We start from the raw sequence: 72,089 nt of genomic DNA, 5'->3' as shown, positions 1-72,089 counted from the left end.
CCACCCTTATGTCTCAATCAGCTGTGGGTCTAGATATGGTCAATCCAGGTGGCATCACAGCCCCTGAACGAATTTTGTAAGAATTTCTCTCTCTTTCACTGTCTTTGCTTCACGGGTTTTTAAAAGTAATCGATTTTTATAATGGGGTTTAGCTGCTTTTCAGTGCTGTGTTTATGATGCTTTACACGCACTTGACTCACTTACAGAGAGATTTCAATACATAGGTTTTAAGATTGTTACTTGTCAGATATATTCTTGGTCGGTGAATAGGGGGTGTTGGGTCCCGTTCACTGAGTAAGGAGTAGGTCTTGTCTATTACATATTGGGTTTATGGAACGCTATCTGAGCTAATTTGTAACCCTGGTTTTATGCATCACCCCACCTCACCTTTCCCGTTAAGCAGCCATAGTGTGTTTTCTAAACGTGTGACTCTCTTCTGTTTTGTAATTCAGTTCAAGTGTAGTGGTTTTTACTTTCCCTCTATAAGTGATATCTTATGATAAGTTTTTTTTTTTTCTGTGTGACTTATTTCACCTAGAATCGTCATACCTAAATCCACTCATCATGCTGCTTCGAGCCTTATGACGTAGATTTCATGGCTGAGTGATATTCCATTGTACATAAGGGCCACAACTTCTTTATCCATTTTTCTCTTTCCTGGGATATTTAAGGTGTAACGAAGTGGAGGTTCTTGTCAATAGAGCAGCCCTAATCTTTGGGGTGCCTGTGTCTTGCTGATATTTAGTTTTCCCAATTTATACGCCCATGAGTGGAAGTGCCCTATGCTCTGTAAGCTGAGTTTTTTAGATGTTTCAAGACACACCGTACACCTCTCCAGAGTGGCTGTTGGCAATTTACATCCCGCCCAACAGCGTAGCAAGGCTCCCGTTTCTCCATGGCCTGTCCTGCATTTCTGGTTTTGACACTTTATTCAGCATGGCCCTTTTGACCGATGGGAAGCGAGACTTCTTTGTAGCGCTGATTTGCCTTTGCAGGTTGCTTGGTTGGCCAAAAAGGGCGTATGCGTTTTTTCCTGAATATATTCAGGAAAAAACGCATACGCCCTTTTTGGCCAAGGGCATCATTGTCGAGGTTTTACCGCTTTTCCTGTGCTTTAAAGGCGATTCGAATCTCCCTCCTGAAACCTGTTTCCTGCAATTCTGCCTTGCTTTCAAATACTCTTCGTTGCCTTTCCTCAGTATATTTGTGGACGAGAGTTATCATTTATAACTCTGCAGGTTTGTGAATTGCAGTGCCCCTGAGCTCCATTTTTCAACTCGCTTTCTTGGGAGCTGGCCGCAAAAGCGCAGGATTGCTTCAGGCCCTATTCTCCTTCCGGGCGGCAGGCTGAGCCTGTGGTTAATTCTTCTTCCTGATGGGAAAATAGAGTGACCTGTGCCTGTCCCAAGACCTAGAGCTAGTCTCTCATTGGTTCCCCCTCTTCCCTTTCATCCTCAGGACAAATTGCAACCTGTACGGAACAGGAGGTTAAAGGTGCTGATTCTCCAAGGAGGGAGATTGCTAGGAAAGCGGCTGGAATGGCGAATCCAAGCACAATTAGATGAGAAATGAGGTGCGTTTTAGAAACCTTTCCCGATCACACGGTGTACCATCTTCTGGGTTTCTCATGCATGTTTTCGATGTAGGAAGATGCCCTTGAACCTGGAGATTTGGGACCCATGGGATGGGTACCACGCAGTATTACTTTAAAGGGTCTGCGTTTGCTCACCCAACCTCACCAAACCTCTCAGCCTCAAAAGTGTCCACCCTTATGTCTCAATCAGCTGTGGGTCTAGATATGGTCAATCCAGGTGGCATCACAGCCCCTGAACGAATTTTGTAAGAATTTCTCTCTCTTTCACTGTCTTTGCTTCACGGGTTTTTAAAAGTAATTGATTTTTATAATGGGGTTTAGCTGCTTTTCAGTGCTGTGTTTATGATGCTTTACACGCACTTGACTCACTTACAGAGAGATTTCAATACATAGGTTTTAAGATTGTTACTTGTCAGATATATTCTTGGTCGGTGAATAGGGGGTGTTGGGTCCCGTTCACTGAGTAAGGAGTAGGTCTTGTCTATTACATATTGGGTTTATGGAACGCTATCTGAGCTAATTTGTAACCCTGGTTTTATGCATCACCCCACCTCACCTTTCCCGTTAAGCAGCCATAGTGTGTTTTCTAAACGTGTGACTCTCTTCTGTTTTGTAATTCAGTTCAAGTGTAGTGGTTTTTACTTTCCCTCTATAAGTGATATCTTATGATAAGTTTTTTTTTTTTCTGTGTGACTTATTTCACCTAGAATCGTCATACCTAAATCCACTCATCATGCTGCTTCGAGCCTTATGACGTAGATTTCATGGCTGAGTGATATTCCATTGTACATAAGGGCCACAACTTCTTTATCCATTTTTCTCTTTCCTGGGATATTTAAGGTGTAACGAAGTGGAGGTTCTTGTCAATAGAGCAGCCCTAATCTTTGGGGTGCCTGTGTCTTGCTGATATTTAGTTTTCCCAATTTATACGCCCATGAGTGGAAGTGCCCTATGCTCTGTAAGCTGAGTTTTTTAGATGTTTCAAGACACACCGTACACCTCTCCAGAGTGGCTGTTGGCAATTTACATCCCGCCCAACAGCGTAGCAAGGCTCCCGTTTCTCCATGGCCTGTCCTGCATTTCTGGTTTTGACACTTTATTCAGCATGGCCCTTTTGACCGATGGGAAGCGAGACTTCTTTGTAGCGCTGATTTGCCTTTGCAGGTTGCTTGGTTGGCCAAAAAGGGCGTATGCGTTTTTTCCTGAATATATTCAGGAAAAAACGCATACGCCCTTTTTGGCCAAGGGCATCATTGTCGAGGTTTTACCGCTTTTCCTGTGCTTTAAAGGCGATTCGAATCTCCCTCCTGAAACCTGTTTCCTGCAATTCTGCCTTGCTTTCAAATCCTCTTCGTTGCCTTTCCTCAGTATATTTGTGGACGAGAGTTATCATTTATAACTCTGCAGGTTTGTGAATTGCAGTGCCCCTGAGCTCCATTTTTCAACTCGCTTTCTTGGGAGCTGGCCGCAAAAGCGCAGGATTGCTTCAGGCCCTATTCTCCTTCCGGGCGGCAGGCTGAGCCTGTGGTTAATTCTTCTTCCTGATGGGAAAATAGAGTGACCTGTGCCTGTCCCAAGACCTAGAGCTAGTCTCTCATTGGTTCCCCCTCTTCCCTTTCATCCTCAGGACAAATTGCAACCTGTACGGAACAGGAGGTTAAAGGTGCTGATTCTCCAAGGAGGGAGATTGCTAGGAAAGCGGCTGGAATGGCGAATCCAAGCACAATTAGATGAGAAATGAGGTGCGTTTTAGAAACCTTTCCCGATCACACGGTGTACCATCTTCTGGGTTTCTCATGCATGTTTTCGATGTAGGAAGATGCCCTTGAACCTGGAGATTTGGGACCCATGGGATGGGTACCACGCAGTATTACTTTCAAGGGTCTGCGTTTGCTCACCCAACCTCACCAAACCTCTCAGCCTCAAAAGTGTCCACCCTTATGTCTCAATCAGCTGTGGGTCTAGATATGGTCAATCCAGGTGGCATCACAGCCCCTGAACGAATTTTGTAAGAATTTCTCTCTCTTTCACTGTCTTTGCTTCACGGGTTTTTAAAAGTAATTGATTTTTATAATGGGGTTTAGCTGCTTTTCAGTGCTGTGTTTATGATGCTTTACACGCACTTGACTCACTTACAGAGAGATTTCAATACATAGGTTTTAAGATTGTTACTTGTCAGATATATTCTTGGTCGGTGAATAGGGGGTGTTGGGTCCCGTTCACTGAGTAAGGAGTAGGTCTTGTCTATTACATATTGGGTTTATGGAACGCTATCTGAGCTAATTTGTAACCCTGGTTTTATGCATCACCCCACCTCACCTTTCCCGTTAAGCAGCCATAGTGTGTTTTCTAAACGTGTGACTCTCTTCTGTTTTGTAATTCAGTTCAAGTGTAGTGGTTTTTACTTTCCCTCTATAAGTGATATCTTATGATAAGTTTTTTTTTTTTTCTGTGTGACTTATTTCACCTAGAATCGTCATACCTAAATCCACTCATCATGCTGCTTCGAGCCTTATGACGTAGATTTCATGGCTGAGTGATATTCCATTGTACATAAGGGCCACAACTTCTTTATCCATTTTTCTCTTTCCTGGGATATTTAAGGTGTAACGAAGTGGAGGTTCTTGTCAACAGAGCAGCCCTAATCTTTGGGGTGCCTGTGTCTTGCTGATATTTAGTTTTCCCAATTTATACGCCCATGAGTGGAAGTGCCCTATGCTCTCTAAGCTGAGTTTTTTAGATGTTTCAAGACACACCGTACACTTCTCCAGAGTGGCTGTGGGCAATTTACATCCCGCCCATCAGCATAGAAAGGCTCCCATTTCTCCATGGCCTGTCCTGCATTTCTGGTTTTGACACTTTATTCAGCATGGTCCTTTTGACCGATGGGAAGCGAGACTTCTTTGTAGCGCTGATTTGCCTTTGCAGGTTGCTTGGTTGGCCAAAAAGGGCGTATGCGTTTTTTCCTAAATATATTCAGGAAAAAACGCATACGCCCTTTTTGGCCAAGGGCATCATTTTCGAAGTTTTGCCGCTTTTCCTGTGCTTTAAAGGCGATTCGAATCTCCCTCCTGAAACCTGTTTCCTGCAATTCTGCCTTGCTTTCAAATCCTCTTCGTTGCCTTCCCTCAGTATATTTGTGGATGAGAGTTATCATTTATAACTCTGCAGGTTTGTGAATTGCAGTGCCCCTGAGCTCCATTTTTCAACTCGCTTCCTTGGGAGCTGGCCGCAAAAGCGCAGGATTGCTTCAGGCCCTATTCGGCTTCCGGCTGGCAGGCTGAGCCTGTGGTTAATTCTTCTTCCTGACGGGAAAATAGAGTGAGCTGTGCCTGTCCCAAGACCTAGAGCTAGTCTCCCATTGGTTCCCCCTCTTCCCGTTCCTCCTCAGGACAAATTGCAACCTGTACGGAACAGGAGGTTAAAGGTGCTGATTCTCCAAGGAGGGAGATTGCTAGGAAAGCGGCTGGAATGGCGAACCCGAGCACAAGGAGATGAGAAATGAGGTGCGTTTTAGAAACCTTTCCCGATCACACGGTGTACCATCTTCTGGGTTTCTCATGCATGTTTTCGATGTAGGAAGGTGCCCTTGAACCTGGAGATTTGGGACCCATGGGATGGGTACCACGCAGTATTACTTTAAAGGGTCTGCGTTTGCTCACCCAACCTCACCAAATCTCTCAGCCCCAGGAGTGTCCACCCTTATGCCTCAATCAGCTGTGGGTCTAGATATGGTCAATCCAGGTGGCATCACAGCCCCTGAACGAATTTTGTAAGAATTTCTCTCTCTTTCACTGTCTTTGCTTCACGGGTTTTTAAAAGTAATTGATTTTTATAATGGGGTTTAGCTGCTTTTCAGAGCTGTGTGTGTGCCGCTTTACACCCACTTGAGTCACTTACAGAGAGATATCAACACATAGGTTTTAAGATTCTTACTAGTCAGATATATTCTTGGGCGGTGAATAGGGGGTGCTGAGTCCCGTTCACTGAGCAAGGAGTAGGTCTTGTCTATTATATATTGGGTTTATGGAACGGTATCTGAGCTAATTTGAAACCCTTGTTTTATGCATCACCCCACCTCACCTTTCCCGTTAAGCAGCCATAGTGTGTTTTCTAAACGTGTGACTCTCTTCTGTTTTGTAATTCATTCAAGTGTAGCGGTTTTTACATTCCCTCTATAAGTGATATCTTATGATAAGTGTCTTTTTCTGTGTGACTTATTTCATGTTGAATCGTCGTACCTAAATCCACTCATCATGCTGCTACGAGCCTTATGACGTAGATTTCATGGCTGAGTGATATTCCATTGTACATAAGGACCACAACTTCTTTATCCATTTTTCTCTTTCCTGGGATATTTAAGGTGTAACGAAGTGGAGGTTCTTGTCAACAGAGCAGCCCTAATCTTTGGGGTGCCTGTGTCTTGCTGATTTTTAGTTTTCCCAATTTATACGCCCACGAGTGGAAGTGCCCTATGCTCTCTAAGCTGAGTTTTTTAGATGTTTCAAGACACACCGTACACCTCTCCAGAGTGGCTGTTGGCAATTTACATCCCGCCCAACAGCGTAGCAAGGCTCCCGTTTCTCCATGGCCTGTCCTGCATTTCTGGTTTTGACACTTTATTCAGCATGGCCCTTTTGACCGATGGGAAGCGAGACTTCTTTGTAGCGCTGATTTGCCTTTGCAGGTTGCTTGGTTGGCCAAAAAGGGCGTATGCGTTTTTTCCTGAATATATTCAGGAAAAAACGCATACGCCCTTTTTGGCCAAGGGCATCATTGTCGAGGTTTTACCGCTTTTCCTGTGCTTTAAAGGCGATTCGAATCTCCCTCCTGAAACCTGTTTCCTGCAATTCTGCCTTGCTTTCAAATCCTCTTCGTTGCCTTTCCTCAGTATATTTGTGGACGAGAGTTATCATTTATAACTCTGCAGGTTTGTGAATTGCAGTGCCCCTGAGATCCATTTCTCAACTCGCTTTCTTGGGAGCTGGCCGAAAAAGCGCAGGATTGCTTCAGGCCCTATTCTGTTTCCGGGCGGTAGGCTGAGCCTTTGGTTAATTCTTCTTTCTGATGGGAAAATAGCGTGACCTGTTCTTGTCCCAACACCTAGAGCTAGTCTCTCATTGGTTCCCCGTCTTCCCGTTCATCCTCAGGACCAATTGCAACCTGTACGGAACAGGAGGTTAAAGGTGCTGATTCTCCAAGGAGGGAGATGGCTAGGAAAGCGGCTGGAATGGCGAACCCAAGCAGAAGGAGATGAGAAATGAGGTGCGTTTTAGAAACCTTTCCCGATCACATGGTGTACCATCTTCTGGGTTTCTCATGCATGTTTTCGATGTAGGAAGATGCCCTTGAACCTGGAGATTTGGGACCCATGCGATGGGTACCACGCAGTATTACTTTAAAGGGTCTGCATTTGCTCACCCAACCTCACCAAACCTCTCAGCCCCAAGAGTGTCCACCCCTATGTCTCAATCAGCTGTGGGTCTAGATATGGTCAATCCTGGTGGCATCACAGCCTCTGAACGAATTTTGTAAGAATTTCTCTCTCTTTCACTGTCTTTGTTTCACGGGTTCTTAAAAGTAATTGATTTTTATAATGGGGTTTAGCTGCTTTTCAATGCTGTGTTTATGCCGCTTTACACCCACTTGACTCACTTACAGAGAGATTTCAATACATAGGTTTTAAGATTCTTACTGGTCAGATATATTCTTGGGCGGTGAATAGGGGGTGTTGAGTCCCGTTCACTGAGCAAGGAGTAGGTCTTGTCTATTACATGTTGGGTTTATGGAACGGTATCTGAGCTAATTTGAAACCCTGGTTTTATGCATCACCCCACCTCACCTTTCCCGTTAAGCAGCCATAGTGTGTTTTCTAAACGTGTGACTCTCTTCTGTTTTGTAATTCAGTTCAAGTGTAGCGGTTTTTACATTCCCTCTATAAGTGATACCTTATGATAAGTGTCTTTTTCTGTGTGACTTATTTCACGTAGAATCGTCGTACCTAAATCCACTCATCATGCTGCTAGGAGCCTTATGACGTAGATTTCATGGCTGAGTGATATTCCATTGTACATAAGGGCCACAACTTCTTTATCCATTTTTCTCTTTCCTGGGATATTTAAGGTGTAACGAAGTGGAGGTTCTTGTCAACAGAGCAGCCATAATCTTTGGGGTGCCTGTGTCTTGCTGATATTTAGTTTTCCCAATTTATACGCCCATGAGTGGAAGTGCCCTATGCTCTCTAAGCTGAGTTTTTTAGATGTTTCAAGACACACCGTACACTTCTCCAGAGTGGCTGTGGGCAATTTACATCCCGCCCATCAGCATAGAAAGGCTCCCATTTCTCCATGGCCTGTCCTGCATTTCTGGTTTTGACACTTTATTCAGCATGGTCCTTTTGACCGATGGGAAGCGAGACTTCTTTGTAGCGCTGATTTGCCTTTGCAGGTTGCTTGGTTGGCCAAAAAGGGCGTATGCGTTTTTTCCTGAATATATTCAGGAAAAAACGCATACGCCCTTTTTGGCCAAGGGCATCATTTTCGAAGTTTTGCCGCTTTTCCTGTGCTTTAAAGGCGATTCGAATCTCCCTCCTGAAACCTGTTTCCTGCAATTCTGCCTTGCTTTCAAATCCTCTTCGTTGCCTTCCCTCAGTATATTTGTGGATGAGAGTTATCATTTATAACTCTGCAGGTTTGTGAATTGCAGTGCCCCTGAGCTCCATTTTTCAACTCGCTTCCTTGGGAGCTGGCCGCAAAAGCGCAGGATTGCTTCAGGCCCTATTCGGCTTCCGGCTGGCAGGCTGAGCCTGTGGTTAATTCTTCTTCCTGACGGGAAAATAGAGTGAGCTGTGCCTGTCCCAAGACCTAGAGCTAGTCTCCCATTGGTTCCCCCTCTTCCCGTTCCTCCTCAGGACAAATTGCAACCTGTACGGAACAGGAGGTTAAAGGTGCTGATTCTCCAAGGAGGGAGATTGCTAGGAAAGCGGCTGGAATGGCGAACCCGAGCACAAGGAGATGAGAAATGAGGTGCGTTTTAGAAACCTTTCCCGATCACACGGTGTACCATCTTCTGGGTTTCTCATGCATGTTTTCGATGTAGGAAGGTGCCCTTGAACCTGGAGATTTGGGACCCATGGGATGGGTACCACGCAGTATTACTTTAAAGGGTCTGCGTTTGCTCACCCAACCTCACCAAATCTCTCAGCCCCAGGAGTGTCCACCCTTATGTCTCAATCAGCTGTGGGTCTAGATATGGTCAATCCAGGTGGCATCACAGCCCCTGAACGAATTTTGTAAGAATTTCTCTCTCTTTCACTGTCTTTGCTTCACGGGTTTTTAAAAGTAATTGATTTTTATAATGGGGTTTAGCTGCTTTTCAGAGCTGTGTGTGTGCCGCTTTACACCCACTTGAGTCACTTACAGAGAGATATCAACACATAGGTTTTAAGATTCTTACTAGTCAGATATATTCTTGGGCGGTGAATAGGGGGTGCTGAGTCCCGTTCACTGAGCAAGGAGTAGGTCTTGTCTATTATATATTGGGTTTATGGAACGGTATCTGAGCTAATTTGAAACCCTTGTTTTATGCATCACCCCACCTCACCTTTCCCGTTAAGCAGCCATAGTGTGTTTTCTAAACGTGTGACTCTCTTCTGTTTTGTAATTCATTCAAGTGTAGCGGTTTTTACATTCCCTCTATAAGTGATATCTTATGATAAGTGTCTTTTTCTGTGTGACTTATTTCATGTTGAATCGTCGTACCTAAATCCACTCATCATGCTGCTACGAGCCTTATGACGTAGATTTCATGGCTGAGTGATATTCCATTGTACATAAGGACCACAACTTCTTTATCCATTTTTCTCTTTCCTGGGATATTTAAGGTGTAACGAAGTGGAGGTTCTTGTCAACAGAGCAGCCCTAATCTTTGGGGTGCCTGTGTCTTGCTGATTTTTAGTTTTCCCAATTTATACGCCCACGAGTGGAAGTGCCCTATGCTCTCTAAGCTGAGTTTTTTAGGTGTTTCAAGACACACCGTACACCTCTCCAGAGTGGCTGTTGGCAATTTACATCCCGCCCAACAGCGTAGCAAGGCTCCCGTTTCTCCATGGCCTGTCCTGCATTTCTGGTTTTGACACTTTATTCAGCATGGCCCTTTTGACCGATGGGAAGCGAGACTTCTTTGTAGCGCTGATTTGCCTTTGCAGGTTGCTTGGTTGGCCAAAAAGGGCGTATGCGTTTTTTCCTGAATATATTCAGGAAAAAACGCATACGCCCTTTTTGGCCAAGGGCATCATTGTCGAGGTTTTACCGCTTTTCCTGTGCTTTAAAGGCGATTCGAATCTCCCTCCTGAAACCTGTTTCCTGCAATTCTGCCTTGCTTTCAAATCCTCTTCGTTGCCTTTCCTCAGTATATTTGTGGACGAGAGTTATCATTTATAACTCTGCAGGTTTGTGAATTGCAGTGCCCCTGAGCTCCATTTTTCAACTCGCTTTCTTGGGAGCTGGCCGCAAAAGCGCAGGATTGCTTCAGGCCCTATTCTCCTTCCGGGCGGCAGGCTGAGCCTGTGGTTAATTCTTCTTCCTGATGGGAAAATAGAGTGACCTGTGCCTGTCCCAAGACCTAGAGCTAGTCTCTCATTGGTTCCCCCTCTTCCCTTTCATCCTCAGGACAAATTGCAACCTGTACGGAACAGGAGGTTAAAGGTGCTGATTCTCCAAGGAGGGAGATTGCTAGGAAAGCGGCTGGAATGGCGAATCCAAGCACAATTAGATGAGAAATGAGGTGCGTTTTAGAAACCTTTCCCGATCACACGGTGTACCATCTTCTGGGTTTCTCATGCATGTTTTCGATGTAGGAAGATGCCCTTGAACCTGGAGATTTGGGACCCATGGGATGGGTACCACGCAGTATTACTTTAAAGGGTCTGCGTTTGCTCACCCAACCTCACCAAACCTCTCAGCCTCAAAAGTGTCCACCCTTATGTCTCAATCAGCTGTGGGTCTAGATATGGTCAATCCAGGTGGCATCACAGCCCCTGAACGAATTTTGTAAGAATTTCTCTCTCTTTCACTGTCTTTGCTTCACGGGTTTTTAAAAGTAATTGATTTTTATAATGGGGTTTAGCTGCTTTTCAGTGCTGTGTTTATGATGCTTTACACGCACTTGACTCACTTACAGAGAGATTTCAATACACAGGTTTTAAGATTGTTACTTGTCAGATATATTCTTGGTCGGTGAATAGGGGGTGTTGGGTCCCGTTCACTGAGTAAGGAGTAGGTCTTGCTATTACATATTGGGTTTATGGAACGCTATCTGAGCTAATTTGTAACCCTGGTTTTATGCATCACCCCACCTCACCTTTCCCGTTAAGCAGCCATAGTGTGTTTTCTAAACGTGTGACTCTCTTCTGTTTTGTAATTCAGTTCAAGTGTAGTGGTTTTTACTTTCCCTCTATAAGTGATATCTTATGATAAGTTTTTTTTTTTTTTCTGTGTGACTTATTTCACCTAGAATCGTCATACCTAAATCCACACATCATGCTGCTTCGAGCCTTATGACGTAGATTTCATGGCTGAGTGATATTCCATTGTACATAAGGGCCACAACTTCTTTATCCATTTTTCTCTTTCCTGGGATATTTAAGGTGTAACGAAGTGGAGGTTCTTGTCAACAGAGCAGCCCTAATCTTTGGGGTGCCTGTGTCTTGCTGATATTTAGTTTTCCCAATTTATACGCCCATGAGTGGAAGTGCCCTATGCTCTCTAAGCTGAGTTTTTTAGATGTTTCAAGACACACCGTACACTTCTCCAGAGTGGCTGTGGGCAATTTACATCCCGCCCATCAGCATAGAAAGGCTCCCATTTCTCCATGGCCTGTCCTGCATTTCTGGTTTTGACACTTTATTCAGCATGGTCCTTTTGACCGATGGGAAGCGAGACTTCTTTGTAGCGCTGATTTGCCTTTGCAGGTTGCTTGGTTGGCCAAAAAGGGCGTATGCGTTTTTTCCTGAATATATTCAGGAAAAAACGCATACGCCCTTTTTGGCCAAGGGCATCATTTTCGAAGTTTTGCCGCTTTTCCTGTGCTTTAAAGGCGATTTGAATCTCCCTCCTGAAACCTGTTTCCTGCAATTCTGCCTTGCTTTCAAATCCTCTTCGTTGCCTTCCCTCAGTATATTTGTGGATGAGAGTTATCATTTATAACTCTGCAGGTTTGTGAATTGCAGTGCCCCTGAGCTCCATTTTTCAACTCGCTTCCTTGGGAGCTGGCCGCAAAAGCGCAGGATTGCTTCAGGCCCTATTCGGCTTCCGGCTGGCAGGCTGAGCCTGTGGTTAATTCTTCTTCCTGACGGGAAAATAGAGTGAGCTGTGCCTGTCCCAAGACCTAGAGCTAGTCTCCCATTGGTTCCCCCTCTTCCCGTTCCTCCTCAGGACAAATTGCAACCTGTACGGAACAGGAGGTTAAAGGTGCTGATTCTCCAAGGAGGGAGATTGCTAGGAAAGCGGCTGGAATGGCGAACCCGAGCACAAGGAGATGAGAAATGAGGTGCGTTTTAGAAACCTTTCCCGATCACACGGTGTACCATCTTCTGGGTTTCTTATGCATGTTTTCGATGTAGGAAGGTGCCCTTGAACCTGGAGATTTGGGACCCATGGGATGGGTACCACGCAGTATTACTTTAAAGGGTCTGCGTTTGCTCACCCAACCTCACCAAATCTCTCAGCCCCAGGAGTGTCCACCCTTATGCCTCAATCAGCTGTGGGTCTAGATATGGTCAATCCAGGTGGCATCACAGCCCCTGAACGAATTTTGTAAGAATTTCTCTCTCTTTCACTGTCTTTGCTTCACGGGTTTTTAAAAGTAATTGATTTTTATAATGGGGTTTAGCTGCTTTTCAGAGCTGTGTGTGTGCCGCTTTACACCCACTTGAGTCACTTACAGAGAGATATCAACACATAGGTTTTAAGATTCTTACTAGTCAGATATATTCTTGGGCGGTGAATAGGGGGTGCTGAGTCCCGTTCACTGAGCAAGGAGTAGGTCTTGTCTATTATATATTGGGTTTATGGAACGGTATCTGAGCTAATTTGAAACCCTTGTTTTATGCATCACCCCACCTCACCTTTCCCGTTAAGCAGCCATAGTGTGTTTTCTAAACGTGTGACTCTCTTCTGTTTTGTAATTCATTCAAGTGTAGCGGTTTTTACATTCCCTCTATAAGTGATATCTTATGATAAGTGTCTTTTTCTGTGTGACTTATTTCATGTTGAATCGTCGTACCTAAATCCACTCATCATGCTGCTACGAGCCTTATGACGTAGATTTCATGGCTGAGTGATATTCCATTGTACATAAGGACCACAACTTCTTTATCCATTTTTCTCTTTCCTGGGATATTTAAGGTGTAACGAAGTGGAGGTTCTTGTCAACAGAGCAGCCCTAATCTTTGGGGTGCCTGTGTCTTGCTGATTTTTAGTTTTCCCAATTTATACGCCCACGAGTGGAAGTGCCCTATGCTCTCTAAGCTGAGTTTTTTAGATGTTTCAAGACACACCGTACACCTCTCCAGAGTGGCTGTTGGCAATTTACATCCCGCCCAACAGCGTAGCAAGGCTCCCGTTTCTCCATGGCCTGTCCTGCATTTCTGGTTTTGACACTTTATTCAGCATGGCCCTTTTGACCGATGGGAAGCGAGACTTCTTTGTAGCGCTGATTTGCCTTTGCAGGTTGCTTGGTTGGCCAAAAAGGGCGTATGCGTTTTTTCCTGAATATATTCAGGAAAAAACGCATACGCCCTTTTTGGCCAAGGGCATCATTGTCGAGGTTTTACCGCTTTTCCTGTGCTTTAAAGGCGATTCGAATCTCCCTCCTGAAACCTGTTTCCTGCAATTCTGCCTTGCTTTCAAATCCTCTTCGTTGCCTTTCCTCAGTATATTTGTGGACGAGAGTTATCATTTATAACTCTGCAGGTTTGTGAATTGCAGTGCCCCTGAGCTCCATTTCTCAACTCGCTTTCTTGGGAGCTGGCCGCAAAAGCGCAGGATTGCTTCAGGCCCTATTCTGTTTCCGGGCGGTAGGCTGAGCCTTTGGTTAATTCTTCTTTCTGATGGGAAAATAGCGTGACCTCTTCTTGTCCCAACACCTAGAGCTAGTCTCTCATTGGTTCCCCGTCTTCCCGTTCATCCTCAGGACCAATTGCAACCTGTACGGAACAGGAGGTTAAAGGTGCTGATTCTCCAAGGAGGGAGATGGCTAGGAAAGCGGCTGGAATGGCGAACCCAAGCAGAAGGAGATGAGAAATGAGGTGCGTTTTAGAAACCTTTCCCGATCACATGGTGTACCATCTTCTGGGTTTCTCATGCATGTTTTCGATGTAGGAAGATGCCCTTGAACCTGGAGATTTGGGACCCATGCGATGGTTACCACGCAGTATTACTTTAAAGGGTCTGCATTTGCTCACCCAACCTCACCAAACCTCTCAGCCCCAAGAGTGTCCACCCCTATGTCTCAATCAGCTGTGGGTCTAGATATGGTCAATCCTGGTGGCATCACAGCCTCTGAACGAATTTTGTAAGAATTTCTCTCTCTTTCACTGTCTTTGTTTCACGGGTTCTTAAAAGTAATTGATTTTTATAATGGGGTTTAGCTGCTTTTCAATGCTGTGTTTATGCCGCTTTACACCCACTTGACTCACTTACAGAGAGATTTCAATACATAGGTTTTAAGATTCTTACTGGTCAGATATATTCTTGGGCGGTGAATAGGGGGTGTTGAGTCCCGTTCACTGAGCAAGGAGTAGGTCTTGTCTATTACATGTTGGGTTTATGGAACGGTATCTGAGCTAATTTGAAACCCTGGTTTTATGCATCACCCCACCTCACCTTTCCCGTTAAGCAGCCATAGTGTGTTTTCTAAACGTGTGACTCTCTTCTGTTTTGTAATTCAGTTCAAGTGTAGCGGTTTTTACATTCCCTCTATAAGTGATACCTTATGATAAGTGTCTTTTTCTGTGTGACTTATTTCACGTAGAATCGTCGTACCTAAATCCACTCATCATGCTGCTAGGAGCCTTATGACGTTGATTTCATGGCTGAGTGATATTCCATTGTACATAAGGGCCACAATTTCTTTATCCATTTTTCTCTTTCCTGGGATATTTAAGGTGTAACGAAGTGGAGGTTCTTGTCAACAGAGCAGCCATAATCTTTGGGGTGCCTGTGTCTTGCTGATATTTAGTTTTCCCAATTTATACGCCCATGAGTGGAAGTGCCCTATGCTCTCTAAGCTGAGTTTTTTAGATGTTTCAAGACACACCGTACACTTCTCCAGAGTGGCTGTGGGCAATTTACATCCCGCCCATCAGCATAGAAAGGCTCCCATTTCTCCATGGCCTGTCCTGCATTTCTGGTTTTGACACTTTATTCAGCATGGTCCTTTTGACCGATGGGAAGCGAGACTTCTTTGTAGCGCTGATTTGCCTTTGCAGGTTGCTTGGTTGGCCAAAAAGGGCGTATGCGTTTTTTCCTGAATATATTCAGGAAAAAACGCATACGCCCTTTTTGGCCAAGGGCATCATTTTCGAAGTTTTGCCGCTTTTCCTGTGCTTTAAAGGCGATTCGAATCTCCCTCCTGAAACCTGTTTCCTGCAATTCTGCCTTGCTTTCAAATCCTCTTCGTTGCCTTCCCTCAGTATATTTGTGGATGAGAGTTATCATTTATAACTCTGCAGGTTTGTGAATTGCAGTGCCCCTGAGCTCCATTTTTCAACTCGCTTCCTTGGGAGCTGGCCGCAAAAGCGCAGGATTGCTTCAGGCCCTATTCGGCTTCCGGCTGGAAGGCTGAGCCTGTGGTTAATTCTTCTTCCTGACGGGAAAATAGAGTGAGCTGTGCCTGTCCCAAGACCTAGAGCTAGTCTCCCATTGGTTCCCCCTCTTCCCGTTCCTCCTCAGGACAAATTGCAACCTGTACGGAACAGGAGGTTAAAGGTGCTGATTCTCCAAGGAGGGAGATTGCTAGGAAAGCGGCTGGAATGGCGAACCCGAGCACAAGGAGATGAGAAATGAGGTGCGTTTTAGAAACCTTTCCCGATCACACGGTGTACCATCTTCTGGGTTTCTCATGCATGTTTTCGATGTAGGAAGGTGCCCTTGAACCTGGAGATTTGGGACCCATGGGATGGGTACCACGCAGTATTACTTTAAAGGGTCTGCGTTTGCTCACCCAACCTCACCAAATCTCTCAGCCCCAGGAGTGTCCACCCTTATGTCTCAATCAGCTGTGGGTCTAGATATGGTCAATCCAGGTGGCATCACAGCCCCTGAACGAATTTTGTAAGAATTTCTCTCTCTTTCACTGTCTTTGCTTCACGGGTTTTTAAAAGTAATTGATTTTTATAATGGGGTTTAGCTGCTTTTCAGAGCTGTGTGTGTGCCGCTTTACACCCACTTGAGTCACTTACAGAGAGATATCAACACATAGGTTTTAAGATTCTTACTAGTCAGATATATTCTTGGGCGGTGAATAGGGGGTGCTGAGTCCCGTTCACTGAGCAAGGAGTAGGTCTTGTCTATTATATATTGGGTTTATGGAACGGTATCTGAGCTAATTTGAAACCCTTGTTTTATGCATCACCCCACCTCACCTTTCCCGTTAAGCAGCCATAGTGTGTTTTCTAAACGTGTGACTCTCTTCTGTTTTGTAATTCATTCAAGTGTAGCGGTTTTTACATTCCCTCTATAAGTGATATCTTATGATAAGTGTCTTTTTCTGTGTGACTTATTTCATGTTGAATCGTCGTACCTAAATCCACTCATCATGCTGCTACGAGCCTTATGACGTAGATTTCATGGCTGAGTGATATTCCATTGTACATAAGGACCACAACTTCTTTATCCATTTTTCTCTTTCCTGGGATATTTAAGGTGTAACGAAGTGGAGGTTCTTGTCAACAGAGCAGCCCTAATCTTTGGGGTGCCTGTGTCTTGCTGATTTTTAGTTTTCCCAATTTATACGCCCACGAGTGGAAGTGCCCTATGCTCTCTAAGCTGAGTTTTTTAGGTGTTTCAAGACACACCGTACACCTCTCCAGAGTGGCTGTTGGCAATTTACATCCCGCCCAAAAGCGTAGCAAGGCTCCCGTTTCTCCATGGCCTGTCCTGCATTTCTGGTTTTGACACTTTATTCAGCATGGCCCTTTTGACCGATGGGAAGCGAGACTTCTTTGTAGCGCTGATTTGCCTTTGCAGGTTGCTTGGTTGGCCAAAAAGGGCGTATGCGTTTTTTCCTGAATATATTCAGGAAAAAACGCATACGCCCTTTTTGGCCAAGGGCATCATTGTCGAGGTTTTACCGCTTTTCCTGTGCTTTAAAGGCGATTCGAATCTCCCTCCTGAAACCTGTTTCCTGCAATTCTGCCTTGCTTTCAAATCCTCTTCGTTGCCTTTCCTCAGTATATTTGTGGACGAGAGTTATCATTTATAACTCTGCAGGTTTGTGAATTGCAGTGCCCCTGAGCTCCATTTTTCAACTCGCTTTCTTGGGAGCTGGCCGCAAAAGCGCAGGATTGCTTCAGGCCCTATTCGGCTTCCGGGCGGCAGGCTGAGCCTGTGGTTAATTCTTCTTCCTGATGGGAAAATAGAGTGACCTGTGCCTGTCCCAAGACCTAGAGCTAGTCTCTCATTGGTTCCCCCTCTTCCCTTTCATCCTCAGGACAAAGTGCAACCTGTACGGAACAGGAGGTTAAAGGTGCTGATTCTCCAAGGAGGGAGATTGCTAGAAAAGCGGCTGGAATGGCGAATCCAAGCACAATTAGATGAGAAATGAGGTGCGTTTTAGAAACCTTTCCCGATCACACGGTGTACCATCTTCTGGGTTTCTCATGCATGTTTTCGATGTAGGAAGATGCCCTTGAACCTGGAGATTTGGGACCCATGGGATGGGTACCACGCAGTATTACTTTAAAGGGTCTGCGTTTGCTCACCCAACCTCACCAAACCTCTCAGCCTCAAAAGTGTCCACCCTTATGTCTCAATCAGCTGTGGGTCTAGATATGGTCAATCCAGGTGGCATCAGAGCCCCTGAACGAATTTTGTAAGAATTTCTCTCTCTTTCACTGTCTTTGCTTCACGGGTTTTTAAAAGTAATTGATTTTTATAATGGGGTTTAGCTGCTTTTCAGAGCTGTGTGTGTGCCGCTTTACACCCACTTGAGTCACTTACAGAGAGATATCAACACATAGGTTTTAAGATTCTTACTAGTCAGATATATTCTTGGGCGGTGAATAGGGGGTGCTGAGTCCCGTTCACTGAGCAAGGAGTAGGTTTGTCTATTATATATTGGGTTTATGGAACGGTATCTGAGCTAATTTGAAACCCTTGTTTTATGCATCACCCCACCTCACCTTTCCCGTTAAGCAGCCATAGTGTGTTTTCTAAACGTGTGACTCTCTTCTGTTTTGTAATTCATTCAAGTGTAGCGGTTTTTACATTCCCTCTATAAGTGATATCTTATGATAAGTGTCTTTTTCTGTGTGACTTATTTCATGTTGAATCGTCGTACCTAAATCCACTCATCATGCTGCTACGAGCCTTATGACGTAGATTTCATGGCTGAGTGATATTCCATTGTACATAAGGACCACAACTTCTTTATCCATTTTTCTCTTTCCTGGGATATTTAAGGTGTAACGAAGTGGAGGTTCTTGTCAACAGAGCAGCCCTAATCTTTGGGGTGCCTGTGTCTTGCTGATTTTTAGTTTTCCCAATTTATACGCCCACGAGTGGAAGTGCCCTATGCTCTCTAAGCTGAGTTTTTTAGGTGTTTCAAGACACACCGTACACCTCTCCAGAGTGGCTGTTGGCAATTTACATCCCGCCCAACAGCGTAGCAAGGCTCCCGTTTCTCCATGGCCTGTCCTGCATTTCTGGTTTTGACACTTTATTCAGCATGGCCCTTTTGACCGATGGGAAGCGAGACTTCTTTGTAGCGCTGATTTGCCTTTGCAGGTTGCTTGGTTGGCCAAAAAGGGCGTATGCGTTTTTTCCTGAATATATTCAGGAAAAAACGCATACGCCCTTTTTGGCCAAGGGCATCATTGTCGAGGTTTTACCGCTTTTCCTGTGCTTTAAAGGCGATTCGAATCTCCCTCCTGAAACCTGTTTCCTGCAATTCTGCCTTGCTTTCAAATCCTCTTCTTTGCCTTTCCTCAGTATATTTGTGGACGAGAGTTATCATTTATAACTCTGCAGGTTTGTGAATTGCAGTGCCCCTGAGCTCCATTTTTCAACTCGCTTTCTTGGGAGCTGGCCGCAAAAGCGCAGGATTGCTTCAGGCCCTATTCTCCTTCCGGGCGGCAGGCTGAGCCTGTGGTTAATTCTTCTTCCTGATGGGAAAATAGAGTGACCTGTGCCTGTCCCAAGACCTAGAGCTAGTCTCTCATTGGTTCCCCCTCTTCCCTTTCATCCTCAGGACAAATTGCAACCTGTACGGAACAGGAGGTTAAAGGTGCTGATTCTCCAAGGAGGGAGATTGCTAGGAAAGCGGCTGGAATGGCGAATCCAAGCACAATTAGATGAGAAATGAGGTGCGTTTTAGAAACCTTTCCCGATCACACGGTGTACCATCTTCTGGGTTTCTCATGCATGTTTTCGATGTAGGAAGATGCCCTTGAACCTGGAGATTTGGGACCCATGGGATGGGTACCACGCAGTATTACTTTAAAGGGTCTGCGTTTGCTCACCCAACCTCACCAAACCTCTCAGCCTCAAAAGTGTCCACCCTTATGTCTCAATCAGCTGTGGGTCTAGATATGGTCAATCCAGGTGGCATCACAGCCCCTGAACGAATTTTGTAAGAATTTCTCTCTCTTTCACTGTCTTTGCTTCACGGGTTTTTAAAAGTAATTGATTTTTATAATGGGGTTTAGCTGCTTTTCAGTGCTGTGTTTATGATGCTTTACACGCACTTGACTCACTTACAGAGAGATTTCAATACATAGGTTTTAAGATTGTTACTTGTCAGATATATTCTTGGTCGGTGAATAGGGGGTGTTGGGTCCCGTTCACTGAGTAAGGAGTAGGTCTTGTCTATTACATATTGGGTTTATGGAACGCTATCTGAGCTAATTTGTAACCCTGGTTTTATGCATCACCCCACCTCACCTTTCCCGTTAAGCAGCCATAGTGTGTTTTCTAAACGTGTGACTCTCTTCTGTTTTGTAATTCAGTTCAAGTGTAGTGGTTTTTACTTTCCCTCTATAAGTGATATCTTATGATAAGTTTTTTTTTTTTTCTGTGTGACTTATTTCACCTAGAATCGTCATACCTAAATCCACTCATCATGCTGCTTCGAGCCTTATGACGTAGATTTCATGGCTGAGTGATATTCCATTGTACATAAGGGCCACAACTTCTTTATCCATTTTTCTCTTTCCTGGGATATTTAAGGTGTAACGAAGTGGAGGTTCTTGTCAACAGAGCAGCCCTAATCTTTGGGGTGCCTGTGTCTTGCTGATATTTAGTTTTCCCAATTTATACGCCCATGAGTGGAAGTGCCCTATGCTCTGTAAGCTGAGTTTTTTAGATGTTTCAAGACACACCGTACACCTCTCCAGAGTGGCTGTTGGCAATTTACATCCCGCCCAACAGCGTAGCAAGGCTCCCGTTTCTCCATGGCCTGTCCTGCATTTCTGGTTTTGACACTTTATTCAGCATGGCCCTTTTGACCGATGGGAAGCGAGACTTCTTTGTAGCGCTGATTTGCCTTTGCAGGTTGCTTGGTTGGCCAAAAAGGGCGTATGCGTTTTTTCCTGAATATATTCAGGAAAAAACGCATACGCCCTTTTTGGCCAAGGGCATCATTGTCGAGGTTTTACCGCTTTTCCTGTGCTTTAAAGGCGATTCGAATCTCCCTCCTGAAACCTATTTTCTGCAATTCTGCCTTGCTTTCAAATCCTCTTCGTTGCCTTTCCTCAGTATATTTGTGGACGAGAGTTATCATTTATAACTCTGCAGGTTTGTGAATTGCAGTGCCCCTGAGCTCCATTTTTCAACTCGCTTTCTTGGGAGCTGGCCGCAAAAGCGCAGGATTGCTTCAGGCCCTATTCTCCTTCCGGGCGGCAGGCTGAGCCTGTGGTTAATTCTTCTTCCTGATGGGAAAATAGAGTGACCTGTGCCTGTCCCAAGACCTAGAGCTAGTCTCTCATTGGTTCCCCCTCTTCCCTTTCATCCTCAGGACAAATTGCAACCTGTACGGAACAGGAGGTTAAAGGTGCTGATTCTCCAAGGAGGGAGATTGCTAGGAAAGCGGCTGGAATGGCGAATCCAAGCACAATTAGATGAGAAATGAGGTGCGTTTTAGAAACCTTTCCCGATCACACGGTGTACCATCTTCTGGGTTTCTCATGCATGTTTTCGATGTAGGAAGATGCCCTTGAACCTGGAGATTTGGGACCCATGGGATGGGTACCACGCAGTATTACTTTAAAGGGTCTGCGTTTGCTCACCCAACCTCACCAAACCTCTCAGCCTCAAAAGTGTCCACCCTTATGTCTCAATCAGCTGTGGGTCTAGATATGGTCAATCCAGGTGGCATCACAGCCCCTGAACGAATTTTGTAAGAATTTCTCTCTCTTTCACTGTCTTTGCTTCACGGGTTTTTAAAAGTAATTGATTTTTATAATGGGGTTTAGCTGCTTTTCAGTGCTGTGTTTATGATGCTTTACACGCACTTGACTCACTTACAGAGAGATTTCAATACATAGGTTTTAAGATTGTTACTTGTCAGATATATTCTTGGTCGGTGAATAGGGGGTGTTGGGTCCCGTTCACTGAGTAAGGAGTAGGTCTTGTCTATTACATATTGGGTTTATGGAACGCTATCTGAGCTAATTTGTAACCCTGGTTTTATGCATCACCCCACCTCACCTTTCCCGTTAAGCAGCCATAGTGTGTTTTCTAAACGTGTGACTCTCTTCTGTTTTGTAATTCAGTTCAAGTGTAGTGGTTTTTACTTTCCCTCTATAAGTGATATCTTATGATAAGTTTTTTTTTTTTCTGTGTGACTTATTTCACCTAGAATCGTCATACCTAAATCCACTCATCATGCTGCTTCGAGCCTTATGACGTAGATTTCATGGCTGAGTGATATTCCATTGTACATAAGGGCCACAACTTCTTTATCCATTTTTCTCTTTCCTGGGATATTTAAGGTGTAACGAAGTGGAGGTTCTTGTCAACAGAGCAGCCCTAATCTTTGGGGTGCCTGTGTCTTGCTGATATTTAGTTTTCCCAATTTATACGCCCATGAGTGGAAGTGCCCTATGCTCTCTAAGCTGAGTTTTTTAGATGTTTCAAGACACACCGTACACTTCTCCAGAGTGGCTGTGGGCAATTTACATCCCGCCCATCAGCATAGAAAGGCTCCCATTTCTCCATGGCCTGTCCTGCATTTCTGGTTTTGACACTTTATTCAGCATGGTCCTTTTGACCGATGGGAAGCGAGACTTCTTTGTAGCGCTGATTTGCCTTTGCAGGTTGCTTGGTTGGCCAAAAAGGGCGTATGCGTTTTTTCCTGAATATATTCAGGAAAAAACGCATACGCCCTTTTTGGCCAAGGGCATCATTTTCGAAGTTTTGCCGCTTTTCCTGTGCTTTAAAGGCGATTCGAATCTCCCTCCTGAAACCTGTTTCCTGCAATTCTGCCTTGCTTTCAAATCCTCTTCGTTGCCTTCCCTCAGTATATTTGTGGATGAGAGTTATCATTTATAACTCTGCAGGTTTGTGAATTGCAGTGCCCCTGAGCTCCATTTTTCAACTCGCTTCCTTGGGAGCTGGCCGCAAAAGCGCAGGATTGCTTCAGGCCCTATTCGGCTTCCGGCTGGCAGGCTGAGCCTGTGGTTAATTCTTCTTCCTGACGGGAAAATAGAGTGAGCTGTGCCTGTCCCAAGACCTAGAGCTAGTCTCCCATTGGTTCCCCCTCTTCCCGTTCCTCCTCAGGACAAATTGCAACCTGTACGGAACAGGAGGTTAAAGGTGCTGATTCTCCAAGGAGGGAGATTGCTAGGAAAGCGGCTGGAATGGCGAACCCGAGCACAAGGAGATGAGAAATGAGGTGCGTTTTAGAAACCTTTCCCGATCACACGGTGTACCATCTTCTGGGTTTCTCATGCATGTTTTCGATGTAGGAAGGTGCCCTTGAACCTGGAGATTTGGGACCCATGGGATGGGTACCACGCAGTATTACTTTAAAGGGTCTGCGTTTGCTCACCCAACCTCACCAAATCTCTCAGCCCCAGGAGTGTCCACCCTTATGTCTCAATCAGCTGTGGGTCTAGATATGGTCAATCCAGGTGGCATCACAGCCCCTGAACGAATTTTGTAAGAATTTCTCTCTCTTTCACTGTCTTTGCTTCACGGGTTTTTAAAAGTAATTGATTTTTATAATGGGGTTTAGCTGCTTTTCAGAGCTGTGTGTGTGCCGCTTTACACCCACTTGAGTCACTTACAGAGAGATATCAACACATAGGTTTTAAGATTCTTACTAGTCAGATATATTCTTGGGCGGTGAATAGGGGGTGCTGAGTCCCGTTCACTGAGCAAGGAGTAGGTCTTGTCTATTATATATTGGGTTTATGGAACGGTATCTGAGCTAATTTGAAACCCTTGTTTTATGCATCACCCCACCTCACCTTTCCCGTTAAGCAGCCATAGTGTGTTTTCTAAACGTGTGACTCTCTTCTGTTTTGTAATTCATTCAAGTGTAGCGGTTTTTACATTCCCTCTATAAGTGATATCTTATGATAAGTGTCTTTTTCTGTGTGACTTATTTCATGTTGAATCGTCGTACCTAAATCCACTCATCATGCTGCTACGAGCCTTATGACGTAGATTTCATGGCTGAGTGATATTCCATTGTACATAAGGACCACAACTTCTTTATCCATTTTTCTCTTTCCTGGGATATTTAAGGTGTAACGAAGTGGAGGTTCTTGTCAACAGAGCAGCCCTAATCTTTGGGGTGCCTGTGTCTTGCTGATTTTTAGTTTTCCCAATTTATACGCCCACGAGTGGAAGTGCCCTATGCTCTCTAAGCTGAGTTTTTTAGATGTTTCAAGACACACCGTACACCTCTCCAGAGTGGCTGTTGGCAATTTACATCCCGCCCAACAGCGTAGCAAGGCTCCCGTTTCTCCATGGCCTGTCCTGCATTTCTGGTTTTGACACTTTATTCAGCATGGCCCTTTTGACCGATGGGAAGCGAGACTTCTTTGTAGCGCTGATTTGCCTTTGCAGGTTGCTTGGTTGGCCAAAAAGGGCGTATGCGTTTTTTCCTGAATATATTCAGGAAAAAACGCATACGCCCTTTTTGGCCAAGGGCATCATTGTCGAGGTTTTACCGCTTTTCCTGTGCTTTAAAGGCGATTCGAATCTCCCTCCTGAAACCTGTTTCCTGCAATTCTGCCTTGCTTTCAAATCCTCTTCGTTGCCTTTCCTCAGTATATTTGTGGACGAGAGTTATCATTTATAACTCTGCAGGTTTGTGAATTGCAGTGCCCCTGAGCTCCATTTCTCAACTCGCTTTCTTGGGAGCTGGCCGCAAAAGCGCAGGATTGCTTCAGGCCCTATTCTGTTTCCGGGCGGTAGGCTGAGCCTTTGGTTAATTCTTCTTTCTGATGGGAAAATAGCGTGACCTGTTCTTGTCCCAACACCTAGAGCTAGTCTCTCATTGGTTCCCCGTCTTCCCGTTCATCCTCAGGACCAATTGCAACCTGTACGGAACAGGAGGTTAAAGGTGCTGATTCTCCAAGGAGGGAGATGGCTAGGAAAGCGGCTGGAATGGCGAACCCAAGCAGAAGGAGATGAGAAATGAGGTGCGTTTTAGAAACCTTTCCCGATCACATGGTGTACCATCTTCTGGGTTTCTCATGCATGTTTTCGATGTAGGAAGATGCCCTTGAACCTGGAGATTTGGGACCCATGCGATGGGTACCACGCAGTATTACTTTAAAGGGTCTGCATTTGCTCACCCAACCTCACCAAACCTCTCAGCCCCAAGAGTGTCCACCCCTATGTCTCAATCAGCTGTGGGTCTAGATATGGTCAATCCTGGTGGCATCACAGCCTCTGAACGAATTTTGTAAGAATTTCTCTCTCTTTCACTGTCTTTGTTTCACGGGTTCTTAAAAGTAATTGATTTTTATAATTTGGTTTAGCTGCTTTTCAATGCTGTGTTTATGCCGCTTTACACCCACTTGACTCACTTACAGAGAGATTTCAATACATAGGTTTTAAGATTCTTACTGGTCAGATATATTCTTGGGCGGTGAATAGGGGGTGTTGAGTCCCGTTCACTGAGCAAGGAGTAGGTCTTGTCTATTACATGTTGGGTTTATGGAACGGTATCTGAGCTAATTTGAAACCCTGGTTTTATGCATCACCCCACCTCACCTTTCCCGTTAAGCAGCCATAGTGTGTTTTCTAAACGTGTGACTCTCTTCTGTTTTGTAATTCAGTTCAATTGTAGCGGTTTTTACATTCCCTCTATAAGTGATACCTTATGATAAGTGTCTTTTTCTGTGTGACTTATTTCACGTAGAATCGTCGTACCTAAATCCACTCATCATGCTGCTAGGAGCCTTATGACGTAGATTTCATGGCTGAGTGATATTCCATTGTACATAAGGGCCACAACTTCTTTATCCATTTTTCTCTTTCCTGGGATATTTAAGGTGTAACGAAGTGGAGGTTCTTGTCAACAGAGCAGCCATAATCTTTGGGGTGCCTGTGTCTTGCTGATATTTAGTTTTCCCAATTTATACGCCCATGAGTGGAAGTGCCCTATGCTCTCTAAGCTGAGTTTTTTAGATGTTTCAAGACACACCGTACACTTCTCCAGAGTGGCTGTGGGCAATTTACATCCCGCCCATCAGCATAGAAAGGCTCCCATTTCTCCATGGCCTGTCCTGCATTTCTGGTTTTGACACTTTATTCAGCATGGTCCTTTTGACCGATGGGAAGCGAGACTTCTTTGTAGCGCTGATTTGCCTTTGCAGGTTGCTTGGTTGGCCAAAAAGGGCGTATGCGTTTTTTCCTGAATATATTCAGGAAAAAACGCATACGCCCTTTTTGGCCAAGGGCATCATTTTCGAAGTTTTGCCGCTTTTCCTGTGCTTTAAAGGCGATTCGAATCTCCCTCCTGAAACCTGTTTCCTGCAATTCTGCCTTGCTTTCAAATCCTCTTCGTTGCCTTCCCTCAGTATATTTGTGGATGAGAGTTATCATTTATAACTCTGCAGGTTTGTGAATTGCAGTGCCCCTGAGCTCCATTTTTCAACTCGCTTTCTTGGGAGCTGGCCGCAAAAGCGCAGGATTGCTTCAGGCCCTATTCTCCTTCCGGGCGGCAGGCTGAGCCTGTGGTTAATTCTTCTTCCTGATGGGAAAATAGAGTGACCTGTGCCTGTCCCAAGACCTAGAGCTAGTCTCTCATTGGTTCCCCCTCTTCCCTTTCATCCTCAGGACAAATTGCAACCTGTACGGAACAGGAGGTTAAAGGTGCTGATTCTCCAAGGAGGGAGATTGCTAGGAAAGCGGCTGGAATGGCGAATCCAAGCACAATTAGATGAGAAATGAGGTGCGTTTTAGAAACCTTTCCCGATCACACGGTGTACCATCTTCTGGGTTTCTCATGCATGTTTTCGATGTAGGAAGATGCCCTTGAACCTGGAGATTTGGGACCCATGGGATGGGTACCACGCAGTATTACTTTAAAGGGTCTGCGTTTGCTCACCCAACCTCACCAAACCTCTCAGCCTCAAAAGTGTCCACCCTTATGTCTCAATCAGCTGTGGGTCTAGATATGGTCAATCCAGGTGGCATCACAGCCCCTGAACGAATTTTGTAAGAATTTCTCTCTCTTTCACTGTCTTTGCTTCACGGGTTTTTAAAAGTAATTGATTTTTATAATGGGGTTTAGCTGCTTTTCAGTGCTGTGTTTATGATGCTTTACACGCACTTGACTCACTTACAGAGAGATTTCAATACATAGGTTTTAAGATTGTTACTTGTCAGATATATTCTTGGTCGGTGAATAGGGGGTGTTGGGTCCCGTTCACTGAGTAAGGAGTAGGTCTTGTCTATTACATATTGGGTTTATGGAACGCTATCTGAGCTAATTTGTAACCCTGGTTTTATGCATCACCCCACCTCACCTTTCCCGTTAAGCAGCCATAGTGTGTTTTCTAAACGTGTGACTCTCTTCTGTTTTGTAATTCAGTTCAAGTGTAGTGGTTTTTACTTTCCCTCTATAAGTGATATCTTATGATAAGTTTTTTTTTTTCTGTGTGACTTATTTCACCTAGAATCGTCATACCTAAATCCACTCATCATGCTGCTTCGAGCCTTATGACGTAGATTTCATGGCTGAGTGATATTCCATTGTACATAAGGGCCACAACTTCTTTATCCATTTTTCTCTTTCCTGGGATATTTAAGGTGTAACGAAGTGGAGGTTCTTGTCAATAGAGCAGCCCTAATCTTTGGGGTGCCTGTGTCTTGCTGATATTTAGTTTTCCCAATTTATACGCCCATGAGTGGAAGTGCCCTATGCTCTGTAAGCTGAGTTTTTTAGATGTTTCAAGACACACCGTACACCTCTCCAGAGTGGCTGTTGGCAATTTACATCCCGCCCAACAGCGTAGCAAGGCTCCCGTTTCTCCATGGCCTGTCCTGCATTTCTGGTTTTGACACTTTATTCAGCATGGCCCTTTTGACCGATGGGAAGCGAGACTTCTTTGTAGCGCTGATTTGCCTTTGCAGGTTGCTTGGTTGGCCAAAAAGGGCGTATGCGTTTTTTCCTGAATATATTCAGGAAAAAACGCATACGCCCTTTTTGGCCAAGGGCATCATTGTCGAGGTTTTACCGCTTTTCCTGTGCTTTAAAGGCGATTCGAATCTCCCTCCTGAAACCTGTTTCCTGCAATTCTGCCTTGCTTTCAAATCCTCTTCGTTGCCTTTCCTCAGTATATTTGTGGACGAGAGTTATCATTTATAACTCTGCAGGTTTGTGAATTGCAGTGCCCCTGAGCTCCATTTTTCAACTCGCTTTCTTGGGAGCTGGCCGCAAAAGCGCAGGATTGCTTCAGGCCCTATTCTCCTTCCGGGCGGCAGGCTGAGCCTGTGGTTAATTCTTCTTCCTGATGGGAAAATAGAGTGACCTGTGCCTGTCCCAAGACCTAGAGCTAGTCTCTCATTGGTTCCCCCTCTTCCCTTTCATCCTCAGGACAAATTGCAACCTGTACGGAACAGGAGGTTAAAGGTGCTGATTCTCCAAGGAGGGAGATTGCTAGGAAAGCGGCTGGAATGGCGAATCCAAGCACAATTAGATGAGAAATGAGGTGCGTTTTAGAAACCTTTCCCGATCACACGGTGTACCATCTTCTGGGTTTCTCATGCATGTTTTCGATGTAGGAAGATGCCCTTGAACCTGGAGATTTGGGACCCATGGGATGGGTACCACGCAGTATTACTTTAAAGGGTCTGCGTTTGCTCACCCAACCTCACCAAACCTCTCAGCCTCAAAAGTGTCCACCCTTATGTCTCAATCAGCTGTGGGTCTAGATATGGTCAATCCAGGTGGCATCACAGCCCCTGAACGAATTTTGTAAGAATTTCTCTCTCTTTCACTGTCTTTGCTTCACGGGTTTTTAAAAGTAATTGATTTTTATAATGGGGTTTAGCTGCTTTTCAGTGCTGTGTTTATGATGCTTTACACGCACTTGACTCACTTACAGAGAGATTTCAATACACAGGTTTTAAGATTGTTACTTGTCAGATATATTCTTGGTCGGTGAATAGGGGGTGTTGGGTCCCGTTCACTGAGTAAGGAGTAGGTCTTGTCTATTACATATTGGGTTTATGGAACGCTATCTGAGCTAATTTGTAACCCTGGTTTTATGCATCACCCCACCTCACCTTTCCCGTTAAGCAGCCATAGTGTGTTTTCTAAACGTGTGACTCTCTTCTGTTTTGTAATTCAGTTCAAGTGTAGTGGTTTTTACTTTCCCTCTATAAGTGATATCTTATGATAAGTTTTTTTTTTTTCTGTGTGACTTATTTCACCTAGAATCGTCATACCTAAATCCACTCATCATGCTGCTTCGAGCCTTATGACGTAGATTTCATGGCTGAGTGATATTCCATTGTACATAAGGGCCACAACTTCTTTATCCATTTTTCTCTTTCCTGGGATATTTAAGGTGTAACGAAGTGGAGGTTCTTGTCAACAGAGCAGCCCTAATCTTTGGGGTGCCTGTGTCTTGCTGATATTTAGTTTTCCCAATTTATACGCCCATGAGTGGAAGTGCCCTATGCTCTCTAAGCTGAGTTTTTTAGATGTTTCAAGACACACCGTACACTTCTCCAGAGTGGCTGTGGGCAATTTACATCCCGCCCATCAGCATAGAAAGGCTCCCATTTCTCCATGGCCTGTCCTGCATTTCTGGTTTTGACACTTTATTCAGCATGGTCCTTTTGACCGATGGGAAGCGAGACTTCTTTGTAGCGCTGATTTGCCTTTGCAGGTTGCTTGGTTGGCCAAAAAGGGCGTATGCGTTTTTTCCTGAATATATTCAGGAAAAAACGCATACGCCCTTTTTGGCCAAGGGCATCATTTTCGAAGTTTTGCCGCTTTTCCTGTGCTTTAAAGGCGATTCGAATCTCCCTCCTGAAACCTGTTTCCTGCAATTCTGCCTTGCTTTCAAATCCTCTTCGTTGCCTTCCCTCAGTATATTTGTGGATGAGAGTTATCATTTATAACTCTGCAGGTTTGTGAATTGCAGTGCCCCTGAGCTCCATTTTTCAACTCGCTTCCTTGGGAGCTGGCCGCAAAAGCGCAGGATTGCTTCAGGCCCTATTCGGCTTCCGGCTGGCAGGCTGAGCCTGTGGTTAATTCTTCTTCCTGACGGGAAAATAGAGTGAGCTGTGCCTGTCCCAAGACCTAGAGCTAGTCTCCCATTGGTTCCCCCTCTTCCCGTTCCTCCTCAGGACAAATTGCAACCTGTACGGAACAGGAGGTTAAAGGTGCTGATTCTCCAAGGAGGGAGATTGCTAGGAAAGCGGCTGGAATGGCGAACCCGAGCACAAGGAGATGAGAAATGAGGTGCGTTTTAGAAACCTTTCCCGATCACACGGTGTACCATCTTCTGGGTTTCTCATGCATGTTTTCGATGTAGGAAGGTGCCCTTGAACCTGGAGATTTGGGACCCATGGGATGGGTACCACGCAGTATTACTTTAAAGGGTCTGCGTTTGCTCACCCAACCTCACCAAATCTCTCAGCCCCAGGAGTGTCCACCCTTATGTCTCAATCAGCTGTGGGTCTAGATATGGTCAATCCAGGTGGCATCACAGCCCCTGAACGAATTTTGTAAGAATTTCTCTCTCTTTCACTGTCTTTGCTTCACGGGTTTTTAAAAGTAATTGATTTTTATAATGGGGTTTAGCTGCTTTTCAGAGCTGTGTGTGTGCCGCTTTACACCCACTTGAGTCACTTACAGAGAGATATCAACACATAGGTTTTAAGATTCTTACTAGTCAGATATATTCTTGGGCGGTGAATAGGGGGTGCTGAGTCCCGTTCACTGAGCAAGGAGTAGGTCTTGTCTATTATATATTGGGTTTATGGAACGGTATCTGAGCTAATTTGAAACCCTTGTTTTATGCATCACCCCACCCCACCTTTCCCGTTAAGCAGCCATAGTGTGTTTTCTAAACGTGTGACTCTCTTCTGTTTTGTAATTCATTCAAGTGTAGCGGTTTTTACATTCCCTCTATAAGTGATATCTTATGATAAGTGTCTTTTTCTGTGTGACTTATTTCATGTTGAATCGTCGTACCTAAATCCACTCATCATGCTGCTACGAGCCTTATGACGTAGATTTCATGGCTGAGTGATATTCCATTGTACATAAGGACCACAACTTCTTTATCCATTTTTCTCTTTCCTGGGATATTTAAGGTGTAACGAAGTGGAGGTTCTTGTCAACAGAGCAGCCCTAATCTTTGGGGTGCCTGTGTCTTGCTGATTTTTAGTTTTCCCAATTTATACGCCCACGAGTGGAAGTGCCCTATGCTCTCTAAGCTGAGTTTTTTAGATGTTTCAAGACACACCGTACACCTCTCCAGAGTGGCTGTTGGCAATTTACATCCCGCCCAACAGCGTAGCAAGGCTCCCGTTTCTCCATGGCCTGTCCTGCATTTCTGGTTTTGACACTTTATTCAGCATGGCCCTTTTGACCGATGGGAAGCGAGACTTCTTTGTAGCGCTGATTTGCCTTTGCAGGTTGCTTGGTTGGCCAAAAAGGGCGTATTCCTTTTTTTCCTGAATATATTCAGGAAAAAACGCATACGCCCTTTTTGGCCAAGGGCATCATTGTCGAGGTTTTACCGCTTTTCCTGTGCTTTAAAGGCGATTCGAATCTCCCTCCTGAAACCTGTTTCCTGCAATTCTGCCTTGCTTTCAAATCCTCTTCGTTGCCTTTCCTCAGTATATTTGTGGACGAGAGTTATCATTTATAACTCTGCAGGTTTGTAAATTGCAGTGCCCCTGAGCTCCATTTCTCAACTCGCTTTCTTGGGAGCTGGCCGCAAAAGCGCAGGATTGCTTCAGGCCCTATTCTGTTTCCGGGCGGTAGGCTGAGCCTTTGGTTAATTCTTCTTTCTGATGGGAAAATAGCGTGACCTGTTCTTGTCCCAACACCTAGAGCTAGTCTCTCATTGGTTCCCCGTCTTCCCGTTCATCCTCAGGACCAATTGCAACCTGTACGGAACAGGAGGTTAAAGGTGCTGATTCTCCAAGGAGGGAGATGGCTAGGAAAGCGGCTGGAATGGCGAACCCAAGCAGAAGGAGATGAGAAATGAGGTGCGTTTTAGAAACCTTTCCCGATCACATGGTGTACCATCTTCTGGGTTTCTCATGCATGTTTTCGATGTAGGAAGATGCCCTTGAACCTGGAGATTTGGGACCCATGCGATGGTTACCACGCAGTATTACTTTAAAGGGTCTGCATTTGCTCACCCAACCTCACCAAACCTCTCAGCCCCAAGAGTGTCCACCCCTATGTCTCAATCAGCTGTGGGTCTAGATATGGTCAATCCTGGTGGCATCACAGCCTCTGAACGAATTTTGTAAGAATTTCTCTCTCTTTCACTGTCTTTGTTTCACGGGTTCTTAAAAGTAATTGATTTTTATAATGGGGTTTAGCTGCTTTTCAATGCTGTGTTTATGCCGCTTTACACCCACTTGACTCACTTACAGAGAGATTTCAATACATAGGTTTTAAGATTCTTACTGGTCAGATATATTCTTGGGCGGTGAATAGGGGGTGTTGAGTCCCGTTCACTGAGCAAGGAGTAGGTCTTGTCTATTACATGTTGGGTTTATGGAACGGTATCTGAGCTAATTTGAAACCCTGGTTTTATGCATCACCCCACCTCACCTTTCCCGTTAAGCAGCCATAGTGTGTTTTCTAAACGTGTGACTCTCTTCTGTTTTGTAATTCAGTTCAAGTGTAGCGGTTTTTACATTCCCTCTATAAGTGATACCTTATGATAAGTGTCTTTTTCTGTGTGACTTATTTCACGTAGAATCGTCGTACCTAAATCCACTCATCATGCTGCTAGGAGCCTTATGACGTAGATTTCATGGCTGAGTGATATTCCATTGTACATAAGGGCCACAATTTCTTTATCCATTTTTCTCTTTCCTGGGATATTTAAGGTGTAACGAAGTGGAGGTTCTTGTCAACAGAGCAGCCCTAATCTTTGGGGTGCCTGTGTCTTGCTGATATTTAGTTTTCCCAATTTATACGCCCATGAGTGGAAGTGCCCTATGCTCTCTAAGCTGAGTTTTTTAGATGTTTCAAGACACACCGTACACTTCTCCAGAGTGGCTGTGGGCAATTTACATCCCGCCCATCAGCATAGAAAGGCTCCCATTTCTCCATGGCCTGTCCTGCATTTCTGGTTTTGACACTTTATTCAGCATGGTCCTTTTGACCGATGGGAAGCGAGACTTCTTTGTAGCGCTGATTTGCCTTTGCAGGTTGCTTGGTTGGCCAAAAAGGGCGTATGCGTTTTTTCCTGAATATATTCAGGAAAAAACGCATACGCCCTTTTTGGCCAAGGGCATCATTTTCGAAGTTTTGCCGCTTTTCCTGTGCTTTAAAGGCGATTCGAATCTCCCTCCTGAAACCTGTTTCCTGCAATTCTGCCTTGCTTTCAAATCCTCTTCGTTGCCTTCCCTCAGTATATTTGTGGATGAGAGTTATCATTTATAACTCTGCAGGTTTGTGAATTGCAGTGCCCCTGAGCTCCATTTTTCAACTCGCTTCCTTGGGAGCTGGCCGCAAAAGCGCAGGATTGCTTCAGGCCCTATTTGGCTTCCGGCTGGAAGGCTGAGCCTGTGGTTAATTCTTCTTCCTGACGGGAAAATAGAGTGAGCTGTGCCTGTCCCAAGACCTAGAGCTAGTCTCCCATTGGTTCCCCCTCTTCCCGTTCCTCCTCAGGACAAATTGCAACCTGTACGGAACAGGAGGTTAAAGGTGCTGATTCTCCAAGGAGGGAGATTGCTAGGAAAGCGGCTGGAATGGCGAACCCGAGCACAAGGAGATGAGAAATGAGGTGCGTTTTAGAAACCTTTCCCGATCACACGGTGTACCATCTTCTGGGTTTCTCATGCATGTTTTCGATGTAGGAAGGTGCCCTTGAACCTGGAGATTTGGGACCCATGGGATGGGTACCACGCAGTATTACTTTAAAGGGTCTGCGTTTGCTCACCCAACCTCACCAAATCTCTCAGCCCCAGGAGTGTCCACCCTTATGTCTCAATCAGCTGTGGGTCTAGATATGGTCAATCCAGGTGGCATCACAGCCCCTGAACGAATTTTGTAAGAATTTCTCTCTCTTTCACTGTCTTTGCTTCACGGGTTTTTAAAAGTAATTGATTTTTATAATGGGGTTTAGCTGCTTTTCAGAGCTGTGTGTGTGCCGCTTTACACCCACTTGAGTCACTTACAGAGAGATATCAACACATAGGTTTTAAGATTCTTACTAGTCAGATATATTCTTGGGCGGTGAATAGGGGGTGCTGAGTCCCGTTCACTGAGCAAGGAGTAGGTCTTGTCTATTATATATTGGGTTTATGGAACGGTATCTGAGCTAATTTGAAACCCTTGTTTTATGCATCACCCCACCTCACCTTTCCCGTTAAGCAGCCATAGTGTGTTTTCTAAACGTGTGACTCTCTTCTGTTTTGTAATTCATTCAAGTGTAGCGGTTTTTACATTCCCTCTATAAGTGATATCTTATGATAAGTGTCTTTTTCTGTGTGACTTATTTCATGTTGAATCGTCGTACCTAAATCCACTCATCATGCTGCTACGAGCCTTATGACGTAGATTTCATGGCTGAGTGATATTCCATTGTACATAAGGACCACAACTTCTTTATCCATTTTTCTCTTTCCTGGGATATTTAAGGTGTAACGAAGTGGAGGTTCTTGTCAACAGAGCAGCCCTAATCTTTGGGGTGCCTGTGTCTTGCTGATTTTTAGTTTTCCCAATTTATACGCCCACGAGTGGAAGTGCCCTATGCTCTCTAAGCTGAGTTTTTTAGGTGTTTCAAGACACACCGTACACCTCTCCAGAGTGGCTGTTGGCAATTTACATCCCGCCCAAAAGCGTAGCAAGGCTCCCGTTTCTCCATGGCCTGTCCTGCATTTCTGGTTTTGACACTTTATTCAGCATGGCCCTTTTGACCGATGGGAAGCGAGACTTCTTTGTAGCGCTGATTTGCCTTTGCAGGTTGCTTGGTTGGCCAAAAAGGGCGTATGCGTTTTTTCCTGAATATATTCAGGAAAAAACGCATACGCCCTTTTTGGCCAAGGGCATCATTGTCGAGGTTTTACCGCTTTTCCTGTGCTTTAAAGGCGATTCGAATCTCCCTCCTGAAACCTGTTTCCTGCAATTCTGCCTTGCTTTCAAATCCTCTTCGTTGCCTTTCCTCAGTATATTTGTGGACGAGAGTTATCATTTATAACTCTGCAGGTTTGTGAATTGCAGTGCCCCTGAGCTCCATTTTTCAACTCGCTTTCTTGGGAGCTGGCCGCAAAAGCGCAGGATTGCTTCAGGCCCTATTCGGCTTCCGGGCGGCAGGCTGAGCCTGTGGTTAATTCTTCTTCCTGATGGGAAAATAGAGTGACCTGTGCCTGTCCCAAGACCTAGAGCTAGTCTCTCATTGGTTCCCCCTCTTCCCTTTCATCCTCAGGACAAAGTGCAACCTGTACGGAACAGGAGGTTAAAGGTGCTGATTCTCCAAGGAGGGAGATTGCTAGGAAAGTGGCTGGAATGGCGAATCCAAGCACAATTAGATGAGAAATGAGGTGCGTTTTAGAAACCTTTCCCGATCACACGGTGTACCATCTTCTGGGTTTCTCATGCATGTTTTCGATGTAGGAAGATGCCCTTGAACCTGGAGATTTGGGACCCATGGGATGGGTACCACGCAGTATTACTTTAAAGTGTCTGCGTTTGCTCACCCAACCTCACCAAACCTCTCAGCCTCAAAAGTGTCCACCCTTATGTCTCAATCAGCTGTGGGTCTAGATATGGTCAATCCAGGTGGCATCACAGCCCCTGAACGAATTTTGTAAGAATTTCTCTCTCTTTCACTGTCTTTGCTTCACGGGTTTTTAAAAGTAATTGATTTTTATAATGGGGTTTAGCTGCTTTTCAGAGCTGTGTGTGTGCCGCTTTACACCCACTTGAGTCACTTACAGAGAGATATCAACACATAGGTTTTAAGATTCTTACTAGTCAGATATATTCTTGGGCGGTGAATAGGGGGTGCTGAGTCCCGTTCACTGAGCAAGGAGTAGGTTTGTCTATTATATATTGGGTTTATGGAACGGTATCTGAGCTAATTTGAAACCCTTGTTTTATGCATCACCCCACCTCACCTTTCCCGTTAAGCAGCCATAGTGTGTTTTCTAAACGTGTGACTCTCTTCTGTTTTGTAATTCATTCAAGTGTAGCGGTTTTTACATTCCCTCTATAAGTGATATCTTATGATAAGTGTCTTTTTCTGTGTGACTTATTTCATGTTGAATCGTCGTACCTAAATCCACTCATCATGCTGCTACGAGCCTTATGACGTAGATTTCATGGCTGAGTGATATTCCATTGTACATAAGGACCACAACTTCTTTATCCATTTTTCTCTTTCCTGGGATATTTAAGGTGTAACGAAGTGGAGGTTCTTGTCAACAGAGCAGCCCTAATCTTTGGGGTGCCTGTGTCTTGCTGATTTTTAGTTTTCCCAATTTATACGCCCACGAGTGGAAGTGCCCTATGCTCTCTAAGCTGAGTTTTTTAGGTGTTTCAAGACACACCGTACTCCTCTCCAGAGTGGCTGTTGGCAATTTACATCCCGCCCAACAGCGTAGCAAGGCTCCCGTTTCTCCATGGCCTGTCCTGCATTTCTGGTTTTGACACTTTATTCAGCATGGCCCTTTTGACCGATGGGAAGCGAGACTTCTTTGTAGCGCTGATTTGCCTTTGCAGGTTGCTTGGTTGGCCAAAAAGGGCGTATGCGTTTTTTCCTGAATATATTCAGGAAAAAACGCATACGCCCTTTTTGGCCAAGGGCATCATTGTCGAGGTTTTACCGCTTTTCCTGTACTTTAAAGGCGATTCGAATCTCCCTCCTGAAACCTGTTTCCTGCAATTCTGCCTTGCTTTCAAATCCTCTTCGTTGCCTTTCCTCAGTATATTTGTGGACGAGAGTTATCATTTATAACTCTGCAGGTTTGTGAATTGCAGTGCCCCTGAGCTCCATTTTTCAACTCGCTTTCTTGGGAGCTGGCCGCAAAAGCGCAGGATTGCTTCAGGCCCTATTCTCCTTCCGGGCGGCAGGCTGAGCCTGTGGTTAATTCTTCTTCCTGATGGGAAAATAGAGTGACCTGTGCCTGTCCCAAGACCTAGAGCTAGTCTCTCATTGGTTCCCCCTCTTCCCTTTCATCCTCAGGACAAATTGCAACCTGTACGGAACAGGAGGTTAAAGGTGCTGATTCTCCAAGGAGGGAGATTGCTAGGAAAGCGGCTGGAATGGCGAATCCAAGCACAATTAGATGAGAAATGAGGTGCGTTTTAGAAACCTTTCCCGATCACACGGTGTACCATCTTCTGGGTTTCTCATGCATGTTTTCGATGTAGGAAGATGCCCTTGAACCTGGAGATTTGGGACCCATGGGATGGGTACCACGCAGTATTACTTTAAAGGGTCTGCGTTTGCTCACCCAACCTCACCAAACCTCTCAGCCTCAAAAGTGTCCACCCTTATGTCTCAATCAGCTGTGGGTCTAGATATGGTCAATCCAGGTGGCATCACAGCCCCTGAACGAATTTTGTAAGAATTTCTCTCTCTTTCACTGTCTTTGCTTCACGGGTTTTTAAAAGTAATTGATTTTTATAATGGGGTTTAGCTGCTTTTCAGTGCTGTGTTTATGATGTTTTACACGCACTTGACTCACTTACAGAGAGATTTCAATACATAGGTTTTAAGATTGTTACTTGTCAGATATATTCTTGGTCGGTGAATAGGGGGTGTTGGGTCCCGTTCACTGAGTAAGGAGTAGGTCTTGTCTATTACATATTGGGTTTATGGAACGCTATCTGAGCTAATTTGTAACCCTGGTTTTATGCATCACCCCACCTCACCTTTCCCGTTAAGCAGCCATAGTGTGTTTTCTAAACGTGTGACTCTCTTCTATTTTGTAATTCAGTTCAAGTGTAGTGGTTTTTACTTTCCCTCTATAAGTGATATCTTATGATAAGTTTTTTTTTTTTCTGTGTGACTTATTTCACCTAGAATCGTCATACCTAAATCCACTCATCATGCTGCTTCGAGCCTTATGACGTAGATTTCATGGCTGAGTGATATTCCATTGTACATAAGGGCCACAACTTCTTTATCCATTTTTCTCTTTCCTGGGATATTTAAGGTGTAACGAAGTGGAGGTTCTTGTCAACAGAGCAGCCCTAATCTTTGGGGTGCCTGTGTCTTGCTGATATTTAGTTTTCCCAATTTATACGCCCATGAGTGGAAGTGCCCTATGCTCTGTAAGCTGAGTTTTTTAGATGTTTCAAGACACACCGTACACCTCTCCAGAGTGGCTGTTGGCAATTTACATCCCGCCCAACAGCGTAGCAAGGCTCCCGTTTCTCCATGGCCTGTCCTGCATTTCTGGTTTTGACACTTTATTCAGCATGGCCCTTTTGACCGATGGGAAGCGAGACTTCTTTGTAGCGCTGATTTGCCTTTGCAGGTTGCTTGGTTGGCCAAAAAGGGCGTATGCGTTTTTTCCTGAATATATTCAGGAAAAAACGCATACGCCCTTTTTGGCCAAGGGCATCATTGTCGAGGTTTTACCGCTTTTCCTGTGCTTTAAAGGCGATTCGAATCTCCCTCCTGAAACCTATTTTCTGCAATTCTGCCTTGCTTTCAAATCCTCTTCGTTGCCTTTCCTCAGTATATTTGTGGACGAGAGTTATCATTTATAACTCTGCAGGTTTGTGAATTGCAGTGCCCCTGAGCTCCATTTTTCAACTCGCTTTCTTGGGAGCTGGCCGCAAAAGCGCAGGATTGCTTCAGGCCCTATTCTCCTTCCGGGCGGCAGGCTGAGCCTGTGGTTAATTCTTCTTCCTGATGGGAAAATAGAGTGACCTGTGCCTGTCCCAAGACCTAGAGCTAGTCTCTCATTGGTTCCCCCTCTTCCCTTTCATCCTCAGGACAAATTGCAACCTGTACGGAACAGGAGGTTAAAGGTGCTGATTCTCCAAGGAGGGAGATTGCTAGGAAAGCGGCTGGAATGGCGAATCCAAGCACAATTAGATGAGAAATGAGGTGCGTTTTAGAAACCTTTCCCGATCACACGGTGTACCATCTTCTGGGTTTCTCATGCATGTTTTCGATGTAGGAAGATGCCCTTGAACCTGGAGATTTGGGACCCATGGGATGGGTACCACGCAGTATTACTTTAAAGGGTCTGCGTTTGCTCACCCAACCTCACCAAACCTCTCAGCCTCAAAAGTGTCCACCCTTATGTCTCAATCAGCTGTGGGTCTAGATATGGTCAATCCAGGTGGCATCACAGCCCCTGAACGAATTTTGTAAGAATTTCTCTCTCTTTCACTGTCTTTGCTTCACGGGTTTTTAAAAGTAATTGATTTTTATAATGGGGTTTAGCTGCTTTTCAGTGCTGTGTTTATGATGCTTTACACGCACTTGACTCACTTACAGAGAGATTTCAATACATAGGTTTTAAGATTGTTACTTGTCAGATATATTCTTGGTCGGTGAATAGGGGGTGTTGGGTCCCGTTCACTGAGTAAGGAGTAGGTCTTGTCTATTACATATTGGGTTTATGGAACGCTATCTGAGCTAATTTGTAACCCTGGTTTTATGCATCACCCCACCTCACCTTTCCCGTTAAGCAGCCATAGTGTGTTTTCTAAACGTGTGACTCTCTTCTGTTTTGTAATTCAGTTCAAGTGTAGTGGTTTTTACTTTCCCTCTATAAGTGATATCTTATGATAAGTTTTTTTTTTTCTGTGTGACTTATTTCACCTAGAATCGTCATACCTAAATCCACTCATCATGCTGCTTCGAGCCTTATGACGTAGATTTCATGGCTGAGTGATATTCCATTGTACATAAGGGCCACAACTTCTTTATCCATTTTTCTCTTTCCTGGGATATTTAAGGTGTAACGAAGTGGAGGTTCTTGTCAACAGAGCAGCCCTAATCTTTGGGGTGCCTGTGTCTTGCTGATATTTAGTTTTCCCAATTTATACGCCCATGAGTGGAAGTGCCCTATGCTCTCTAAGCTGAGTTTTTTAGATGTTTCAAGACACACCGTACACTTCTCCAGAGTGGCTGTGGGCAATTTACATCCCGCCCATCAGCATAGAAAGGCTCCCATTTCTCCATGGCCTGTCCTGCATTTCTGGTTTTGACACTTTATTCAGCATGGTCCTTTTGACCGATGGGAAGCGAGACTTCTTTGTAGCGCTGATTTGCCTTTGCAGGTTGCTTGGTTGGCCAAAAAGGGCGTATGCGTTTTTTCCTGAATATATATGGCCCTTTTTGGCCAAGGGCATCATTTTCGAAGTTTTGCCGCTTTTCCTGTGCTTTAAAGGCGATTCGAATCTCCCTCCTGAAACCTGTTTCCTGCAATTCTGCCTTGCTTTCAAATCCTCTTCGTTGCCTTCCCTCAGTATATTTGTGGATGAGAGTTATCATTTATAACTCTGCAGGTTTGTGAATTGCAGTGCCCCTGAGCTCCATTTTTCAACTCGCTTCCTTGGGAGCTGGCCGCAAAAGCGCAGGATTGCTTCAGGCCCTATTCGGCTTCCGGCTGGCAGGCTGAGCCTGTGGTTAATTCTTCTTCCTGACGGGAAAATAGAGTGAGCTGTGCCTGTCCCAAGACCTAGAGCTAGTCTCCCATTGGTTCCCCCTCTTCCCGTTCCTCCTCAGGACAAATTGCAACCTGTACGGAACAGGAGGTTAAAGGTGCTGATTCTCCAAGGAGGGAGATTGCTAGGAAAGCGGCTGGAATGGCGAACCCGAGCACAAGGAGATGAGAAATGAGGTGCGTTTTAGAAACCTTTCCCGATCACACGGTGTACCATCTTCTGGGTTTCTCATGCATGTTTTCGATGTAGGAAGGTGCCCTTGAACCTGGAGATTTGGGACCCATGGGATGGGTACCACGCAGTATTACTTTAAAGGGTCTGCGTTTGCTCACCCAACCTCACCAAATCTCTCAGCCCCAGGAGTGTCCACCCTTATGTCTCAATCAGCTGTGGGTCTAGATATGGTCAATCCAGGTGGCATCACAGCCCCTGAACGAATTTTGTAAGAATTTCTCTCTCTTTCACTGTCTTTGCTTCACGGGTTTTTAAAAGTAATTGATTTTTATAATGGGGTTTAGCTGCTTTTCAGAGCTGTGTGTGTGCCGCTTTACACCCACTTGAGTCACTTACAGAGAGATATCAACACATAGGTTTTAAGATTCTTACTAGTCAGATATATTCTTGGGCGGTGAATAGGGGGTGCTGAGTCCCGTTCACTGAGCAAGGAGTAGGTCTTGTCTATTATATATTGGGTTTATGGAACGGTATCTGAGCTAATTTGAAACCCTTGTTTTATGCATCACCCCACCTCACCTTTCCCGTTAAGCAGCCATAGTGTGTTTTCTAAACGTGTGACTCTCTTCTGTTTTGTAATTCATTCAAGTGTAGCGGTTTTTACATTCCCTCTATAAGTGATATCTTATGATAAGTGTCTTTTTCTGTGTGACTTATTTCATGTTGAATCGTCGTACCTAAATCCACTCATCATGCTGCTACGAGCCTTATGACGTAGATTTCATGGCTGAGTGATATTCCATTGTACATAAGGACCACAACTTCTTTATCCATTTTTCTCTTTCCTGGGATATTTAAGGTGTAACGAAGTGGAGGTTCTTGTCAACAGAGCAGCCCTAATCTTTGGGGTGCCTGTGTCTTGCTGATTTTTAGTTTTCCCAATTTATATGCCCACGAGTGGAAGTGCCCTATGCTCTCTAAGCTGAGTTTTTTAGATGTTTCAAGACACACCGTACACCTCTCCAGAGTGGCTGTTGGCAATTTACATCCCGCCCAACAGCGTAGCAAGGCTCCCGTTTCTCCATGGCCTGTCCTGCATTTCTGGTTTTGACACTTTATTCAGCATGGCCCTTTTGACCGATGGGAAGCGAGACTTCTTTGTAGCGCTGATTTGCCTTTGCAGGTTGCTTGGTTGGCCAAAAAGGGCGTATGCGTTTTTTCCTGAATATATTCAGGAAAAAACGCATACGCCCTTTTTGGCCAAGGGCATCATTGTCGAGGTTTTACCGCTTTTCCTGTGCTTTAAAGGCGATTCGAATCTCCCTCCTGAAACCTGTTTCCTGCAATTCTGCCTTGCTTTCAAATCCTCTTCGTTGCCTTTCCTCAGTATATTTGTGGACGAGAGTTATCATTTATAACTCTGCAGGTTTGTGAATTGCAGTGCCCCTGAGCTCCATTTCTCAACTCGCTTTCTTGGGAGCTGGCCGCAAAAGCGCAGGATTGCTTCAGGCCCTATTCTGTTTCCGGGCGGTAGGCTGAGCCTTTGGTTAATTCTTCTTTCTGATGGGAAAATAGCGTGACCTGTTCTTGTCCCAACACCTAGAGCTAGTCTCTCATTGGTTCCCCGTCTTCCCGTTCATCCTCAGGACCAATTGCAACCTGTACGGAACAGGAGGTTAAAGGTGCTGATTCTCCAAGGAGGGAGATGGCTAGGAAAGCGGCTGGAATGGCGAACCCAAGCAGAAGGAGATGAGAAATGAGGTGCGTTTTAGAAACCTTTCCCGATCACATGGTGTACCATCTTCTGGGTTTCTCATGCATGTTTTCGATGTAGGAAGATGCCCTTGAACCTGGAGATTTGGGACCCATGCGATGGGTACCACGCAGTATTACTTTAAAGGGTTTGCATTTGCTCACCCAACCTCACCAAACCTCTCAGCCCCAAGAGTGTCCACCCCTATGTCTCAATCAGCTGTGGGTCTAGATATGGTCAATCCTGGTGGCATCACAGCCTCTGAACGAATTTTGTAAGAATTTCTCTCTCTTTCACTGTCTTTGTTTCACGGGTTCTTAAAAGTAATTGATTTTTATAATGGGGTTTAGCTGCTTTTCAATGCTGTGTTTATGCCGCTTTACACCCACTTGACTCACTTACAGAGAGATTTCAATACATAGGTTTTAAGATTCTTACTGGTCAGATATATTCTTGGGCGGTGAATAGGGGGTGTTGAGTCCCGTTCACTGAGCAAGGAGTAGGTCTTGTCTATTACATGTTGGGTTTATGGAACGGTATCTGAGCTAATTTGAAACCCTGGTTTTATGCATCACCCCACCTCACCTTTCCCGTTAAGCAGCCATAGTGTGTTTTCTAAACGTGTGACTCTCTTCTGTTTTGTAATTCAGTTCAAGTGTAGCGGTTTTTACATTCCCTCTATAAGTGATACCTTATGATAAGTGTCTTTTTCTGTGTGACTTATTTCACGTAGAATCGTCGTACCTAAATCCACTCATCATGCTGCTAGGAGCCTTATGACGTAGATTTCATGGCTGAGTGATATTCCATTGTACATAAGGGCCACAACTTCTTTATCCATTTTTCTCTTTCCTGGGATATTTAAGGTGTAACGAAGTGGAGGTTCTTGTCAACAGAGCAGCCATAATCTTTGGGGTGCCTGTGTCTTGCTGATATTTAGTTTTCCCAATTTATACGCCCATGAGTGGAAGTGCCCTATGCTCTCTAAGCTGAGTTTTTTAGATGTTTCAAGACACACCGTACACTTCTCCAGAGTGGCTGTGGGCAATTTACATCCCGCCCATCAGCATAGAAAGGCTCCCATTTCTCCATGGCCTGTCCTGCATTTCTGGTTTTGACACTTTATTCAGCATGGTCCTTTTGACCGATGGGAAGCGAGACTTCTTTGTAGCGCTGATTTGCCTTTGCAGGTTGCTTGGTTGGCCAAAAAGGGCGTATGCGTTTTTTCCTGAATATATTCAGGAAAAAACGCATACGCCCTTTTTGGCCAAGGGCATCATTGTCGAGGTTTTACCGCTTTTCCTGTGCTTTAAAGGCGATTCGAATCTCCCTCCTGAAACCTGTTTCCTGCAATTCTGCCTTGCTTTCAAATCCTCTTCGTTGCCTTTCCTCAGTATATTTGTGGACGAGAGTTATCATTTATAACTCTGCAGGTTTGTGAATTGCAGTGCCCCTGAGCTCCATTTCTCAACTCGCTTTCTTGGGAGCTGGCCGCAAAAGCGCAGGATTGCTTCAGGCCCTATTCGGCTTCCGGCTGGCAGGCTGAGCCTGTGGTTAATTCTTCTTCCTGACGGGAAAATAGAGTGAGCTGTGCCTGTCCCAAGACCTAGAGCTAGTCTCCCATTGGTTCCCCCTCTTCCCGTTCCTCCTCAGGACAAATTGCAACCTGTACGGAACAGGAGGTTAAAGGTGCTGATTCTCCAAGGAGGGAGATTGCTAGGAAAGCGGCTGGAATGGCGAACCCGAGCACAAGGAGATGAGAAATGAGGTGCGTTTTAGAAACCTTTCCCGATCACACGGTGTACCATCTTCTGGGTTTCTCATGCATGTTTTCGATGTAGGAAGGTGCCCTTGAACCTGGAGATTTGGGACCCATGGGATGGGTACCACGCAGTATTACTTTAAAGGGTCTGCGTTTGCTCACCCAACCTCACCAAATCTCTCAGCCCCAGGAGTGTCCACCCTTATGTCTCAATCAGCTGTGGGTCTAGATATGGTCAATCCAGGTGGCATCACAGCCCCTGAACGAATTTTGTAAGAATTTCTCTCTCTTTCACTGTCTTTGCTTCACGGGTTTTTAAAAGTAATTGATTTTTATAATGGGGTTTAGCTGCTTTTCAGAGCTGTGTGTGTGCCGCTTTACACCCACTTGAGTCACTTACAGAGAGATATCAACACATAGGTTTTAAGATTCTTACTAGTCAGATATATTCTTGGGCGGTGAATAGGGGGTGCTGAGTCCCGTTCACTGAGCAAGGAGTAGGTCTTGTCTATTATATATTGGGTTTATGGAACGGTATCTGAGCTAATTTGAAACCCTTGTTTTATGCATCACCCCACCTCACCTTTCCCGTTAAGCAGCCATAGTGTGTTTTCTAAACGTGTGACTCTCTTCTGTTTTGTAATTCATTCAAGTGTAGCGGTTTTTACATTCCCTCTATAAGTGATATCTTATGATAAGTGTCTTTTTCTGTGTGACTTATTTCATGTTGAATCGTCGTACCTAAATCCACTCATCATGCTGTTACGAGCCTTATGACGTAGATTTCATGGCTGAGTGATATTCCATTGTACATAAGGACCACAACTTCTTTATCCATTTTTCTCTTTCCTGGGATATTTAAGGTGTAACGAAGTGGAGGTTCTTGTCAACAGAGCAGCCCTAATCTTTGGGGTGCCTGTGTCTTGCTGATTTTTAGTTTTCCCAATTTATACGCCCACGAGTGGAAGTGCCCTATGCTCTCTAAGCTGAGTTTTTTAGGTGTTTCAAGACACACCGTACACCTCTCCAGAGTGGCTGTTGGCAATTTACATCCCGCCCAACAGCGTAGCAAGGCTCCCGTTTCTCCATGGCCTGTCCTGCATTTCTGGTTTTGACACTTTATTCAGCATGGCCCTTTTGACCGATGGGAAGCGAGACTTCTTTGTAGCGCTGATTTGCCTTTGCAGGTTGCTTGGTTGGCCAAAAAGGGCGTATGCGTTTTTTCCTGAATATATTCAGGAAAAAACGCATACGCCCTTTTTGGCCAAGGGCATCATTGTCGAGGTTTTACCGCTTTTCCTGTGCTTTAAAGGCGATTCGAATCTCCCTCCTGAAACCTGTTTCCTGCAATTCTGCCTTGCTTTCAAATCCTCTTCGTTGCCTTTCCTCAGTATATTTGTGGACGAGAGTTATCATTTATAACTCTGCAGGTTTGTGAATTGCAGTGCCCCTGAGCTCCATTTTTCAACTCGCTTTCTTGGGAGCTGGCCGCAAAAGCGCAGGATTGCTTCAGGCCCTATTCTCCTTCTGGGCGGCAGGCTGAGCCTGTGGTTAATTCTTCTTCCTGATGGGAAAATAGAGTGACCTGTGCCTGTCCCAAGACCTAGAGCTAGTCTCTCATTGGTTCCCCCTCTTCCCTTTCATCCTCAGGACAAATTGCAACCTGTACGGAACAGGAGGTTAAAGGTGCTGATTCTCCAAGGAGGGAGATTGCTAGGAAAGCGGCTGGAATGGCGAATCCAAGCACAATTAGATGAGAAATGAGGTGCGTTTTAGAAACCTTTCCCGATCACACGGTGTACCATCTTCTGGGTTTCTCATGCATGTTTTCGATGTAGGAAGATGCCCTTGAACCTGGAGATTTGGGACCCATGGGATGGGTACCACGCAGTATTACTTTAAAGGGTCTGCGTTTGCTCACCCAACCTCACCAAACCTCTCAGCCTCAAAAGTGTCCACCCTAATGTCTCAATCAGCTGTGGGTCTAGATATGGTCAATCCAGGTGGCATCACAGCCCCTGAACGAATTTTGTAAGAATTTCTCTCTCTTTCACTGTCTTTGCTTCACGGGTTTTTAAAAGTAATTGATTTTTATAATGGGGTTTAGCTGCTTTTCAGTGCTGTGTTTATGATGCTTTACACGCACTTGACTCACTTACAGAGAGATTTCAATACATAGGTTTTAAGATTGTTACTTGTCAGATATATTCTTGGTCGGTGAATAGGGGGTGTTGGGTCCCGTTCACTGAGTAAGGAGTAGGTCTTGTCTATTACATATTGGGTTTATGGAACGCTATCTGAGCTAATTTGTAACCCTGGTTTTATGCATCACCCCACCTCACCTTTCCCGTTAAGCAGCCATAGTGTGTTTTCTAAACGTGTGACTCTCTTCTGTTTTGTAATTCAGTTCAAGTGTAGTGGTTTTTACTTTCCCTCTATAAGTGATATCTTATGATAAGTTTTTTTTTTTTTTCTGTGTGACTTATTTCACCTAGAATCGTCATACCTAAATCCACTCATCATGCTGCTTCGAGCCTTATGACGTAGATTTCATGGCTGAGTGATATTCCATTGTACATAAGGGCCACAACTTCTTTATCCATTTTTCTCTTTCCTGGGATATTTAAGGTGTAACGAAGTGGAGGTTCTTGTCAAGAGAGCAGCCCTAATCTTTGGGGTGCCTGTGTCTTGCTGATATTTAGTTTTCCCAATTTATACGCCCATGAGTGGAAGTGCCCTATGCTCTCTAAGCTGAGTTTTTTAGGTGTTTCAAGACACACCGTACACCTCTCCAGAGTGGCTGTTGGCAATTTACATCCCGCCCAACAGCGTAGCAAGGCTCCCGTTTCTCCATGGCCTGTCCTGCATTTCTGGTTTTGACACTTTATTCAGCATGGCCCTTTTGACCGATGGGAAGCGAGACTTCTTTGTAGCGCTGATTTGCCTTTGCAGGTTGCTTGGTTGGCCAAAAAGGGCGTATGCGTTTTTTCCTGAATATATTCAGGAAAAAACGCATACGCCCTTTTTGGCCAAGGGCATCATTGTCGAGGTTTTACCGCTTTTCCTGTGCTTTAAAGGCGATTCGAATCTCCCTCCTGAAACCTGTTTCCTGCAATTCTGCCTTGCTTTCAAATCCTCTTCGTTGCCTTTCCTCAGTATATTTGTGGACGAGAGTTATCATTTATAACTCTGCAGGTTTGTGAATTGCAGTGCCCCTGAGCTCCATTTTTCAACTCGCTTTCTTGGGAGCTGGCCGCAAAAGCGCAGGATTGCTTCAGGCCCTATTCTCCTTCCGGGCGGCAGGCTGAGCCTGTGGTTAATTCTTCTTCCTGATGGGAAAATAGAGTGACCTGTGCCTGTCCCAAGACCTAGAGCTAGTCTCTCATTGGTTCCCCCTCTTCCCTTTCATCCTCAGGACAAATTGCAACCTGTACGGAACAGGAGGTTAAAGGTGCTGATTCTCCAAGGAGGGAGATTGCTAGGAAAGCGGCTGGAATGGCGAATCCAAGCACAATTAGATGAGAAATGAGGTGCGTTTTAGAAACCTTTCCCGATCACACGGTGTACCATCTTCTGGGTTTCTCATGCATGTTTTCGATGTAGGAAGATGCCCTTGAACCTGGAGATTTGGGACCCATGGGATGGGTACCACGCAGTATTACTTTAAAGGGTCTGCGTTTGCTCACCCAACCTCACCAAACCTCTCAGCCTCAAAAGTGTCCACCCTTATGTCTCAATCAGCTGTGGGTCTAGATATGGTCAATCCAGGTGGCATCACAGCCCCTGAACGAATTTTGTAAGAATTTCTCTCTCTTTCACTGTCTTTGCTTCACGGGTTTTTAAAAGTAATTGATTTTTATAATGGGGTTTAGCTGCTTTTCAGTGCTGTGTTTATGATGCTTTACACGCACTTGACTCACTTACAGAGAGATTTCAATACATAGGTTTTAAGATTGTTACTTGTCAGATATATTCTTGGTCGGTGAATAGGGGGTGTTGGGTCCCGTTCACTGAGTAAGGAGTAGGTCTTGTCTATTACATATTGGGTTTATGGAACGCTATCTGAGCTAATTTGTAACCCTGGTTTTATGCATCACCCCACCTCACCTTTCCCGTTAAGCAGCCATAGTGTGTTTTCTAAACGTGTGACTCTCTTCTGTTTTGTAATTCAGTTCAAGTGCAGTGGTTTTTACTTTCCCTCTATAAGTGATATCTTATGATAAGTTTTTTTTTTTCTGTGTGACTTATTTCACCTAGAATCGTCATACCTAAATCCACTCATCATGCTGCTAGGAGCCTTATGACGTAGATTTCATGGCTGAGTGATATTCCATTGTACATAAGGGCCACAACTTCTTTATCCATTTTTCTCTTTCCTGGGATATTTAAGGTGTAACGAAGTGGAGGTTCTTGTCAAGAGAGCAGCCCTAATCTTTGGGGTGCCTGTGTCTTGCTGATATTTAGTTTTCCCAATTTATACGCCCATGAGTGGAAGTGCCCTATGCTCTCTAAGCTGAGTTTTTTAGGTGTTTCAAGACACACCGTACACCTCTCCAGAGTGGCTGTTGGCAATTTACATCCCGCCCAACAGCGTAGCAAGGCTCCCGTTTCTCCATGGCCTGTCCTGCATTTCTGGTTTTGACACTTTATTCAGCATGGCCCTTTTGACCGATGGGAAGCGAGACTTCTTTGTAGCGCTGATTTTCCTTTGCAGGTTGCTTGGTTGGCCAAAAAGGGCGTATGCGTTTTTTCCTGAATATATTCAGGAAAAAACGCATACGCCCTTTTTGGCCAAGGGCATCATTGTCGAGGTTTTACCGCTTTTCCTGTGCTTTAAAGGCGATTCGAATCTCCCTCCTGAAACCTGTTTCCTGCAATTCTGCCTTGCTTTCAAATCCTCTTCGTTGCCTTTCCTCAGTATATTTGTGGACGAGAGTTATCATTTATAACTCTGCAGGTTTGTGAATTGCAGTGCCCCTGAGCTCCATTTTTCAACTCGCTTTCTTGGGAGCTGGCCGCAAAAGCGCAGGATTGCTTCAGGCCCTATTCTCCTTCCGGGCGGCAGGCTGAGCCTGTGGTTAATTCTTCTTCCTGATGGGAAAATAGAGTGACCTGTGCCTGTCCCAAGACCTAGAGCTAGTCTCTCATTGGTTCCCCCTCTTCCCTTTCATCCTCAGGACAAATTGCAACCTGTACGGAACAGGAGGTTAAAGGTGCTGATTCTCCAAGGAGGGAGATTGCTAGGAAAGCGGCTGGAATGGCGAATCCAAGCACAATTAGATGAGAAATGAGGTGCGTTTTAGAAACCTTTCCCGATCACACGGTGTACCATCTTCTGGGTTTCTCATGCATGTTTTCGATGTAGGAAGATGCCCTTGAACCTGGAGATTTGGGACCCATGGGATGGGTACCACGCAGTATTACTTTAAAGGGTCTGCGTTTGCTCACCCAACCTCACCAAACCTCTCAGCCTCAAAAGTGTCCACCCTTATGTCTCAATCAGCTGTGGGTCTAGATATGGTCAATCCAGGTGGCATCACAGCCCCTGAACGAATTTTGTAAGAATTTCTCTCTCTTTCACTGTCTTTGCTTCACGGGTTTTTAAAAGTAATTGATTTTTATAATGGGGTTTAGCTGCTTTTCAGTGCTGTGTTTATGATGCTTTACACGCACTTGACTCACTTACAGAGAGATTTCAATACATAGGTTTTAAGATTGTTACTTGTCAGATATATTCTTGGTCGGTGAATAGGGGGTGTTGGGTCCCGTTCACTGAGTAAGGAGTAGGTCTTGTCTATTACATATTGGGTTTATGGAACGCTATCTGAGCTAATTTGTAACCCTGGTTTTATGCATCACCCCACCTCACCTTTCCCGTTAAGCAGCCATAGTGTGTTTTCTAAACGTGTGACTCTCTTCTGTTTTGTAATTCAGTTCAAGTGTAGTGGTTTTTACTTTCCCTCTATAAGTGATATCTTATGATAAGTTTTTTTTTTTTTCTGTGTGACTTATTTCACCTAGAATCGTCATACCTAAATCCACTCATCATGCTGCTAGGAGCCTTATGACGTAGATTTCATGGCTGAGTGATATTCCATTGTACATAAGGGCCACAACTTCTTTATCCATTTTTCTCTTTCCTGGGATATTTAAGGTGTAACGAAGTGGAGGTTCTTGTCAACAGAGCAGCCATAATCTTTGGGGTGCCTGTGTCTTGCTGATATTTAGTTTTCCCAATTTATACGCCCATGAGTGGAAGTGCCCTATGCTCTCTAAGCTGAGTTTTTTAGATGTTTCAAGACACACCGTACACTTCTCCAGAGTGGCTGTGGGCAATTTACATCCCGCCCATCAGCATAGAAAGGCTCCCATTTCTCCATGGCCTGTCCTGCATTTCTGGTTTTGACACTTTATTCAGCATGGTCCTTTTGACCGATGGGAAGCGAGACTTCTTTGTAGCGCTGATTTGCCTTTGCAGGTTGCTTGGTTGGCCAAAAAGGGCGTATGCGTTTTTTCCTGAATATATTCAGGAAAAAACGCATACGCCCTTTTTGGCCAAGGGCATCATTGTCGAGGTTTTACCGCTTTTCCTGTGCTTTAAAGGCGATTCGAATCTCCCTCCTGAAACCTGTTTCCTGCAATTCTGCCTTGCTTTCAAATCCTCTTCGTTGCCTTTCCTCAGTATATTTGTGGACGAGAGTTATCATTTATAACTCTGCAGGTTTGTGAATTGCAGTGCCCCTGAGCTCCATTTCTCAACTCGCTTTCTTGGGAGCTGGCCGCAAAAGCGCAGGATTGCTTCAGGCCCTATTCTGTTTCCGGGTGGTAGGCTGAGCCTTTGGTTAATTCTTCTTTCTGATGGGAAAATAGCGTGACCTGTTCTTGTCCCAACACCTAGAGCTAGTCTCTCATTGGTTCCCCGTCTTCCCGTTCATCCTCAGGACCAATTGCAACCTGTACGGAACAGGAGGTTAAAGGTGCTGATTCTCCAAGGAGGGAGATGGCTAGGAAAGCGGCTGGAATGGCGAACCCAAGCAGAAGGAGATGAGAAATGAGGTGCGTTTTAGAAACCTTTCCCGATCACATGGTGTACCATCTTCTGGGTTTCTCATGCATGTTTTCGATGTAGGAAGATGCCCTTGAACCTGGAGATTTGGGACCCATGCGATGGGTACCACGCAGTATTACTTTAAAGGGTCTGCATTTGCTCACCCAACCTCACCAAACCTCTCAGCCCCAAGAGTGTCCACCCCTATGTCTCAATCAGCTGTGGGTCTAGATATGGTCAATCCTGGTGGCATCACAGCCTCTGAACGAATTTTGTAAGAATTTCTCTCTCTTTCACTGTCTTTGTTTCACGGGTTCTTAAAAGTAATTGATTTTTATAATGGGGTTTAGCTGCTTTTCAATGCTGTGTTTATGCCGCTTTACACCCACTTGACTCACTTACAGAGAGATTTCAATACATAGGTTTTAAGATTCTTACTGGTCAGATATATTCTTGGGCGGTGAATAGGGGGTGTTGAGTCCCGTTCACTGAGCAAGGAGTAGGTCTTGTCTATTACATGTTGGGTTTATGGAACGGTATCTGAGCTAATTTGAAACCCTGGTTTTATGCATCACCCCACCTCACCTTTCCCGTTAAGCAGCCATAGTGTGTTTTCTAAACGTGTGACTCTCTTCTGTTTTGTAATTCAGTTCAAGTGTAGCGGTTTTTACATTCCCTCTATAAGTGATACCTTATGATAAGTGTCTTTTTCTGTGTGACTTATTTCACGTAGAATCGTCGTACCTAAATCCACTCATCATGCTGCTAGGAGCCTTATGACGTAGATTTCATGGCTGAGTGATATTCCATTGTACATAAGGGCCACAACTTCTTTATCCATTTTTCTCTTTCCTGGGATATTTAAGGTGTAACGAAGTGGAGGTTCTTGTCAACAGAGCAGCCATAATCTTTGGGGTGCCTGTGTCTTGCTGATATTTAGTTTTCCCAATTTATACGCCCATGAGTGGAAGTGCCCTATGCTCTCTAAGCTGAGTTTTTTAGATGTTTCAAGACACACCGTACACTTCTCCAGAGTGGCTGTGGGCAATTTACATCCCGCCCATCAGCATAGAAAGGCTCCCATTTCTCCATGGCCTGTCCTGCATTTCTGGTTTTGACACTTTATTCAGCATGGTCCTTTTGACCGATGGGAAGCGAGACTTCTTTGTAGCGCTGATTTGCCTTTGCAGGTTGCTTGGTTGGCCAAAAAGGGCGTATGCGTTTTTTCCTGAATATATTCAGGAAAAAACGCATACGCCCTTTTTGGCCAAGGGCATCATTTTCGAAGTTTTGCCGCTTTTCCTGTGCTTTAAAGGCGATTCGAATCTCCCTCCTGAAACCTGTTTCCTGCAATTCTGCCTTGCTTTCAAATCCTCTTCGTTGCCTTCCCTCAGTATATTTGTGGATGAGAGTTATCATTTATAACTCTGCAGGTTTGTGAATTGCAGTGCCCCTGAGCTCCATTTTTCAACTCGCTTCCTTGGGAGCTGGCCGCAAAAGCGCAGGATTGCTTCAGGCCCTATTCGGCTTCCGGCTGGCAGGCTGAGCCTGTGGTTAATTCTTCTTCCTGACGGGAAAATAGAGTGAGCTGTGCCTGTCCCAAGACCTAGAGCTAGTCTCCCATTGGTTCCCCCTCTTCCCGTTCCTCCTCAGGACAAATTGCAACCTGTACGGAACAGGAGGTTAAAGGTGCTGATTCTCCAAGGAGGGAGATTGCTAGGAAAGCGGCTGGAATGGCGAACCCGAGCACAAGGAGATGAGAAATGAGGTGCGTTTTAGAAACCTTTCCCGATCACACGGTGTACCATCTTCTGGGTTTCTCATGCATGTTTTCGATGTAGGAAGGTGCCCTTGAACCTGGAGATTTGGGACCCATGGGATGGGTACCACGCAGTATTACTTTAAAGGGTCTGCGTTTGCTCACCCAACCTCACCAAACCTCTCAGCCTCAAAAGTGTCCACCCTTATGTCTCAATCAGCTGTGGGTCTAGATATGGTCAATCCAGGTGGCATCACAGCCCCTGAACGAATTTTGTAAGAATTTCTCTCTCTTTCACTGTCTTTGCTTCACGGGTTTTTAAAAGTAATTGATTTTTATAATGGGGTTTAGCTGCTTTTCAGTGCTGTGTTTATGATGCTTTACACGCACTTGACTCACTTACAGAGAGATTTCAATACATAGGTTTTAAGATTGTTACTTGTCAGATATATTCTTGGTCGGTGAATAGGGGGTGTTGGGTCCCGTTCACTGAGTAAGGAGTAGGTCTTGTCTATTACATATTGGGTTTATGGAACGCTATCTGAGCTAATTTGTAACCCTGGTTTTATGCATCACCCCACCTCACCTTTCCCGTTAAGCAGCCATAGTGTGTTTTCTAAACGTGTGACTCTCTTCTGTTTTGTAATTCAGTTCAAGTGTAGTGGTTTTTACTTTCCCTCTATAAGTGATATCTTATGATAAGTTTTTTTTTTTTTCTGTGTGACTTATTTCACCTAGAATCGTCATACCTAAATCCACTCATCATGCTGCTAGGAGCCTTATGACGTAGATTTCATGGCTGAGTGATATTCCATTGTACATAAGGGCCACAACTTCTTTATCCATTTTTCTCTTTCCTGGGATATTTAAGGTGTAACGAAGTGGAGGTTCTTGTCAACAGAGCAGCCATAATCTTTGGGGTGCCTGTGTCTTGCTGATATTTAGTTTTCCCAATTTATACTCCCATGAGTGGAAGTGCCCTATGCTCTCTAAGCTGAGTTTTTTAGATGTTTCAAGACACACCGTACACTTCTCCAGAGTGGCTGTGGGCAATTTACATCCCGCCCATCAGCATAGAAAGGCTCCCATTTCTCCATGGCCTGTCCTGCATTTCTGGTTTTGACACTTTATTCAGCATGGTCCTTTTGACCGATGGGAAGCGAGACTTCTTTGTAGCGCTGATTTGCCTTTGCAGGTTGCTTGGTTGGCCAAAAAGGGCGTATGCGTTTTTTCCTGAATATATTCAGGAAAAAACGCATACGCCCTTTTTGGCCAAGGGCATCATTGTCGAGGTTTTACCGCTTTTCCTGTGCTTTAAAGGCGATTCGAATCTCCCTCCTGAAACCTGTTTCCTGCAATTCTGCCTTGCTTTCAAATCCTCTTCGTTGCCTTTCCTCAGTATATTTGTGGACGAGAGTTATCATTTATAACTCTGCAGGTTTGTGAATTGCAGTGCCCCTGAGCTCCATTTCTCAACTCGCTTTCTTGGGAGCTGGCCGCAAAAGCGCAGGATTGCTTCAGGCCCTATTCTGTTTCCGGGCGGTAGGCTGAGCCTTTGGTTAATTCTTCTTTCTGATGGGAAAATAGCGTGACCTGTTCTTGTCCCAACACCTAGAGCTAGTCTCTCATTGGTTCCCCGTCTTCCCGTTCATCCTCAGGACCAATTGCAACCTGTACGGAACAGGAGGTTAAAGGTGCTGATTCTCCAAGGAGGGAGATGGCTAGGAAAGCGGCTGGAATGGCGAACCCAAGCAGAAGGAGATGAGAAATGAGGTGCGTTTTAGAAACCTTTCCCGATCACATGGTGTACCATCTTCTGGGTTTCTCATGCATGTTTTCGATGTAGGAAGATGCCCTTGAACCTGGAGATTTGGGACCCATGCGATGGGTACCACGCAGTATTACTTTAAAGGGTCTGCATTTGCTCACCCAACCTCACCAAACCTCTCAGCCCCAAGAGTGTCCACCCCTATGTCTCAATCAGCTGTGGGTCTAGATATGGTCAATCCTGGTGGCATCACAGCCTCTGAACGAATTTTGTAAGAATTTCTCTCTCTTTCACTGTCTTTGTTTCACGGGTTCTTAAAAGTAATTGATTTTTATAATGGGGTTTAGCTGCTTTTCAATGCTGTGTTTATGCCGCTTTACACCCACTTGACTCACTTACAGAGAGATTTCAATACATAGGTTTTAAGATTCTTACTGGTCAGATATATTCTTGGGCGGTGAATAGGGGGTGTTGAGTCCCGTTCACTGAGCAAGGAGTAGGTCTTGTCTATTACATGTTGGGTTTATGGAACGGTATCTGAGCTAATTTGAAACCCTGGTTTTATGCATCACCCCACCTCACCTTTCCCGTTAAGCAGCCATAGTGTGTTTTCTAAACGTGTGACTCTCTTCTGTTTTGTAATTCAGTTCAAGTGTAGCGGTTTTTACATTCCCTCTATAAGTGATACCTTATGATAAGTGTCTTTTTCTGTGTGACTTATTTCACGTAGAATCGTCGTACCTAAATCCACTCATCATGCTGCTAGGAGCCTTATGACGTAGATTTCATGGCTGAGTGATATTCCATTGTACATAAGGGCCACAACTTCTTTATCCATTTTTCTCTTTCCTGGGATATTTAAGGTGTAACGAAGTGGAGGTTCTTGTCAACAGAGCAGCCATAATCTTTGGGGTGCCTGTGTCTTGCTGATATTTAGTTTTCCCAATTTATACGCCCATGAGTGGAAGTGCCCTATGCTCTCTAAGCTGAGTTTTTTAGATGTTTCAAGACACACCGTACACTTCTCCAGAGTGGCTGTGGGCAATTTACATCCCGCCCATCAGCATAGAAAGGCTCCCATTTCTCCATGGCCTGTCCTGCATTTCTGGTTTTGACACTTTATTCAGCATGGTCCTTTTGACCGATGGGAAGCGAGACTTCTTTGTAGCGCTGATTTGCCTTTGCAGGTTGCTTGGTTGGCCAAAAAGGGCGTATGCGTTTTTTCCTGAATATATTCAGGAAAAAACGCATACGCCCTTTTTGGCCAAGGGCATCATTTTCGAAGTTTTGCCGCTTTTCCTGTGCTTTAAAGGCGATTCGAATCTCCCTCCTGAAACCTGTTTCCTGCAATTCTGCCTTGCTTTCAAATCCTCTTCGTTGCCTTCCCTCAGTATATTTGTGGATGAGAGTTATCATTTATAACTCTGCAGGTTTGTGAATTGCAGTGCCCCTGAGCTCCATTTTTCAACTCGCTTCCTTGGGAGCTGGCCGCAAAAGCGCAGGATTGCTTCAGGCCCTATTCGGCTTCCGGCTGGCAGGCTGAGCCTGTGGTTAATTCTTCTTCCTGACGGGAAAATAGAGTGAGCTGTGCCTGTCCCAAGACCTAGAGCTAGTCTCCCATTGGTTCCCCCTCTTCCCGTTCCTCCTCAGGACAAATTGCAACCTGTACGGAACAGGAGGTTAAAGGTGCTGATTCTCCAAGGAGGGAGATTGCTAGGAAAGCGGCTGGAATGGCGAACCCGAGCACAAGGAGATGAGAAATGAGGTGCGTTTTAGAAACCTTTCCCGATCACACGGTGTACCATCTTCTGGGTTTCTCATGCATGTTTTCGATGTAGGAAGGTGCCCTTGAACCTGGAGATTTGGGACCCATGGGATGGGTACCACGCAGTATTACTTTAAAGGGTCTGCGTTTGCTCACCCAACCTCACCAAATCTCTCAGCCCCAGGAGTGTCCACCCTTATGTCTCAATCAGCTGTGGGTCTAGATATGGTCAATCCAGGTGGCATCACAGCCCCTGAACGAATTTTGTAAGAATTTCTCTCTCTTTCACTGTCTTTGCTTCACGGGTTTTTAAAAGTAATTGATTTTTATAATGGGGTTTAGCTGCTTTTCAGAGCTGTGTGTGTGCCGCTTTACACCCACTTGAGTCACTTACAGAGAGATATCAACACATAGGTTTTAAGATTCTTACTAGTCAGATATATTCTTGGGCGGTGAATAGGGGGTGCTGAGTCCCGTTCACTGAGCAAGGAGTAGGTCTTGTCTATTATATATTGGGTTTATGGAACGGTATCTGAGCTAATTTGAAACCCTTGTTTTATGCATCACCCCACCTCACCTTTCCCGTTAAGCAGCCATAGTGTGTTTTCTAAACGTGTGACTCTCTTCTGTTTTGTAATTCATTCAAGTGTAGCGGTTTTTACATTCCCTCTATAAGTGATATCTTATGATAAGTGTCTTTTTCTGTGTGACTTATTTCATGTTGAATCGTCGTACCTAAATCCACTCATCATGCTGCTGCGAGCCTTATGACGTAGATTTCATGGCTGAGTGATATTCCATTGTACATAAGGACCACAACTTCTTTATCCATTTTTCTCTTTCCTGGGATATTTAAGGTGTAACGAAGTGGAGGTTCTTGTCAACAGAGCAGCCCTAATCTTTGGGGTGCCTGTGTCTTGCTGATTTTTAGTTTTCCCAATTTATACGCCCATGAGTGGAAGTGCCCTATGCTCTCTAAGCTGAGTTTTTTAGGTGTTTCAAGACACACCGTACACCTCTCCAGAGTGGCTGTTGGCAATTTACATCCCGCCCAACAGCGTAGCAAGGCTCCCGTTTCTCCATGGCCTGTCCTGCATTTCTGGTTTTGACACTTTATTCAGCATGGCCCTTTTGACCGATGGGAAGCGAGACTTCTTTGTAGCGCTGATTTGCCTTTGCAGGTTGCTTGGTTGGCCAAAAAGGGCGTATGCGTTTTTTCCTGAATATATTCAGGAAAAAACGCATACGCCCTTTTTGGCCAAGGGCATCATTGTCGAGGTTTTACCGCTTTTCCTGTGCTTTAAAGGCGATTCGAATCTCCCTCCTGAAACCTGTTTCCTGCAATTCTGCCTTGCTTTCAAATCCTCTTCGTTGCCTTTCCTCAGTATATTTGTGGACGAGAGTTATCATTTATAACTCTGCAGGTTTGTGAATTGCAGTGCCCCTGAGCTCCATTTTTCAACTCGCTTTCTTGGGAGCTGGCCGCAAAAGCGCAGGATTGCTTCAGGCCCTATTCTCCTTCCGGGCGGCAGGCTGAGCCTGTGGTTAATTCTTCTTCCTGATGGGAAAATAGAGTGACCTGTGCCTGTCCCAAGACCTAGAGCTAGTCTCTCATTGGTTCCCCCTCTTCCCTTTCATCCTCAGGACAAATTGCAACCTGTACGGAACAGGAGGTTAAAGGTGCTGATTCTCCAAGGAGGGAGATTGCTAGGAAAGCGGCTGGAATGGCGAATCCAAGCACAATTAGATGAGAAATGAGGTGCGTTTTAGAAACCTTTCCCGATCACACGGTGTACCATCTTCTGGGTTTCTCATGCATGTTTTCGATGTAGGAAGATGCCCTTGAACCTGGAGATTTGGGACCCATGGGATGGGTACCACGCAGTATTACTTTAAAGGGTCTGCGTTTGCTCACCCAACCTCACCAAACCTCTCAGCCTCAAAAGTGTCCACCCTAATGTCTCAATCAGCTGTGGGTCTAGATATGGTCAATCCAGGTGGCATCACAGCCCCTGAACGAATTTTGTAAGAATTTCTCTCTCTTTCACTGTCTTTGCTTCACGGGTTTTTAAAAGTAATTGATTTTTATAATGGGGTTTAGCTGCTTTTCAGTGCTGTGTTTATGATGCTTTACACGCACTTGACTCACTTACAGAGAGATTTCAATACATAGGTTTTAAGATTGTTACTTGTCAGATATATTCTTGGTCGGTGAATAGGGGGTGTTGGGTCCCGTTCACTGAGTAAGGAGTAGGTCTTGTCTATTACATATTGGGTTTATGGAACGCTATCTGAGCTAATTTGTAACCCTGGTTTTATGCATCACCCCACCTCACCTTTCCCGTTAAGCAGCCATAGTGTGTTTTCTAAACGTGTGACTCTCTTCTGTTTTGTAATTCAGTTCAAGTGTAGTGGTTTTTACTTTCCCTCTATAAGTGATATCTTATGATAAGTTTTTTTTTTTTTCTGTGTGACTTATTTCACCTAGAATCGTCATACCTAAATCCACTCATCATGCTGCTTCGAGCCTTATGACGTAGATTTCATGGCTGAGTGATATTCCATTGTACATAAGGGCCACAACTTCTTTATCCATTTTTCTCTTTCCTGGGATATTTAAGGTGTAACGAAGTGGAGGTTCTTGTCAAGAGAGCAGCCCTAATCTTTGGGGTGCCTGTGTCTTGCTGATATTAAGTTTTCCCAATTTATACGCCCATGAGTGGAAGTGCCCTATGCTCTCTAAGCTGAGTTTTTTAGGTGTTTCAAGACACACCGTACACCTCTCCAGAGTGGCTGTTGGCAATTTACATCCCGCCCAACAGCGTAGCAAGGCTCCCGTTTCTCCATGGCCTGTCCTGCATTTCTGGTTTTGACACTTTATTCAGCATGGCCCTTTTGACCGATGGGAAGCGAGACTTCTTTGTAGCGCTGATTTGCCTTTGCAGGTTGCTTGGTTGGCCAAAAAGGGCGTATGCGTTTTTTCCTGAATATATTCAGGAAAAAACGCATACGCCCTTTTTGGCCAAGGGCATCATTGTCGAGGTTTTACCGCTTTTCCTGTGCTTTAAAGGCGATTCGAATCTCCCTCCTGAAACCTGTTTCCTGCAATTCTGCCTTGCTTTCAAATCCTCTTCGTTGCCTTTCCTCAGTATATTTGTGGACGAGAGTTATCATTTATAACTCTGCAGGTTTGTGAATTGCAGTGCCCCTGAGCTCCATTTTTCAACTCGCTTTCTTGGGAGCTGGCCGCAAAAGCGCAGGATTGCTTCAGGCCCTATTCTCCTTCCGGGCGGCAGGCTGAGCCTGTGGTTAATTCTTCTTCCTGATGGGAAAATAGAGTGACCTGTGCCTGTCCCAAGACCTAGAGCTACTCTCTCATTGGTTCCCCCTCTTCCCTTTCATCCTCAGGACAAATTGCAACCTGTACGGAACAGGAGGTTAAAGGTGCTGATTCTCCAAGGAGGGAGATTGCTAGGAAAGCGGCTGGAATGGCGAATCCAAGCACAATTAGATGAGAAATGAGGTGCGTTTTAGAAACCTTTCCCGATCACACGGTGTACCATCTTCTGGGTTTCTCATGCATGTTTTCGATGTAGGAAGATGCCCTTGAACCTGGAGATTTGGGACCCATGGGATGGGTACCACGCAGTATTACTTTAAAGGGTCTGCGTTTGCTCACCCAACCTCACCAAACCTCTCAGCCTCAAAAGTGTCCACCCTTATGTCTCAATCAGCTGTGGGTCTAGATATGGTCAATCCAGGTGGCATCACAGCCCCTGAACGAATTTTGTAAGAATTTCTCTCTCTTTCACTGTCTTTGCTTCACGGGTTTTTAAAAGTAATTGATTTTTATAATGGGGTTTAGCTGCTTTTCAGTGCTGTGTTTATGATGCTTTACACGCACTTGACTCACTTACAGAGAGATTTCAATACATAGGTTTTAAGATTGTTACTTGTCAGATATATTCTTGGTCGGTGAATAGGGGGTGTTGGGTCCCGTTCACTGAGTAAGGAGTAGGTCTTGTCTATTACATATTGGGTTTATGGAACGCTATCTGAGCTAATTTGTAACCCTGGTTTTATGCATCACCCCACCTCACCTTTCCCGTTAAGCAGCCATAGTGTGTTTTCTAAACGTGTGACTCTCTTCTGTTTTGTAATTCAGTTCAAGTGTAGTGGTTTTTACTTTCCCTCTATAAGTGATATCTTATGATAAGTTTTTTTTTTTTCTGTGTGACTTATTTCACCTAGAATCGTCATACCTAAATCCACTCATCATGCTGCTTCGAGCCTTATGACGTAGATTTCATGGCTGAGTGATATTCCATTGTACATAAGGGCCACAACTTCTTTATCCATTTTTCTCTTTCCTGGGATATTTAAGGTGTAACGAAGTGGAGGTTCTTGTCAACAGAGCAGCCCTAATCTTTGGGGTGCCTGTGTCTTGCTGATATTTAGTTTTCCCAATTTATACGCCCATGAGTGGAAGTGCCCTATGCTCTCTAAGCTGAGTTTTTTAGATGTTTCAAGACACACCGTACACTTCTCCAGAGTGGCTGTGGGCAATTTACATCCCGCCCATCAGCATAGAAAGGCTCCCATTTCTCCATGGCCTGTCCTGCATTTCTGGTTTTGACACTTTATTCAGCATGGTCCTTTTGACCGATGGGAAGCGAGACTTCTTTGTAGCGCTGATTTGCCTTTGCAGGTTGCTTGGTTGGCCAAAAAGGGCGTATGCGTTTTTTCCTGAATATATTCAGGAAAAAACGCATACGCCCTTTTTGGCCAAGGGCATCATTTTCGAAGTTTTGCCGCTTTTCCTGTGCTTTAAAGGCGATTCGAATCTCCCTCCTGAAACCTGTTTCCTGCAATTCTGCCTTGCTTTCAAATCCTCTTCGTTGCCTTCCCTCAGTATATTTGTGGATGAGAGTTATCATTTATAACTCTGCAGGTTTGTGAATTGCAGTGCCCCTGAGCTCCATTTTTCAACTCGCTTCCTTGGGAGCTGGCCGCAAAAGCGCAGGATTGCTTCAGGCCCTATTCGGCTTCCGGCTGGCAGGCTGAGCCTGTGGTTAATTCTTCTTCCTGACGGGAAAATAGAGTGAGCTGTGCCTGTCCCAAGACCTAGAGCTAGTCTCCCATTGGTTCCCCCTCTTCCCGTTCCTCCTCAGGACAAATTGCAACCTGTACGGAACAGGAGGTTAAAGGTGCTGATTCTCCAAGGAGGGAGATTGCTAGGAAAGCGGCTGGAATGGCGAACCCGAGCACAAGGAGATGAGAAATGAGGTGCGTTTTAGAAACCTTTCCCGATCACACGGTGTACCATCTTCTGGGTTTCTCATGCATGTTTTCGATGTAGGAAGGTGCCCTTGAACCTGGAGATTTGGGACCCATGGGATGGGTACCACGCAGTATTACTTTAAAGGGTCTGCGTTTGCTCACCCAACCTCACCAAATCTCTCAGCCCCAGGAGTGTCCACCCTTATGTCTCAATCAGCTGTGGGTCTAGATATGGTCAATCCAGGTGGCATCACAGCCCCTGAACGAATTTTGTAAGAATTTCTCTCTCTTTCACTGTCTTTGCTTCACGGGTTTTTAAAAGTAATTGATTTTTATAATGGGGTTTAGCTGCTTTTCAGAGCTGTGTGTGTGCCGCTTTACACCCACTTGAGTCACTTACAGAGAGATATCAACACATAGGTTTTAAGATTCTTACTAGTCAGATATATTCTTGGGCGGTGAATAGGGGGTGCTGAGTCCCGTTCACTGAGCAAGGAGTAGGTCTTGTCTATTATATATTGGGTTTATGGAACGGTATCTGAGCTAATTTGAAACCCTTGTTTTATGCATCACCCCACCTCACCTTTCCCGTTAAGCAGCCATAGTGTGTTTTCTAAACGTGTGACTCTCTTCTGTTTTGTAATTCATTCAAGTGTAGCGGTTTTTACATTCCCTCTATAAGTGATATCTTATGATAAGTGTCTTTTTCTGTGTGACTTATTTCATGTTGAATCGTCGTACCTAAATCCACTCATCATGCTGCTACGAGCCTTATGACGTAGATTTCATGGCTGAGTGATATTCCATTATACATAAGGACCACAACTTTTTTATCCATTTTTCTCTTTCCTGGGATATTTAAGGTGTAACGAAGTGGAGGTTCTTGTCAACAGAGCAGCCCTAATCTTTGGGGTGCCTGTGTCTTGCTGATTTTTAGTTTTCCCAATTTATACGCCCACGAGTGGAAGTGCCCTATGCTCTCTAAGCTGAGTTTTTTAGGTGTTTCAAGACACACCGTACACCTCTCCAGAGTGGCTGTTGGCAATTTACATCCCGCCCAACAGCGTAGCAAGGCTCCCGTTTCTCCATGGCCTGTCCTGCATTTCTGGTTTTGACACTTTATTCAGCATGGCCCTTTTGACCGATGGGAAGCGAGACTTCTTTGTAGCGCTGATTTGCCTTTGCAGGTTGCTTGGTTGGCCAAAAAGGGCGTATGCGTTTTTTCCTGAATATATTCAGGAAAAAACGCATACGCCCTTTTTGGCCAAGGGCATCATTGTCGAGGTTTTACCGCTTTTCCTGTGCTTTAAAGGCGATTCGAATCTCCCTCCTGAAACCTGTTTCCTGCAATTCTGCCTTGCTTTCAAATCCTCTTCGTTGCCTTTCCTCAGTATATTTGTGGACGAGAGTTATCATTTATAACTCTGCAGGTTTGTGAATTGCAGTGCCCCTGAGCTCCATTTTTCAACTCGCTTTCTTGGGAGCTGGCCGCAAAAGCGCAGGATTGCTTCAGGCCCTATTCTCCTTCCGGGCGGCAGGCTGAGCCTGTGGTTAATTCTTCTTCTTGATGGGAAAATAGAGTGACCTGTGCCTGTCCCAAGACCTAGAGCTAGTCTCTCATTGGTTCCCCCTCTTCCCTTTCATCCTCAGGACAAATTGCAACCTGTACGGAACAGGAGGTTAAAGGTGCTGATTCTCCAAGGAGGGAGATTGCTAGGAAAGCGGCTGGAATGGCGAATCCAAGCACAATTAGATGAGAAATGAGGTGCGTTTTAGAAACCTTTCCCGATCACACGGTGTACCATCTTCTGGGTTTCTCATGCATGTTTTCGATGTAGGAAGATGCCCTTGAACCTGGAGATTTGGGACCCATGGGATGGGTACCACGCAGTATTACTTTAAAGGGTCTGCATTTGCTCACCCAACCTCACCAAACCTCTCAGCCTCAAAAGTGTCCACCCTTATGTCTCAATCAGCTGTGGGTCTAGATATGGTCAATCCAGGTGGCATCACAGCCCCTGAACGAATTTTGTAAGAATTTCTCTCTCTTTCACTGTCTTTGCTTCACGGGTTTTTAAAAGTAATTGATTTTTATAATGGGGTTTAGCTGCTTTTCAGTGCTGTGTTTATGATGCTTTACACGCACTTGACTCACTTACAGAGAGATTTCAATACATAGGTTTTAAGATTGTTACTTGTCAGATATATTCTTGGTCGGTGAATAGGGGGTGTTGGGTCCCGTTCACTGAGTAAGGAGTAGGTCTTGTCTATTACATATTGGGTTTATGGAACGCTATCTGAGCTAATTTGTAACCCTGGTTTTATGCATCACCCCACCTCACCTTTCCCGTTAAGCAGCCATAGTGTGTTTTCTAAACGTGTGACTCTCTTCTGTTTTGTAATTCAGTTCAAGTGTAGTGGTTTTTACTTTCCCTCTATAAGTGATATCTTATGATAAGTTTTTTTTTTTTCTGTGTGACTTATTTCACCTAGAATCGTCATACCTAAATCCACTCATCATGCTGCTCCGAGCCTTATGACGTAGATTTCATGGCTGAGTGATATTCCATTGTACATAAGGATCACAACTTCTTTATCCATTTTTCTCTTTCCTGGGATATTTAAGGTGTAACGAAGTGGAGGTTCTTGTCAACAGAGCAGCCCTAATCTTTGGGGTGCCTGTGTCTTGCTGATTTTTAGTTTTCCCAATTTATACGCCCACGAGTGGAAGTGCCCTATGCTCTCTAAGCTGAGTTTTTTAGGTGTTTCAAGACACACCGTACACCTCTCCAGAGTGGCTGTTGGCAATTTACATCCCGCCCAACAGCGTAGCAAGGCTCCCGTTTCTCCATGGCCTGTCCTGCATTTCTGGTTTTGACACTTTATTCAGCATGGCCCTTTTGACCGATGGGAAGCGAGACTTCTTTGTAGCGCTGATTTGCCTTTGCAGGTTGCTTGGTTGGCCAAAAAGGGCGTATGCGTTTTTTCCTGAATATATTCAGGAAAAAACGCATACGCCCTTTTTGGCCAAGGGCATCATTTTCGAAGTTTTGCCGCTTTTCCTGTGCTTTAAAGGCGATTCGAATCTCCCTCCTGAAACCTGTTTCCTGCAATTCTGCCTTGCTTTCAAATCCTCTTCGTTGCCTTCCCTCAGTATATTTGTGGATGAGAGTTATCATTTATAACTCTGCAGGTTTGTGAATTGCAGTGCCCCTGAGCTCCATTTTTCAACTCGCTTCCTTGGGAGCTGGCCGCAAAAGCGCAGGATTGCTTCAGGCCCTATTCGGCTTCCGGCTGGCAGGCTGAGCCTGTGGTTAATTCTTCTTCCTGACGGGAAAATAGAGTGAGCTGTGCCTGTCCCAAGACCTAGAGCTAGTCTCCCATTGGTTCCCCCTCTTCCCGTTCCTCCTCAGGACAAATTGCAACCTGTACGGAACAGGAGGTTAAAGGTGCTGATTCTCCAAGGAGGGAGATTGCTAGGAAAGCGGCTGGAATGGCGAACCCGAGCACAAGGAGATGAGAAATGAGGTGCGTTTTAGAAACCTTTCCCGATCACACGGTGTACCATCTTCTGGGTTTCTCATGCATGTTTTCGATGTAGGAAGGTGCCCTTGAACCTGGAGATTTGGGACCCATGGGATGGGTACCACGCAGTATTACTTTAAAGGGTCTGCGTTTGCTCACCCAACCTCACCAAATCTCTCAGCCCCAGGAGTGTCCACCCTTATGTCTCAATCAGCTGTGGGTCTAGATATGGTCAATCCAGGTGGCATCACAGCCCCTGAACGAATTTTGTAAGAATTTCTCTCTCTTTCACTGTCTTTGCTTCACGGGTTTTTAAAAGTAATTGATTTTTATAATGGGGTTTAGCTGCTTTTCAGAGCTGTGTGTGTGCCGCTTTACACCCACTTGAGTCACTTACAGAGAGATATCAACACATAGGTTTTAAGATTCTTACTAGTCAGATATATTCTTGGGCGGTGAATAGGGGGTGCTGAGTCCCGTTCACTGAGCAAGGAGTAGGTTTGTCTATTATATATTGGGTTTATGGAACGGTATCTGAGCTAATTTGAAACCCTTGTTTTATGCATCACCCCACCTCACCTTTCCGTTAAGCAGCCATAGTGTGTTTTCTAAACGTGTGACTCTCTTCTGTTTTGTAATTCATTCAAGTGTAGCGGTTTTTACATTCCCTCTATAAGTGATATCTTATGATAAGTGTCTTTTTCTGTGTGACTTATTTCATGTTGAATCGTCGTACCTAAATCCACTCATCATGCTGCTACGAGCCTTATGACGTAGATTTCATGGCTGAGTGATATTCCATTGTACATAAGGACCACAACTTCTTTATCCATTTTTCTCTTTCCTGGGATATTTAAGGTGTAACGAAGTGGAGGTTCTTGTCAACAGAGCAGCCCTAATCTTTGGGGTGCCTGTGTCTTGCTGATTTTTAGTTTTCCTAATTTATACGCCCACGAGTGGAAGTGCCCTATGCTCTCTAAGCTGAGTTTTTTAGGTGTTTCAAGACACACCGTACACCTCTCCAGAGTGGCTGTTGGCAATTTACATCCCGCCCAACAGCGTAGCAAGGCTCCCGTTTCTCCATGGCCTGTCCTGCATTTCTGGTTTTGACACTTTATTCAGCATGGCCCTTTTGACCGATGGGAAGCGAGACTTCTTTGTAGCGCTGATTTGCCTTTGCAGGTTGCTTGGTTGGCCAAAAAGGGCGTATGCGTTTTTTCCTGAATATATTCAGGAAAAAACGCATACGCCCTTTTTGGCCAAGGGCATCATTGTCGAGGTTTTACCGCTTTTCCTGTGCTTTAAAGGCGATTCGAATCTCCCTCCTGAAACCTGTTTCCTGCAATTCTGCCTTGCTTTCAAATCCTCTTCGTTGCCTTTCCTCAGTATATTTGTGGACGAGAGTTATCATTTATAACTCTGCAGGTTTGTGAATTGCAGTGCCCCTGAGCTCCATTTTTCAACTCGCTTTCTTGGGAGCTGGCCGCAAAAGCGCAGGATTGCTTCAGGCCCTATTCTCCTTCCGGGCGGCAGGCTGAGCCTGTGGTTAATTCTTCTTCCTGATGGGAAAATAGAGTGACCTGTGCCTGTCCCAAGACCTAGAGCTAGTCTCTCATTGGTTCCCCCTCTTCCCTTTCATCCTCAGGACAAATTGCAACCTGTACGGAACAGGAGGTTAAAGGTGCTGATTCTCCAAGGAGGGAGATTGCTAGGAAAGCGGCTGGAATGGCGAATCCAAGCACAATTAGATGAGAAATGAGGTGCGTTTTAGAAACCTTTCCCGATCACACGGTGTACCATCTTCTGGGTTTCTCATGCATGTTTTCGATGTAGGAAGATGCCCTTGAACCTGGAGATTTGGGACCCATGGGATGGGTACCACGCAGTATTACTTTAAAGGGTCTGCGTTTGCTCACCCAACCTCACCAAACCTCTCAGCCTCAAAAGTGTCCACCCTTATGTCTCAATCAGCTGTGGGTCTAGATATGGTCAATCCAGGTGGCATCACAGCCCCTGAACGAATTTTGTAAGAATTTCTCTCTCTTTCACTGTCTTTGCTTCACGGGTTTTTAAAAGTAATTGATTTTTATAATGGGGTTTAGCTGCTTTTCAGTGCTGTGTTTATGATGCTTTACACGCACTTGACTCACTTACAGAGAGATTTCAATACATAGGTTTTAAGATTGTTACTTGTCAGATATATTCTTGGTCGGTGAATAGGGGGTGTTGGGTCCCGTTCACTGAGTAAGGAGTAGGTCTTGTCTATTACATATTGGGTTTATGGAACGCTATCTGAGCTAATTTGTAACCCTGGTTTTATGCATCACCCCACCTCACCTTTCCCGTTAAGCAGCCATAGTGTGTTTTCTAAACGTGTGACTCTCTTCTGTTTTGTAATTCAGTTCAAGTGTAGTGGTTTTTACTTTCCCTCTATAAGTGATATCTTATGATAAGTTTTTTTTTTTTTCTGTGTGACTTATTTCACCTAGAATCGTCATACCTAAATCCACTCATCATGCTGCTTCGAGCCTTATGACGTAGATTTCATGGCTGAGTGATATTCCATTGTACATAAGGGCCACAACTTCTTTATCCATTTTTCTCTTTCCTGGGATATTTAAGGTGTAACGAAGTGGAGGTTCTTGTCAACAGAGCAGCCCTAATCTTTGGGGTGCCTGTGTCTTGCTGATATTTAGTTTTCCCAATTTATACGCCCATGAGTGGAAGTGCCCTATGCTCTCTAAGCTGAGTTTTTTAGATGTTTCAAGACACACCGTACACTTCTCCAGAGTGGCTGTGGGCAATTTACATCCCGCCCATCAGCATAGAAAGGCTCCCATTTCTCCATGGCCTGTCCTGCATTTCTGGTTTTGACACTTTATTCAGCATGGTCCTTTTGACCGATGGGAAGCGAGACTTCTTTGTAGCGCTGATTTGCCTTTGCAGGTTGCTTGGTTGGCCAAAAAGGGCGTATGCGTTTTTTCCTGAATATATTCAGGAAAAAACGCATACGCCCTTTTTGGCCAAGGGCATCATTTTCGAAGTTTTGCCGCTTTTCCTGTGCTTTAAAGGCGATTCGAATCTCCCTCCTGAAACCTGTTTCCTGCAATTCTGCCTTGCTTTCAAATCCTCTTCGTTGCCTTCCCTCAGTATATTTGTGGATGAGAGTTATCATTTATAACTCTGCAGGTTTGTGAATTGCAGTGCCCCTGAGCTCCATTTTTCAACTCGCTTCCTTGGGAGCTGGCCGCAAAAGCGCAGGATTGCTTCAGGCCCTATTCGGCTTCCGGCTGGCAGGCTGAGCCTGTGGTTAATTCTTCTTCCTGATGGGAAAATAGAGTGAGCTGTGCCTGTCCCAAGACCTAGAGCTAGTCTCCCATTGGTTCCCCCTCTTCCCGTTCCTCCTCAGGACAAATTGCAACCTGTACGGAACAGGAGGTTAAAGGTGCTGATTCTCCAAGGAGGGAGATTGCTAGGAAAGCGGCTGGAATGGCGAATCCAAGCACAAGGAGATGAGAAATGAGGTGCGTTTTAGAAACCTTTCCCGATCACACGGTGTACCATCTTCTGGGTTTCTCATGCATGTTTTCGATGTAGGAAGGTGCCCTTGAACCTGGAGATTTGGGACCCATGGGATGGGTACCACGCAGTATTACTTTAAAGGGTCTGCGTTTGCTCACCCAACCTCACCAAATCTCTCAGCCCCAGGAGTGTCCACCCTTATGTCTCAATCAGCTGTGGGTCTAGATATGGTCAATCCAGGTGGCATCACAGCCCCTGAACGAATTTTGTAAGAATTTCTCTCTCTTTCACTGTCTTTGCTTCACGGGTTTTTAAAAGTAATTGATTTTTATAATGGGGTTTAGCTGCTTTTCAGAGCTGTGTGTGTGCCGCTTTACACCCACTTGAGTCACTTACAGAGAGATATCAACACATAGGTTTTAAGATTCTTACTAGTCAGATATATTCTTGGGCGGTGAATAGGGGGTGCTGAGTCCCGTTCACTGAGCAAGGAGTAGGTCTTGTCTATTATATATTGGGTTTATGGAACGGTATCTGAGCTAATTTGAAACCCTTGTTTTATGCATCACCCCACCTCACCTTTCCCGTTAAGCAGCCATAGTGTGTTTTCTAAACGTGTGACTCTCTTCTGTTTTGTAATTCATTCAAGTGTAGCGGTTTTTACATTCCCTCTATAAGTGATATCTTATGATAAGTGTCTTTTTCTGTGTGACTTATTTCATGTTGAATCGTCGTACCTAAATCCACTCATCATGCTGCTACGAGCCTTATGACGTAGATTTCATGGCTGAGTGATATTCCATTGTACATAAGTACCACAACTTCTTTATCCATTTTTCTCTTTCCTGGGATATTTAAGGTGTAACGAAGTGGAGGTTCTTGTCAACAGAGCAGCCCTTAACTTTGGGGTGCCTGTGTCTTGCTGATTTTTAGTTTTCCCAATTTATACGCCCACGAGTGGAAGTGCCCTATGCTCTCTAAGCTGAGTTTTTTAGATGTTTCAAGACACACCGTACACCTCTCCAGAGTGGCTGTTGGCAATTTACATCCCGCCCAACAGCGTAGCAAGGCTCCCGTTTCTCCATGGCCTGTCCTGCATTTCTGGTTTTGACACTTTATTCAGCATGGCCCTTTTGACCGATGGGAAGCGAGACTTCTTTGTAGCGCTGATTTGCCTTTGCAGGTTGCTTGGTTGGCCAAAAAGGGCGTATGCGTTTTTTCCTGAATATATTCAGGAAAAAACGCATACGCCCTTTTTGGCCAAGGGCATCATTGTCGAGGTTTTACCGCTTTTCCTGTGCTTTAAAGGCGATTCGAATCTCCCTCCTGAAACCTGTTTCCTGCAATTCTGCCTTGCTTTCAAATCCTCTTCGTTGCCTTTCCTCAGTATATTTGTGGACGAGAGTTATCATTTATAACTCTGCAGGTTTGTGAATTGCAGTGCCCCTGAGCTCCATTTTTCAACTCGCTTTCTTGGGAGCTGGCCGCAAAAGCGCAGGATTGCTTCAGGCCCTATTCTCCTTCCGGGCGGCAGGCTGAGCCTGTGGTTAATTCTTCTTCCTGATGGGAAAATAGAGTGACCTGTGCCTGTCCCAAGACCTAGAGCTAGTCTCTCATTGGTTCCCCCTCTTCCCTTTCATCCTCAGGACAAATTGCAACCTGTACGGAACAGGAGGTTAAAGGTGCTGATTCTCCAAGGAGGGAGATTGCTAGGAAAGCGGCTGGAATGGCGAATCCAAGCACAATTAGATGAGAAATGAGGTGCGTTTTAGAAACCTTTCCCGATCACACGGTGTACCATCTTCTGGGTTTCTCATGCATGTTTTCGATGTAGGAAGATGCCCTTGAACCTGGAGATTTGGGACCCATGGGATGGGTACCACGCAGTATTACTTTAAAGGGTCTGCGTTTGCTCACCCAACCTCACCAAACCTCTCAGCCTCAAAAGTGTCCACCCTTATGTCTCAATCAGCTGTGGGTCTAGATATGGTCAATCCAGGTGGCATCACAGCCCCTGAACGAATTTTGTAAGAATTTCTCTCTCTTTCACTGTCTTTGCTTCACGGGTTTTTAAAAGTAATTGATTTTTATAATGGGGTTTAGCTGCTTTTCAGTGCTGTGTTTATGATGCTTTACACGCACTTGACTCACTTACAGAGAGATTTCAATACATAGGTTTTAAGATTGTTACTTGTCAGATATATTCTTGGTCGGTGAATAGGGGGTGTTGGGTCCCGTTCACTGAGTAAGGAGTAGGTCTTGGCTATTACATATTGGGTTTATGGAACGCTATCTGAGCTAATTTGTAACCCTGGTTTTATGCATCACCCCACCTCACCTTTCCCGTTAAGCAGCCATAGTGTGTTTTCTAAACGTGTGACTCTCTTCTGTTTTGTAATTCAGTTCAAGTGTAGTGGTTTTTACTTTCCCTCTATAAGTGATATATTATGATAATTTTTTTTTTCTGTGTGACTTATTTCACCTAGAATCGTCATACCTAAATCCACTCATCATGTTGCTTCGAGCCTTATGACGTAGATTTCATGGCTGAGTGATATTCCATTGTACATAAGGACCACAACTTCTGTATCCATTTTTCTCTTTCCTGGGATATTTAAGGTGTAACGAAGTGGAGATTCTTGCCAACAGAGCAGCCCTAAACTTTGGGGTGCCTGTGTCTTGCTGATTTTTAGTTTTCCCAATTTATACGCCCATGAGTGGAAGTGCCCTATGCTCTCTAAGCTGAGTTTTTTAGATGTCTCAGGACACACCGTACACCTCTGCAGAGTGGCTGTTGGCAATTTACATCCCGCCCATCAGCGTAGCAAGGCTCCCGTTTCTCCATGGCCTGTCCTGCATTTCTGGTTTTGACACTTTATTCAGCATGGCCCTTTTGACCGATGGGAAGCGAGACTTCTTTGTAGCACTGATTTGCCTTTCCAGGTTGCTTGGTTGGCCAAAAAGGGCGTATGCGTTTTTTCCTGAATATATTCAGGAAAAAACGCATACAACCTTTTGGGCCAAGGGCATCATTGTCGAGGTTTTGCCGCTTTTCCTGTGCTTTAACGGCGATTCGAATCTCCTTCCTGAAATCTGTTTCCTGCAATTCTGCTTTGCTTTCAAGTCCTCTTTGTTGCCTTCCCTCAATATATTTGTGGACGAGAGTTATCATTTATAACTCTGCAGGTTTGTGAATTGCAGTGCCCCTGAGCTCCATTTCTCAACTCGCTCTCTTGGGAGCTGGCCGCAAAAGCGCAGGATTGCTTCAGGCCCTATTCTGTTTCCGGGCGGTAGGCTGAGCCTTTGGTTAATTCTTCTTTCTGATGGGAAAATAGCGTGACCTGTTCTTGTCCCAACACCTAGAGCTAGTCTCTCATTGGTTCCCCGTCTTCCCGTTCATCCTCAGGACCAATTGCAACCTGTACGGAACAGGAGGTTAAAGGTGCTGATTCTCCAAGGAGGGAGATTGCTAGGAAAGCGGCTGGAATGGCGAACCCAAGCAGAAAGAGATGAGAAATGAGGTGCGTTTTAGAAACCTTTCCCGATCACATGGTGTACCATCTTCTGGGTTTCTCATGCATGTTTTCGATGTAGGAAGATGCCCTTGAACCTG

This window comes from Eschrichtius robustus, chromosome 9 (genome assembly GCF_028021215.1).
Source record: "Eschrichtius robustus isolate mEscRob2 chromosome 9, mEscRob2.pri, whole genome shotgun sequence".
NCBI classification, from domain to species: Eukaryota; Metazoa; Chordata; class Mammalia; order Artiodactyla; family Eschrichtiidae; genus Eschrichtius; species Eschrichtius robustus.
Note: the sequence above shows the minus strand (reverse complement) of the source record.